Source organism: Dendrobates tinctorius, unplaced genomic scaffold, assembly GCF_039654945.1.
Source record: "Dendrobates tinctorius isolate UK_male_01 unplaced genomic scaffold, ASM3965494v1 ptg000157l, whole genome shotgun sequence".
Lineage (NCBI taxonomy): Eukaryota > Metazoa > Chordata > Amphibia > Anura > Dendrobatidae > Dendrobates > Dendrobates tinctorius.
This window is the reverse complement of record NW_027361824.1, coordinates 10,383,504-10,455,592: the sequence shown is the minus strand read 5'-3', so window position 1 is coordinate 10,455,592 and position 72,089 is coordinate 10,383,504. Positions and strand designations below refer to the sequence as shown.

At 45.7% G+C, this 72,089-nt stretch overlaps 2 protein-coding genes across 2 annotated transcripts; both read right to left on the bottom strand.

Annotated features, from left to right (window-relative positions):
- Positions 1 to 21,854: 21,854 nt before the first annotated feature.
- Positions 21,855 to 50,422, bottom strand: LOC141051482 (odorant receptor 131-2-like). The gene is made up of 3 exons (XM_073548404.1): positions 50,221 to 50,422; positions 43,315 to 43,463; positions 21,855 to 22,799 (listed from the first exon to the last, which is right to left on the bottom strand). Exons 1-3 carry the CDS (start codon positions 50,420 to 50,422, stop codon positions 21,855 to 21,857), a joined length of 1,296 nt encoding a protein of 431 aa, XP_073404505.1.
- Positions 50,423 to 58,412: 7,990 nt separating this feature from the next.
- Positions 58,413 to 59,342, bottom strand: LOC141051481 (odorant receptor 131-2-like). The gene has a single exon (XM_073548403.1). The coding sequence runs from the start codon at positions 59,340 to 59,342 to the stop codon at positions 58,413 to 58,415; it is 930 nt and encodes a 309-aa protein (XP_073404504.1).
- Positions 59,343 to 72,089: the final 12,747 nt, after the last annotated feature.

The window sequence follows — 72,089 nt, the reverse complement described above, 5'->3', positions numbered from 1 at the left end:
TTCTCAGTTCATGAACCAGGAAGTCCAGTCTGAGCGATGCTATAGATCCCAACCAGATAAGCTGATGATACTGGATTTAAAATAAATATACAATCATGCATGTATACAGTAGCAATGTGCATCCTGAGCTTTCTAGTTCATGTACAGAATGCCAGATATAAAACAAACTACCACACATGTATTGTTATTTACCAGGGTACATTTATATTCTATTCATGGCCAATGGGTACAATTATGAATTTCATTGTGTAATGTATCTGGTCCAGATCTATACCATTGTTCATCCTGAACTTACTGGTTGAGCTCTGACCTCTGGGCGTACAGTTGGGGAAGGGTCAGTAAAGCAGAGCTGACAGTGCCGTTAGAGGAGGACAGCTGATAGAAGGGTTTGTAACATGACACAGCTAAACTCAGTTGTGCTGGTCCTCTCCCACATCAACCTTTATCTGAAAGGTGTTAGCCATCTGTGGTCTATACCCAGCACTGTCTAATAATACAGGAGGTGAGACCAGGAGATCAGTTCTGTATCCTTACATCTCACACATTGAGAAGCCTAAGATATGGTGGGGGTGTATTCTCTCTATAGGATGTTGCTGCTTGCTTGTGATTGGGCAGCTCATACAGGGGGAAGAAGTACGCACCCCCAGAGAAAACTATCTGATATTCACTAGGAATTTAAAAAAAGTTTATTCATTATGTGCCAATATTTTGATTGTTAATATCTTCGCAATGGAGCGGCGAAATAAAAAAATAAAAGTAAAACAAAAACATCTTGTGTCCTTTCCTACATGAAAAGTTGTGTGAAAACAAACTTTTTTTGTTTTTATTTTATGATGACCTCTGTAATTTGCAAAGGAACCTAAGAGCAAGTTGTCATGATCCATTTTTGGATTTGTGGCAGATCTGAATTCTCACATATAAACTTTTTTCTTTTCTGGCCATCGGTGGTTAATGTCTGTTTTTCCCCCCGGTGGCCACTGGTGTAATTACTGAATTTGCTGATGCTTTATAGCAGAAAGCTAAATGTTGTATTTTTGTTCCTTTTACTGTCTATCTATCCTTACCTTGTGTTGTATTAGTGCAGCGGTGGGACCAGTGTCCTCACTTGCCAATTCCCTACTTAGGGATAGGTGCAGGGCAAGCGAGGGCTAAGGTATCCTGCTCGGCGACAGGTTGAAAGAACCTGTATAGGGACGCTAGTAAGAGCAGGGCACATCCTCAGGAGTGCAGGAGGTGTCCATTTCCCTGTTCCCTATCGCAGGGCCCACCATTGTAATTGTGCGCCCGGTGTTTCCTTGTTTGATTGCTGTTTGGTGACCGACCAATCGTTGGGTCGTCTCGCACTGGTCAGTCACTCCGTAACATAAGTGTTCACTTTCATGTAAACCTATCACTGGAAAAATGAAACGCTACACAGTTTCTAAGTCAGTGGACTTATGGAACAGTTCATTGATGTTTTTGTAAGGTCTTCAGACTCTGCCCACTGAAACGGACTCACAGCTATTCAATCTCCGCATGCTCAGCCTGACTGAGCTGCAGCTTGTAGAGAGCAGCGGGAGATCTCAGCAGGGAGGAGAGACCTTGAAAAACTGCCAATAAGGCAGAGATAAAATTGAAACTTTCAAAAAGGATAACACAGCCATTCTGACATGGATGGACATTGGTCTCATCAGGTCTAAGAAATCCATTTAGGGAGATATATAGTATTTATTGTGAAATCTGGTGACTGATCCACCTTAAAGAAGTTATCCATCATGTCCCATCCATATGTTCATTCTCACAAGCACATGTTATTCACTACAGGCACCTATTCACACACGTTTATAAGATAAGCTCATGCCTATGCATTAAATACAAGTTAAATACAGTATATCACACACAAACATTAATACATACAAATGGAAATTATGGTCACATGTATATTGTAGATGCATATGCGCAAGAATTGTTTTCTCTTCTCCTTCCCACATTCAGAACTGTAGCAGTCATAACTTTACAGTTTTTAGCAAACATCAACTTTTTTTTTAGACCAGCTGTAATTTTTCGGCACCATGTTACCACACAGTTACTTTTATATGAACTTTTATTTTGGGTTAAATGTAGAAAAAGAGAACATTATGCTTGTAAAGTAAAAGAATACTGTTTAACTCTTTTGGTAGAGTATGCTCTCATACACAACAGTGTAGTCTGTGGCTCACTATTAGAGTTTCTGCCATCCGTGCCAAGACTAGAAATTCAGGTTGTATTTGAAAAGCTATTTTTTTAATTCCAATTTTGGATGTTGAAATTTTAAATTTGAAAAAAAGAAAATTCAAAGGTTTTATTGCTGAGACTTGAAACAATTTTTGCAATTTTTTCCTTTGTTATCAAAGACCAGATATAAGAATGAGTTCACCCCAGTTTCCTGCTTCTTGAGCACTGCAATGTGCAGAGACTACACAGGACATGTGCTGAGACTACCATGTGCCGAGTATATAGAGAAACCAACATAAGTATCAGCACGATTCAGCTTTCTACAGAACCTGGTGAAGGTGAATCGGCTGCTCATGTAGTGTGTCCGCCACTGCTCTATATACCCCAGGTCTCTGCCACCAGACCCTCATTGATTTTATTTCCTGACTCTTTACCAAAATACGTAAAGTTATTCCTAACTATAAGGACAGTAACAGTAAGTCTTACAATATTACGGCACAACATATAAAGTCACGGCTTTTACCAAAGTCTTACCGACATTGTGCTTTCCAACAGAACCAGTTACAAAACATTTCATAGAACTGTTCTAATATTAATAATGTTTTTTTTAAAGTGCTCCAACTCCATAGCAAATTTTTAATATGCAAATGCAAATATAAAAGACCAAGTGAGCGACAGGGTAAAACATCCTGCCCCAAGAGATCACATGGTACAAGGTAAAAGGGAAGGTGGCCATCAGGGTAGAAGCTGCCCATAGGGCAGTAGGGTTATTGTAGGATTGCTTGAAGAGATGGGTTCCTGGGCTTTCTTTGCAGATGATTGTGACCAGCTAGGGCAATACGTTCCAAAGTGTCAGGAAAGTATGGGAGAAATCTCAGAGGTGACTTTTTTTATGACCAGGAAGGTGGAGAACAGAGAAGGCCTTATGAGAACCATTGATTGCGTGTGTGTAGGTGGTAGGAGATTAAGTCAGACTTGTACAGATGGGACAGCCATTTACTGTAATAAGTCATTGGGCAATAGATAGACAGAGAAGGGGGAAAAGAGGAGTAATGAAGGGAAAGGTAAGGTAGAGGCAGATTTGAGGTTGAATTGGAGGTGCAAAAGATGGGAGGTTGCAGAGAAGAATGTTGCAGTAGTCTAGATGGAAGATGATGAGGGAATTTGGTAAAAATTTTCTTGACTCAAGTCTGAGAAAAGAGCAAACTCTAGAAATATCATTAACTTGGAGGCGAAAAGGTGGCGCTTCATTTGTAGGACAAGTTACCATTATTTGTAGGACAAGTTACCCCAATGCGTCCAACATAGGACACTGCAGAAAATATAGAGCCATTACAGTGTCTGGCCTATGGAGATGGTAGAAAGTTAATGAATTCAGTTTCTGTATGTTGAGCATTCGAAAGGAGGATATATGTAATTGATACTCTAGGACTTTGCACAGCAGAGAGGGGACATCTAAGCACAGAATATGTTTTATTATTGCTTCTAGGGGTGTAAGAAAGACAAAATGCACCTATCTGACCTAGAAGATGTTGGAAAATCTATCATGCATCGTGTGCTATGTGAATGTGTCATATTTTGAGAAATTTTTGGCACCAACCACCAGCTCGTTTGGTAACCATAAGATACATCAAATGGCAAAACTGCCCCTATTGCAGCTGCTGAGATCTTTCTGATTGCTAATCACTTACCAGACACAGAAGACTTTTCTTGCTTTTCCCCTTTCAGTTGTATAACTGCTCTGTCTTGTCCATACCAGGGGACATCATTAATACTGGGAATGTGAGGATATACGGCAGATCCTCCAATACCTCCCTTAACACAACTCCTATATATCATCGCCAGGTGTCCCGGAGGGCACGGCTGTTATAACAGTCGACTAGATTCATAGACCTCTAAATTAACAGGACCAAATGACGTTAATTAGCATTTTCCTGGGATTTGAAGGTCATCACTGAGCACATTGCATCAGGCCATTAGTTTATAATAATTAAAAATAATTACTTGCCAAATCTGGTGTAGGAGAAAAGAAGGGTCACCATTAGGGATCAGCAAGCCAGAAATGAAAAGTTCAGGGCTCGTACAAGACACCTTGTGTCTGGTACCGTACCCCAAACACTGACTTTTACTGGAAGTTTGGTTTATTGTTGAGGTTCAGATGCCAAATAAAGTTTGTTGAAAGGCTGCAGTGCAACTAATCAACAAGCCATCACAGTCATGTAAAGTATCGACATGGCTATGATTGGCTGACACACTATGTGGTGCCCGTGAGGTTTCAGTCGCCACAGTGGTATTGCACCTCAACCAGAGGTGTAGTATCCCACTATCCAGGCAAGATGGAGACACCTGACCACACTCACACACCTGCATCCCACACACACTTAGAACAGCAGGGCCCAGTGCACCCTCTATAACCCCTGCTTGGTTCATGAAGGGTGTTGGAAGGTGGGTGGAGCTAAGGTTAGAGCGGGAGAACTGTAGGAAGTTAGGACAGTTCCCCTTTGGGGGAGGAAGTGAGAGGACGTGTCAGGAGCAGCTCCTAGTCAGGATGAGCTGCTGGACAGAATAGACTTTAGAGGGAAGATCCCTGAGAGGGAAAAGGGGTTCTCCCAGAGACATGGATGGAGAGTGCTCCCCGTGGGGCTCGTTCCATGCTGATGGGCATCATGGGGGGGAGAATCCAGGTTGCAGATGGGTCTCGGCCCCTAGTCTAGTGGAATGGACATCAGGACTCAGCTAGAAAGCCGACAGCTGGGGCAACTTTAAGGGCCACAGCCAACTACCACAGTTATCTTCTCCGATACGGCAGCTAGAATGGATCAAGGAAATGTAGTGGGTCACGTTGTCCGACAGGATCTGTGGCAGCTAGCCTTGGACACTGACTGTGAGGTGCTGAAAGGGAAGGCAAGTGGAAAGCAGCACTGTGGAGATGGCCAGGGAAGGCACATCTTGAAGGGAGTGTTGGAAAGGTGTACTTCATTTGCCTGGGAGTTGACTGAGCCCCTCACCTGAAGAACACGGCACTGAGGTGGAAATCTGTGTGCACCAGAACTGTGAGTAAAGCTTTGGAACTACACTCCACTGTGTCCTTTGAATTCTTGCTTCAACACTCACTCAGCAATGCTGCATCTACCATCAGCAACCATTGCATCTTTAACCAATCACCACTGCCCTGGGATGACAGCTCTGCCAGTGGAGAGCTATTCCAACACTGCTGCATCCCACCATCGGTCCCAGAGCATCTGCACTGCAGCGCTGGTCACTAATGAACAGATACCACAGGTGGCATCACAAACACTTTATACAAAAACTCTTTACTTCTCATTCCCCTGTAAATACTCCCCTTTTTTGGATGCCCTGGGCCTCGGACCGAGTCACCGCCGCTGTGACACTGCCCCTTTAAGAACCGGCTTGGTACCAAGTTATTCCCACTTGCAATGGCAGGCGCTCCACACATCGTGACCTGGCCTGTATAATGATGAATCATGGGTGCCACTGCCATTCTGTTCTGTTTAGCATAGAATCAGGACGAAGCTGGAGTGAGGGACAGTATTAGGTTGTGTGTGTGTGCCGTTTTCCAAAAAAGCCTCTCTTTGTGCACTCTGCATCTGTGTCTGTGTTAGACATTTGCCTATAACCAATAGATTCCAAACTGAACCTTTTTCTGTTGGAGCGGTGTGCCTAAAACCAATTTTTTTATACTCTGCACCCATGTCTGTGGGAGTAGTGTGCATAAAAAAAATTGTTCTATTCTGTACGTTTGTCTGTGGGAGCACTGTGCCAAAAAGCCTATGTGTGTACTTTGCACGCGTCTCTGTGGGAGTATTCTGAAAAAAGACTGTGTAGGTGTTCTTTGCAAAAAAAGCTTTTGTGGGGGTAATTTGCAAAACTGCCTTGTTGGGGGTACTCCGAAAGCAGCCTGTGTGGGTACTCTGCAAAAGACCCTTTTTTAAAATACTATTTTTTTGTGTTTCACTTTAACCCCTTTACTCCCAAGGGTGGTTTGCAAATTAGTGCCTGGGCTCATTTTTACAATTCTGACCACTGTCCCTTTATGAGGTAATAACTCTGGAACGCTTCCATGGATTCCAGTGATTCTGACAATGTTTTCTCGTGACATATTGTCCTTCATGTTAGTGGTAAAATTTAATTCATATAACTTGCGTTTATTTGCGAAAAAAATGGAAATTTGGCGAAAATCTTGAAAATTTTGCAATTTTCCAACTTTGAATTTTTATGCTATTATATCACAGAGATATGGCACTCAAAAAACTTAATAAGTAACATTTCCCACATGTTTACTCTCCATCAGCACAATTTGGGAAGCAAAATTTTTTTTTGTTAGGAAGTTATAAGGGTTAAAAGTTGACCAGCGATTTCTCATTTTTACAGCACAATTTTATTTTTATGGACCACATCACATTTGAAGTCACTTTGAGGGGTCTATATGATAGAAAATGCCCAAATGTGACACCATTCTAAAAACTGCACCCCTCAAGGTGCTCAAAACCTGATTCAAGAAGTTTATTAACCCTTCAGGTGCTTCACAGGAATTTTCTGAATGTTTAAAAAAATGAACATTTAACTTTTTTTCACCAAAAAAATTACTTCAGATTCAATTTTTTTATTTTACCAAGGGTAACAGGAGAAATTGGACTGCAAAAGTTATTGTTCAATTTGTCCTGAGTACGCTGATACCTGATATGTGGGGGGGGAACCACTGTTTGGGCGCATGGCAGAGCTCGGAAGGGAAGGAGCACCGTTTGACTTTTTCACTGCAAAAATTGGCTGGAATTCAGATCGGATGCCATGTCAAGTTTGGAGAGCTCCTGATGTACCTAAACAGTGGAAACCCCCCACAAGTGTCCCCATTTTGGAAACTAGACCACCCAAGGAACGTATCTAGATATGTGGTGAGCAATTTGAACCCCCAAGGGCTTCACAGAAGTTTATAACGTACAGCGGTACAATTAAAAAATCATATTTTTTCCACAAAAATGATCTTTTCACCCCCAATTGTTATTTTCCCAAGAGTAACAGGACCCCAAAAGTTATTGTGCAATTTGTCCTGAGTACGCTGATACCCCATATGTGGGGGTAAACCACTATTTGGGCGCATGGCAGAGCTCAGAAGGGAAGCAGCGCCATTTGACTTTTTTGGCTGGAATTGAGATCAGACGCCATGTCACGTTTGGAAAGCCCCTGATGTACCAAAACAGTGGAAACCCCCCAATTCTAACTCCAACCCTAACCCCAACACACCCCTAGCCCTAACCCTAGCCCTAATGGGAAAATGGGCTGTCATACGCTAAAAGACGCTTTTTATTGCAAAAATAGTTTATGCATCACCACATTTTGAGAGCTATAATTTTTCCATATTTTAACCCACCGAGTCATGTGAGGTCTTATTTTTTGCGGGACGAGTTGACGTTTTTATTGGTGCCATGTTCAGGCACATTACATTTTTTGATCGCTTTTTATTCCGATTTTTGGGACGCAGAATGAACAAAAACCAGCATTTCAAGAATTTCCTTTGGGGGGTGCGTTTACACCGTTCCGCGTGCGGTAAAATTGATAAAGCGGTTTTATTCTTCGGGTCAGTACGATTACAGTGATACCTCATTTATGTCTTTTTTTATGTTTTGGCGCTTTTATGCAATGAAAGCAATTTTATATAAAAAATAATTATTTTTGCATCGCTTTATTCTGTGAGCTATAGCTTTTTAATTGTTTCGCTGATGATGCTGTGTGGTGGCTCGTTTTTTGTGGGACAAGATGCCGTTTTCAACGGTGCCATGGTTATTTATATCCGTCTTTTTGATCGTGCGTTATTGCAATTTTTTTCGGCGGTATGATGATAAAGCTTTATTGCTTCGTTTTTTATTTTTATTTTTTAAGGGGTTCAATAAAGGGGTTAACTAGTGGGACAGATTTATAGGGTGGGTCGTTTCGGATGCGGCGATACCAAATATGTGTACTTTTATTGTTTTTTTTCTTATTTTCAAAAAATGAATTTATTAGGGAATATTTTTTTTTTTTAATTTACCAATTTTTTATAAATTTTATTTTTACAGCCTGTCCTATGAATAGATTATCTCATGTATTGATATGCATCAGTGGACATTTTTCTTATATTACAGTTTGCCTATGGAAGGGTACTGCCTTACATTACAGTCTGCTTACGGTGAGCTGCATTATACTATAGAGTCTGCCTATGGGGGGGCTGCATTATACTATATTGAGGACTATCTGGTGTATTATGCTAGATTGAGGCTATCTAGAGGGCCATCATACAGTGTGGGGATTATAGTGACGGGGCCATCATACAGTGTTGGAGCCATCAAAAAGTTTGGGGGATAGTAAGGGGTCAGTATATATACAGTGAGGGGGCATTATGCTGTGTATAAGAGAGCATCATACTGTGTATAGGAGAGCTGTACAGGGGGGCACTCTGTACATTATTAAAGCTGGGTGTCCGTTTGGGACCCGGAGACTCTCTGCCACTATTCACACTAGGTAGGTTTTACCATTAGTGTAGTTACTGTCTCAAATGGGTACACCTTGCCATGGTGGGACAGCTTTATACTTTTTTGATCAAAACAGTGTTTACCATGTACCCTATGTTAATTATTTAACGCACTTGCTTTTTTACTTATTTATTTTCATTAGGGTATATACACACATTGTTTTTTCCTTTGGTTTGTTTAATATGGATCATATCAGACAGTGGTGCTGGATGTTGTGGTATGCTGAGGAAGGTTTTCCACATTTCAGCCATGCCAATCATCCCTTCTGGGGTTGTGCTGGTGCCCAATATGCGTTGATGACTTCCTCTTCCTCTGCCTTCTGCTTTCACAGTGCACACCTGATTTTGTCCATATCATGGTCTTGTAGGGCAGGGATCGCCCGCCTGGAAATGCAGTGGTGGCTGTAAACCATTGTTTGGGAGATGTACAGCTGAACACTTCAATGAAATAGTGTGGAGATGCTCGGTCACACTGATGGTGCTGTCACATCTTCTCTTTGCAGGGAGCCAGGTAGCCCTGTTGCTCTGGAGCAAGAGCAAGAGGCTGAGACTGCAGCAGAAGAGGGAGCAGGAGGAGGCTCAGATTTTTCTTGGTTTTTCAGCTGTGTACTCTACTGCAGCTCGCACTTTGAATTCAGATACCTCAACATGAAGTCAGATACCTCAACATGAAGGTGGTGCTCATGTTAAGAACATCTATGCCTCGGTTCACAGCATGAAAACGATCTGTGTCTTCTTAGTGAGCTCCTCTGAGCTGGCTTTGGTGTGCTCAGTTCATCTGCACAGTGCTCAGTAGCAGCCAACGTACTGACTAGAAGCCAGAAGCGGTGATTTTGGACACAGCTTCCTCTTTTGCTGTGCAGCTAAGCCAGGGTGACCACAACCTCTGCCTCCGAACTGCCCACATCACTAGATGGTCTTGACTCCATGTGAGGTCCAAGACCTCATCATCCCCCAATGCATCATCGCACCTCTCCAGTCGTTCCTTAAATCTGCTGCCCGGCTAATCCACCGTTGCCCTCGCTACTCCTCCTGTTCTCCCCTCTGCAATTTCCTTCATTGACTCCCAATTCATTAAGCCGTCCATAATCTGTCTCTGTCCATATATCTCTGAACTCTTTTCCCGATATTTCCCACATCGTAATCTCCGGTCCTCCCAAGACCTCCCTTCTCTCCTCCACAATCGTACTTTTGTCATCCAATCGCCCCCCATTCTGGGACTCTTCTTTGTGTAATGTCCCCCATTCTGGGCCCCTTCTTTGTGTAATGTCCTCCATTCTGGGCCCCTTCTTTCTATAATGTCCCCCATTCTGGGACTCTTCTTTGTGTAATGTCCCCCATTCTGGGACTCTTCTGTCATGATCCCAGTGCAGGTTTTGACCTGCACGTCAGGGGTTAATGTCTTGAGCTCAATGCAGGCTTTGACCTACACACCTGGGGTTAATTATTGTGGCCTTTCTTTGGTTCAGGCAGAGCTTTTTATTGCCCTGAGATATTCCAATCCCTGTCAGTTATACTTTTGCCTTTGGCATTGTGTGGTGACCCCTGAGTGTGTTTGTGCTGTATTCTGGTTGCTTGATTCCCTGTGTATGACTCGGTCTGTTCTCTGGATATTGCTTTGGATTCTGCTTGGTACCTTCTATGTCTGTTTGGTTTTGACTTCTGCTTGGCCCTGACTATCTGTTCTGTCTCATCCCTGGTACTTTACTGATATCTCTGTGTATGACCTCCGTTTTGCCTGACTCTTGAGTATTTCTGTATAGTGTCCTGCCATCTCTGAAAGCAGGACTCTAAGCCCCGCCCCCTTGCAGTCATGGGACTGTAGGTCCTGTGACTGCTTGCTAAACTTCAGCATCCACAGGTCTTGTGTATCTGTACTTTCAGTCTGTACTTGACCCCGGGCCCCCCTCCAGTGCGGCTGAGTCCCTGCTCAGCAGAGGCTGCACGCTGGCGCTGACAAGATCCTGACATTATAACTGACCGTGAACTTTTTTTTTTCTCTCCTCACTTCTGCAGCATGGAGCCAATGCATGCCTTATCTGAGCAGGTGAATTGCTTGACTCAGTCGCTGCAGAAGCTAAGTTTGGAACACCAAGTGGGTCGCCCTCCCAGGGCTGCGGGGTTACTCGGTACCGGGCCGGTCCCAGCGGGTGGTGTGTCACAGCAGCGGTGACCCGGTCCGTGGCCCTGGGCGCCCAAGTAATGGCGGGATAATGCTTATGGTGGAATGTAGTTAATGGAATAGTTCGTGACGCCACCTGTGGTGTTCGGCAAGTGGGATGTTAGGCCGACGCTGCAGACAGATTCTCTGGGACAGATGGTGTGGTGCAGCAGTGATGTTATAGCCCTCCACAGGCAGGGTTGTTGTTCCAGGGCAGAATAGGTGAAGTGACACTTAGATGGTGTAGTGTCCGGCGCAGGGGATGCAGCAGTGCCAGGTTGGCGGACGCGGGAAAGAATGGAGGACACCAGGGCATGTAGTTCCAAAGCTTTACTCACAGTCTGTAGTGCCCGCTTCCGTGCCGTGTCCTCTGGGTCAAGGACTCAGTCAACCTCCAGGCAAGATGGAAAGCTCCCTTCCAACACTCCGCCAACTTATGTACCTTTTCTAGACGTCTCCTCTATAGCGCCTTTAAGTGTGAAGATCTCCTAGTACTGAGTTACATTGGAGTTCCTGCTATCAGATGTTCCCAAGAACTCTACTTGTACGGCAGATAGCTGTAGCCTGCTTTGGGGACTCCTTACTCCTGAGTCCCGGCTCTCTATCTGTGTTGCTGTTGTGCCACCAAGTCTTAGATGGGAGTAGTGCATTTACAGCCCACTACTCCACCGGTGTCTGCTGCAGAACCATTAGTGTCCATACAACCTCGGGGACCGGGCCCCGGCCTTGCGCTTAGAACTTCTAGGCAGGGTTCTCTCCTAACCCATGTCCTCTGTGTTCCCTTTTCTCCTACGTTCTGCACTTGTCTTTCTCTCTTATGGAAGCTCAGGCTTCAGTTCAACGTCTTTCTCTTTCTTTCCTTTCCCGTGCCAGCAGACCCGGGCCACTCAGGCCTGCTGCAGCACTCCTTCCTCCATCCCTCTTCCAGGGATCCCCATTCCTCTCCGAGTGGCTTCCTCTCTCAGATTCTCCTACTGACTGACCTGTAATCCTAAACCTTCCCACTCTTTTATGTATCCTCAACTCCACCCACCTCCCAGCATGTTTAGTGTTCCGAGCAGGGAACCACCAAAGGTGCTCTGCCTTTCTCTAAGCAAGGAGCTGCAATGTGGTTTTACTGAACTACTCTATTGTGTGGGGTGGGAGTGTTGGAGTGTGGTCAGGAGTTCCCACCTTACCTGGATGGTGGGGCACCACACCTTAGGAGAAGGTGCAGTACCTCTGTGGCAACTGAGCCTCAGGGGCACCACATACCCACCAGTTAAACACAGCACGTCCGCGGGCTGCAAGGCAAACAAAGTTGACAATACAGGAACATACAAAATTTTTGTAATGCTGAATAAACATTTCTTATACTAAACTTCCCAATGTGAGAAGCACTCATTCTTGAACATTGCAAACAATTCTTAATTAACTATCTAAAATTCTAAATCAAAAGTGCAATTTTCAATTCTGTTACTCACTATCACTTCAGTATTCTTCATCAACACATTTCTTTTCATCTCTAGTGCACATTTTCTACTCTCTCTTAACTCTGAGTGACAACCGTAGTGACATTTTCAATTCTTTATTAGTCTCTATCCAAATCTCTCATCTCTTTATTAAAACATTCTATATAAAAGCCATTTACTCTTATAAGACACATCAATATCAAATACTTCACATTAAAATGTTCAATTATTCTTGTAAGTGCGGAACACTGCTCCCAGCCGGGATCTCTTGCAGTGTCCTTTGATGAGGTAGACCTTATCTTTGCAAAGTGTCCTATGTAAAACCAAGAGAGGGCACCTAAAGAGGTGCAACTATTTACAATTACAGTTCTGGACCATTCAGCGTTCATGATCTCTGCAGTTCAATGGAAAGGAGGCTGCCAACAAAACAGGGCAACTCTGGAAAAACATGATGCTCAACCAAAAATAACTTTAAAGCACAACGGTGCAAATACCCTCCTGGGTATCGAGATTAATGATTGTTGTTCCCTCCTGGGGTTCTGGAAGCTGCTGATTGGGAACTGCTACCAGGTGAAATACTTTGGGTATCTGCATCCTATTGCTGGTTGCTTGACAGTTCTTGTGCTCTGGTGCGTGGCCTAGCACTGAGGGATCCCTCAGCTTGTCGGCGTTGATAGGCGACTTCATGGGGACTCGGCAGCCAAGGGATCCCGAGGTCACTATCCCACAGCGACCTAGACTCCTCCAATCCCCGAAGATGCCGAATCGTGCTCGCCTGTTCCAGCCGTACCCTCCTCAGTAGGGACCTCCTCCACTTCCCCATCTCCGACAGTCCAGTGCCCCCAGCCGACTCTTCCAACTGCCCCATTTCGAGTTCCCGCAAGCCTGCCTCTGACAACGTGAAGTCAGGGGGAAACCCATTAGGAGGACCGGGGTATATACCTGGTGCCTCCTGGCGGTGCGGTCTCTGCTCCGGTGCAGGTGTAGTGGCAGTGGATGCTGGTTGATGCGATACCGGGGACAGCGGTGGAGCTAAGGGCAGCTCCGGATCCGCGGGGGTCTCCATAGGGACCTGCGCGGCCACGTCAGGTCCGGACGGGGGCTTCTCCTCCTCCGCTTCAGCTCCCTGGGCGGTGTACAACTCCTCCGGTAGTAGCGGCAAGGAGGGGACAAGGTACGCTGCCGGTAGCATGGCAGCGGTCTTCGGCTCCACAGGGTCTGCCTGGAAGAAGTCCGGTGCAGCAGCGGCGGGTACCGGTGTCGCGGGTACCGCAGGTGTAGGCCCCTCCTGGGCGCGCTGCAGATTCCATATCCATAGCGTTTCATGCCTCAGTTGCAGGCGATGCATTAGCTGGGCAATTTCGTCCATCAGCTGCCGGCGGTCCACCTCCGATACGGGGTTGGAGCCTTCAGCCATGGCGCCGGGGAGATCTGCTTCCCCACACTCCACAGGCCTCCTCCCGTCTCGCTCCAAAATGGCGTTCTGGCAATCTTCTTCCTGCCTCGGCCCCTTTCCCGCCACTGGCTTCTGCCCCTCCTTCTTGGGGTGGCATCTTCTCCCAGCGCCTCCATACCAAGCCAGTAAACGAACCCCTCGGGGGGGTGGACCATATCGCTGTCACGTAGTAATTCAGGCAGGGGAGACCCAAGACTTTTCGCGGTCTTTTCCTAGGATCTCCCATCTCGTCACGCCCTTCTTCTCCAAGCCAACGGCCATTTTTAATGTTCATTTTACAGTCTATTAAATTGGGTCTTCGGCACATTCTCAAAAGTTTTAAGTCCAAGGCACACAGAACCCGATGGCATCGGGTCTCGTCATCCTGTTCGTGACGCCAAGTTTGGGTCGCCCTCCCAGGGCTGCGGAGTTACTCGGTACTAGGCCGGTCCCAGCGGGTGGTGTGTCACAGCAGCGGTGACCAGGTCCGTGGCCCTGGGCGCCCAAGTAATGGCGGGATAATGCTTATGGTGGAATGTAGTTAATGGAATAGTTTGTGACGCCACCTGTGGTGTTCGGCAAGTGGGATGTTAGGCCGACGCTGCAGACAGATCCTCTGGGGCAGATGATGTGGTGCAGCAGTGATGTTATAGCCCTCCACAGGCAGGGCTGTTGTCCCAGGGCAGAATAGGTGGTGACACTTAGATGGTGTAGTGTCCGGCGCAGGGGATGCAGCAGTGCCAGGCTGGCGGACGTGGGAAGGAATGGAGGACACCAGGGCATTTAGTTCCAAAGCTTTACTCACAGTCTGTAGTGCCCGCTTCCGTGCCGTGTCCTCCGGGTCAGGGACTCAGTCAACCTCCAGGCAAGATGGAATGCTCCCTTCCAACACTCCGCCAACTTATGTACCTTTTCTAAACGTCTCCTCTATAGCGCCTTTAAGTGTGAAGATCTCCTAGTACTGAGTTACACTGGAGTTCATCCTATCAGATGTTCCCAAGAACTTTACTTGTACGGCAGACAGCTGTAGCCTGCTTCGGGGACTCCTTACTCCTGAGTCCCGGCTCTCTATCTGTGTTGCTGTTGTGCCCCCAAGTCTTAGATGGGAGTAGTGCATTTACAGCCCACTACTCCACCGGTGTCTGCTGCAGAACCATTAGTGTCCATACAACCTCGGGGACCGAGCCCCGGCCTTGAGCTTAAAACTTCTAGGCAGGGTTCTCTCCTAACCCACGTCTTCTGTGTTCCCGTTTCTCCTAAGTTCCGCACTTGTCTTTCTCTCTTATGGAAGCTCAGGCTTCAGTTCAACGTCTTTCTCTTTCTTTCCTTTCCCGTGCCAGCAGACTCGGGTCACTCAGGCCTGCTGCAGCACTCCTTCCTCCATCCCTCTTCCAGGGATCCCCACTCCTCTCCGAGTGGCTTCCTCTCTCAGACTCTCCTACTGACTGACCTGTAATCCTAAACCTTCCCACTCTTTTATGTATCCTCAACTCCACCCACCTCCCAGCACGTTTAGTGTTCCGAGCAGGGAACCACCAAAGGGCTCTGCTTCTCTGTAAGCAAGGAGGCGCAATGTGGTTTTGCTGAACTACTCTATTGGGTGGGGTGCGAGTGTTGGAGTGTGGTCAGGAGTTCCCACCTTACCTGGATGGTGGGGCACCACTCCTTAGGAGAAGGTGCAGTACCTCTGTGGCGACTGAGCCTCAGGGGCGCCACACAAGCTCTGGCCCATTCCCAACGGCAGGTTGCGGACTCGGTTCAGGGGGTGCTTTCCGCAGGCTTTCAGAAGGTGGGGAATAGAGATGTCATTTTAGTCCCACCCGAATCCCCGGTTAAGTTAACAGATACGTTTGCTGGTGACAAAAATGAATTTAGAGCGTTTAAAGAGGGCTGTAAGCTCTTTTTCTCCTTGAGACCCCGCTCCTCTTGGAATGAGAAACAGAGGGTGGGGGTAGTTATGTCCCTCCTTAGGGGGTCCCCACAAGCCTGGGCATTTTCTCTTTCCTCTTCTGCCCAAGAGAGAATGTCTGTGGATGCGTTTCTTGAGGCCTTACGGCTTATTTACGATGAGCCAGATAGAGTGCGTTTGGCTGAGGACAAGGTGATGAGTGTCTGTCAGGGGGAGCACCAGGCCGAGTAGTTCTGTTCTGAATTTAGGCGTTGGGCAGCTGAGGTTTCTTGGAGTGATGCCGCCCTTTGGGGACTGTTCCGTAGAGGCCTGTGTGAACGTCTGAAGGATGCCCTGGCACTCCATCCTCCACCTGACTCCCTGGAGGGTGCCATGACCCAAGCAGTTCGCATGGATCGCAGACTTCAGGCAAGAGGTGTTATGCAACTTGAAACATCATTATTCTCCAGTGGAGTTGAGACCCGGACTCCTCCAGTGGCTATGGAGGTGAGCGCTGTCACCTGTGATGAGAAGGAAAGAAGATGCCGCCGGGAGAAGCAGCTGTGCTTCTATTGTGGGGAATCTGGACATTGGAAGGACTGCCCCTCCTGTCCGTCATCCTCCAAGGTGGCGGAAAAGGACTAGGTCTGGGTAGTAGTCGAGGAGGCTACCCAGACCTTCAGGTACCTTTTTCCTCACTTACAAAAATTGTGCTTCGTGTGGAACTGGAACTTGGTGATGGTCCTGTTCAGACTACCGCCTTTGTTGACTGTGGCTCTGCTGTTAACCTGATTGATGCCCGGATTATGACTCTTAATAAGATAGGGACAGTCAGGCTTCAGGATCCTGTTAAACTTGTGGCAATTAACTCGTCCTCTCTTACCTGGGACGGTATCTGTTTCAGGTCTGAACTTTTTTCGCTGAAAGTGGGTTTCACTCATGTGGAAAAATTAACTTGTCTTGTGTTAGATAACTTGCCTGCAGGACTGGTACTGGGGATGCCTTGGCTACAGCGCCATAATCCTACCATTGATTGAGTGACGGGGGAGATCACTCAGTGGGGATGTAAAGATAAGTGTTGTAACCTGGGGCCTTTTGTTAACTCTGTTAAAACCGTATCTGTGTCGTCTGTCGGTCTGGAAGGTATTCCGGAGTACCTGAAGGATTTCTAAGACGTGTTTTCCGAAAGTGAGGCTGAGGCGCTGCCACCATATAGACCCTACGATTGTGCCATTGAGTTAGTACCCGGGGCCAAGTTACCTAAGGCTCGATTGTTCAATTTGTCCGGGCCTGAGCGCCAAGCCATGAAGGAGTACATAGCTGAGAGTCTCCGCAAAGGGCATATCAGGCCTTCTGTGTCACCCGTGGCAGCAGGATTCTTCTTTGTGAAGAAGAAAGATGGAGGTTTGCGGCCGTGCCTCGACTTTCGGGAACTTAACAAGATAACAGTTAGGAACACTTATCCACTTCCCCTTATCCCAGACCTATGTAACCAGTTATCTGGGGCCCAATGGTTCTCCAAATTAGATCTCCGGGGGGCCTACAACCTGTTTAGGGTTCGGGAAGGGGACGAGTGGAAAGCTGCGTTCCTCACGTCTGAGGGACTCTTTGAAAACCTGGTTATGCCCTTTGGGTTAACTAATGCCCCCGCTATTTTCCAGAACTGTATCAATGTTGTGTTTTCTGACCTGATAGGCCATTTTGTTGTAATTTATTTGGATGACATTTTGGTGTATTCCCCGGACAGTCAGTCTCACTTACAACATCTACAGGCAGTTCTCCAGAGACTCAGGGAGAACCACCTGTTTGCTAAATTGGAAAAATGTTCATTTTTCGTACAGGAACTGTCTTTTTTGGGGCTGATTGTATCTTGTGAGGGGTTTCGTATGGACCCTAAGAAGGTGCTGGCGATCGCAGACTGGGTTCAGCCTCATGATCTCAAGGGGCTCCAGCGCTTCTTGGGATTTGCAAACTATTACCGGAGATTCATTAAAGGTTTCTCTCAAGTGGTTAAACCACTCACAGATCTTACCCAGAAGGGGGCTGATGTAAAAAATTGGTCGGAACTCGCTAAGGAGTCCTTCTCAGCTCTTAAGAAAGGTTTCATGTCCGCCCCGGTGTTGGTCCAGCCAGCCCGTCCAAACCATTTATTGTGGAGGTGGATGCTTCTGAAGTAGGGGTGGGGGCAGTGTTGTCCCAAGGTCCGGCCACCCTTACTAATCTCAAACCCTGTGCCTCCTTCTCCAAGAAGTTCTCATCCGCTGAGAGAAATGATGATGTAGGCAATAGAGAACTTCTTGCGGTCAAGCTGGCATTCGAAGAATGGAGGCACTTTTTGGAAGGGGCGGCTCACCCTTTCACTGTTATCATGGATCACAAAAATTTGGCATACCTTGAATCTGCTAAGAGGCTTACTCCTAGACAAGCCCGTTGGTCACTTTTTTTTCATGCTTTCAATTCTCCATTACTTTTCGACCAGGGTCCAAAAATGTTAAAGCGGATGCCCTGTCCAGAAGTTTTGACCCGGTGTCTCCCCCCGAGCCGCCGTCCTCCATTCTTCCCCCAGGGGTGGTAGTGGCGGGGGGTCTCATCAGAGTTGGAACAAGAAATTTTGAGGGCTCAGTTCCTAGCTCCGACGACCAGGCCAGTGGATAAATTGTTTGTTCCGGATTTATTGCGGCCTAGACTTCTGCAGGAGTTTCATGAGTCTAGGTTGAGTGCTCATCCCGGTATCACAGCCACTAGAGAGGCAGTAGCCAGGATTTTTTGGTGGCCTTCACTGGGGTCCGATGTCAAGAAATTCATTGCTGCTTGTGGAGTTTGTGCCCGTTCCAAAAGCTCGCATAACCGGCCGGCTGGGGAACTCATACCTTTACCGGTTCCTGATAGGCAATGGACTCATCTCTCCATGGATTTTATTACCGGTCTTCCACCTTCCAGGGGCAATACCGTGATCTGGGTGGTGGTGGATAGGTTTTCAAAACAGGCCCATTTCATTCCCTTGGCAGCACTACCCTCAGCAGAAACATTGTCAAGGTTGTTCGTGCAGCATGTGGTCCGATTGCATGGGGTACCCCTGAATGTGGTGTCTGACAGAGGTGTGCAGTTTGTGGCCAAATTTTGGAGGGCATTCTGTATGAGATTGGGCATCTCACTCTCCTTCTCATCGGCATATCACCCGGAGAGTAATGGTCAGACGGAACGCACCAATCAATCCCTGGAACAAATTCTCAGGTGTCTGACCTCCGCCAGACAGGAGGATTGGTGTGATGCGTTATCGTTGGCGGAATTCGCTTTTAACAACCGGGTGAGTCAGTCCACCAACATGTCCCCATTCCTAATCAGTTATGGGTTTAATCCTCATTTTGGGGAGTTTTCACGGGTGGATTCCAGTTGTCCAGGGGCAGAGGGGTCCGTCCAACGGTTAAAAAACCTCTGGGCTGAAGTCCAGCGAAATATCTCTCGGCCCCAGGGGAGGTACAAATATTTTGCTGACAAAAAGAGGGCCCCGGGACAAATGTTTCAGATGGGGGAGAAGGTTTGGCTTTCCACACGTAACATCAACTTGAAGGTACCATCAGCTAAATTGGGACCAAAGTTCATTGGTCCGTACGAGATTGTGGAGATAGTCAACCCGGTGGCATATAGGTTGCGTCTCCCCGCCTCCTTAAAGATATCCAATCTGTTCCATAAATCTCTGTTGAAACCCGTGGGGTCTGTCAAGGACTCTGAGTCTGTTGTTCCTCCAGTGTTGGTGGAGGGTCACTTGGAGTATGAGGTTGGACATATTGTGGACTCTCGGCGGGTGCGCCGCTCTTTACAGTACCTGGTCCACTGGAAGGGATATGGACCGGAGGATCGCTCATGGGTTCCTGCTCACTCTGTACATGCAGATTGCCTGGTTCGGGCTTTCCATGCCAAGTACCTGGAGAAGCCTGGGGGTCCAGAGGCCCCCCGTTGAGAGGGGGGTACTGTCATGATCCCAGTGCAGGTTTTGACCTGCACGTCAGGGGTTAATGTCTTGAGCTCAGTGCAGGCTTTGACCTGCGCACCTGGGGTTAATTATTGTGGCCTCTCTTTGGTTCAGGCAGAGCTTTTTATTGACCTGAGATACTCCAAACCCTGTCAGTTATACTTTCGCCCTTGGCATTGTGTTGTGACCCCTGAGTGTGTTTGTGCTGTGTTCTGGTTGCTTGATTCTCTGTGTACGACTCGGTCTGTTCTCTGGATATTGCTTTGGATTCTGCTTGGTACCTTCTATGTCTGTTTGGTTTTGACTTCTGCTTGGCCCTGACTATCCATTCTGTCTCATCCCTGGTACTTTACCGATATCTGTGTGTATGACCTCCGTTTTGTCTGACTCTGAGTATTTCTGTATAGTGTCCTGCCATGTCTGAAAGCAGGACGCTAAGTCCCGCCCCCTTGCAGTAACATGACCGCAGGTCCTGTGACTGCTTGCTAAACTTCAGCGTCCACAGGTCCTGTGTATCTGTACTTTCCGGCTGTCCTGACCCCGGGCCTCCCTCCAGTGCGGGTGAGTCCCTGCTCAGCGGAGGCTGCACGCCAGCGCTGACAGGATCCTGACATCTTTTTTGTGTAATGTCTCCCATTCTGGGCCCCTTCTTTGTATAATGTCCCCCATTCTGGACTCTTCTTTGTATAATGTCCCCCATTCTGGGCCCCTTCTTTCTATAAATTCCCCCATTCTGGGCCCCTTCTTTGTATAATGTCCCCCCATTCTGGGACTCTTCTTTGTATAATGCCCCACATTCTGGGCTCCTTCTTTGTATCATGTCCCCCATTCTGTGCCCCTTCTTTGTATAATGCCCCCCATTCTGGGACTCTTCTTTGTATAATGCCCCGCATTCTTGGCCCCTTCTTTGTATAATGCCCCCCATTCTGGGCCCCTTCTTTGTATAATGTTCCCCATTCTGGGCTCTTTCTTTGTATAATGCCCCCCATTCTGGTCCCCTTCTTTGTATAATGTCCCCATCTTCATATAATTCCGGTTTTGATGCTTTTTTCCAACACATAAAAAAATAAAAAATTCTTCTTACCGTCCTCTGCTCCCACAACATGCGGCATCCTCTTTTACAGCCTGCAGCTAACTATGGCGTGCCAGCCATGAGTGGCGCATGACATGACTACCATGAGCTATTCTTGACGGGCATGCCGACATCAGCTACTGGCCACTGATTGGATGGCAGCGTGTAATGTAGAGCAGGGAGCTGGTGGGTCTATCGCTGCAATACACCTCAGCTGACTGTGTGTCTTCAGATGCACATCCAGCTGAAATAGGCGCAAGGGTTGGCAGGTCCCCCTCCCACAAGGGCTCTGTATCCTCTGTGACCACCATCATTTTGGCTATAGTCTTAGGGGAGCACCCATTTAAACATTTGAGCACGATAATGGACAGCACAGGGTAGCTGTTGTTGTCACTACAGGGAAGTTGTGGCAGAAATAGGACATTTACCATGGTTGGCCTTAAGCACCAATAGGGAAACTTGGTTGTGATGAGCTGCACACTTGTTTAATGTTTCAGGTGTTTTATTCTCAAGATTACAGGGAATAGTAGCAGATTAAATCAAAGAAATTTAGGTAAATTCAATAAAATAATGTTGGTGTCGTAACACTTAATTCTGATGCCAACCTTCATGACTTGTGGTCATGGCCACAGTTGACACATAAAGAAACTGAGGATAAAGTATTGTAGAATACATCATTTTCCTGCATTTACCGAGCACTTTGTTCCATTTAAGATGTCGACGAGCCATGTGAAAATCACGTGAAAAGCAAAATGTTGGCCATAGTCAAACGTATGACACTTTTTTTTTACTTTGTCAACATCTGTGTGGTCATTGCCTTGGTTGACTCTCATTCACTTACTGAACACTTTGTTCCTTATACAGCACCTTAGAAAAGAGGGCTGAAGAGGTTTGGAAAACAAGTGAAAAGCAAAAAGTTGGCCATAGTCAAAATGTAAACCTTTGTGACTTTGTCAACATCCACTTGGTCATGGCTTTGGATAAAGCAGGAAGTAACTGATGGTGTAAGTAAAGACTTATTCACTTACAGAACACTTTGTCCCATATGGCTTACAAAAAAAGAGCTGAAGAACTTTGGAAAACAAGTGAAAAGTTGACCATGGTCAACATTCACGTAGCCATGAACAACAGTTGACGTGTGAAGGAACCAGTGGGTTAAAGGCTTATGGCATACATCTTTTTGATGCTTTTACTGAACACTTCGTCCCTTATGCCATAAATAAGAGGACTAAGGAGTCTTGGAATACACATGAAAAGTAAAAAGTTACCCATGATCACAAGGCAGGAGTAATCTCCACGATAGGTCTCGGTAACTGTTGCAGTTAGTGACATCATGCATAAAAGCAGTTGAATTGTGTGAAGTATAAGAGTTCTACAAGCCTTGGAGGCAGAGGATTTAGTGGAACCACTTCTCCGAGCGACCAACATAACCTTGGTGTAGGTGAAGAGTATGCCAAGAGCTACCAGAATTAAGCTACCAATATAGGTGGAGGATCTTAAGGTGTTCTGCACTGGCTGGACTACAAGACCATCCTGTCTACATATGATACCCCGGGAGAAGAATCCTTTATCAACAGAAGTGTTGAGTACAATGACATCTGCTACACCTGGAAGGAGACCAACAAACCACATAATCATGATGGCGAAATGAGTCCGTTGGGCAGTACATAAAAGTGTATGTCTAAGAGGAAAACAAATTGCGATGTATCGCTCGAAAGCCATGGCCATCAAGTTGTATGGGGTGATCTTAAAGGTGATGCTTGCTAGGGTGAGAATGAAATAACATATGGGCACTTGGCAAGACACGTTAAATTGGTAAGCAAATGAAAGGAAGAGCGTCAAGATAAGGTACAGTGCGTCGTTAATGAGCATGTGCATAAAGAGGATGTAGCGGGCGTTGTCTCGGACGTGAGGAGTGGTAAAGCAGACAATCAGCAAAACCGTCATGAAGTAGAGGAAAATGCAAAAACTGAAAATCGCTACCAAGAAAAAGAACGTTCTCAAGATTTCAATCATTCTAGCCGAAAGGACGGGGATCTGGGTCACATTGTTGTACAAAACCGTGGAGTTCAGCACCATCACAGAAGAGTCTTGAGAGTCCTACAAATCAGACAAAACATAGAACTTTAGATGAAAATGTTGGCTGAAATATCAGAAAGATGATGAGATGGAATACAAGAAAAGAGAACCCTCTGGTCACAAGACAACGTGGATGCATCTTACCGTTTGGCAACTCAGATGGAGGGGGAAACAATCCTTTTGCTTAAAAACCATTGATTCAGAAGATCAGGCAAAGGTTTTTAGAGGGTCTCACCCCGACCCCAGACAAGGCACAGACATATTCTACAGTAAATGTAAGGTAACCATGCATTTTTGCGGTGGTCACAGTGTGATAAAAATTACCTGTCATTGTGTCATTTTTATTGGTACTATTTCACATTTTAATTGCTATTTTTTTTTTTTCAGTTTTGGATGTGGTGATCGAAAATCAGCAATTCTGGCCTAGGAATATTTATTCTTTTATTTTTTTAAACAATATTATTGTTCTCACTTTTGATAGTTCGGACCTTCATGGATGCGGCGGTATCAAAAACAATTTTTTTTTCCCTGTCAGATTGGGAAAAGAGGGTGATTTAAACACTTTGGTTTATTTTGGTATAATATTTTATGCATTTTTTAAAATGAGGTTTTCCATATGTTTAGCACCTCTAGAGGTACTATTGTTTTAGCAATGCAGTATATAGCGAAATTAACATTTTTTTATGAAGCCCGGCCACCGACACAGGCTTTAACACAGCACCAAAACGTTCTATGAGCCCACAGTTGATAGGGTAAGTCATTGGCATGCCACGATCTTGTCACAAAGGTGTTTTTGATTGGGGTGTGGGCAGGGGTGGATTAAGGGTAGCCAGGGCCCGGGGCAGTTCAGACTCTGTAGGCCCCCCTCGTCACGTGACGGGGGTCATGAATCGTAGAGCCACACTCTACATAGAGAATAATGGGGCCTCCAGCACCGACCTCCACCCGCAGAGCCACACTCCACATAGAGAATAATGGGGCCTCCAGCACCGACCTCCACCCGCAGAGCCACACTCCACATAGAGAATAATGGAGCCTCCAGCACCGACCTCCACCCGCAGAGCCGCACTCCACATAGAGAATAATGGGGCCTCCAGCACCTACCTCCACCCGCAGAGCCGCACTCCACATAGAGAATAATGGGGCCTCCAGCACCGACCTCCACCCGCAGAGCCACACTCCACATAGAGAATAATGGAGCCTCCAGCACTGACCTCCACCTGCAGAGCCACACTCCACATAGAGAATAATGGAGCCTCCAGCACCGACCTCCACCCGCAGAGCCGCACTCCACATAGAGAATAATGGGGCCTCCAGCACCGACCTCCACCCGCAGAGCCGCACTCCACATAGAGAATAATGGGGCCTCCAGCACCTACCTCCACCCGCAGAGGCGCACTCCACATAGAGAATAATGGGGCCTCCAGCACCGACCTCCACCCGCAGAGCCACACTCCACATAGAGAATAATGGAGCCTCCAGCACCAACCTCCACCCACAGAGCCCCACTCCACATAGAGAATAATGGAGCCTCCAGCACTGACCTCCACCCGCAGAGCCACACTCCACATAGAGAATAATGGAGCCTCCAGCACCGACCTCCACCCGCAGAGCCACACTCCACATAGAGAATAATGGAGCCTCCAGCACCGACCTCCACCCGCAGAGACACACTCCACATAGAGAATAATGGGGCCTCCAGCACCGACCTCCACCCGCAGAGCCGCACTCCACATAGAGAATAATGGAGCCTCCAGCACCAACCTCCACCCGCAGAGCCGCACTCCACATAGAGAATAATGGAGCCTCCAGCACCTACCTCCACCCTCAGAGCCACACTCCACATAGAGAATAATGGAGCCTCCAGCACCGACCTCCACCTGAAGAGCCACACTCCACATAGAGAATAATGGAGCCTCCAGCACCGACCTCCACCCGCAGAGCCACACTCCACATAGAGAATAATGGAGCCTCCAGCACCTACCTCCACCCGCAGAGCCGCACTCCACATAGAGAATAATGGAGCCTCCAGCACCTACCTCCACCCGCAGAGCCGCACTCCACATAGAGAATAATGGAGCCTCCAGCACCTACCTCCACCCGCAGAGCCGCACTCCACATAGAGAATAATGGAGCCTCCAGCACCGACCTCCACCCGCAGAGCCGCACTCCACATAGAGAATAATGGAGCCTCCAGCACCGACCTCCACCCGCAGAGCCGCACTCCACATAGAGAATAATGGAGCCTCCAGCACCGACCTCCACCCGCAGAGCCGCACTCCACATAGAGAATAATGGAGCCTCCAGCACCGACCTCCACCCGCAGAGCCGCACTCCACATAGAGAATAATGGAGCCTCCAGCACCGACCTCCACCCGCAGAGCCGCACTCCACATAGAGAATAATGGGGCCTCCAGCACCGACCTCCACCCGCAGAGCCGCACTCCACATAGAGAATAATGGAGCCTCCAGCACCGACCTCCACCCGCATAGCCACACTCCACATAGAGAATAATGGAGCCTCCAGCACCGACCTCCACCCGCAGAGCCGCACTACACATAGAGAATAATGGAGCCTCCAGCACCGAAATCCGCCCGCACTCCACATAGAGAATAATGGAGCCTCCAGCACCGACCTCCACCCGCAGAGCCGCACTCCACATAGAGAATAATGGAGCCTCCAGCACCGACCTCCACCCGCAGAGCCACACTCCACATAGAGAATAATGGAGCCTCCAGCACCGACCTCCACCCGCAGAGCCTCACTCCACATAGAGGATAATGGAGCCTCCAGCACCGACCTCCACCCGCAGAGCCGCACTCCACATAGAGAATAATGGAGCCTCCAGCACCGACCTCCACCCGCAGAGCCTCACTCCACATAGAGGATAATGGAGCCTCCAGCACCGACCTCCACCCGCAGAGCCTCACTCCACATAGAGGATAATGGAGCCTCCAGCACCGACCTCCACCCGCAGAGCTGCACTCCACATAGAGAATAATGGAGCCTCCAGCACCGACCTCCACCCGCAGAGCCGCACTACACATAGAGAATAATGGAGCCTCCAGCACCGACCTCCACCCGCACTCCACATAGAGAATAATGGAGCCTCCAGCACCGACCTCCACCCGCAGAGCCGCACTCCACATAGAGAATAATGGAGCCTCCAGCACCGACCTCCACCCGCAGAGCCCCACTCCACATAGAGAATAATGGAGCCTCCAGCACCGACCTCCACCCGCACTCCACATAGAGAATAATGGGGCCTCCAGCACCTACCTCCACCCGCAGAGCCGCACTCCACATAGAGAATAATGGAGCCTCCAGCACCTACCTCCACCCGCAGAGCCGCACTCCACATAGAGAATAATGGAGCCTCCAGCACCTACCTCCACCCGCAGAGCCGCACTCCACATAGAGAATAATGGAGCCTCCAGCACCGACCTCCACCCGCAGAGCCACACTCCACATAGAGAATAATGGAGCCTCCAGCACCGACCTCCACCCGCAGAGCCCCACTCCACATAGAGAATAATGGAGCCTCCAGCACCGACCTCCACCCGCAGAGCCGCACTCCACATAGAGAATAATGGAGCCTCCAGCACCGACCTCCACCCGCAGAGCCCCACTCCACATAGAGAATAATGGAGCCTCCAGCACCGACCTCCACCCGCACTCCACATAGAGAATAATGGAGCCTCCAGCACCGACCTCCACCCGCAGAGCCGCACTCCACATAGAGAATAATGGAGCCTCCAGCACCGACCTCCACCCGCAGAGCCTCACTCCACATAGAGGATAATGGAGCCTCCAGCACCGACCTCCACCCGCAGAGCCTCACTCCACATAGAGGATAATGGAGCCTCCAGCACCGACCTCCACCCGCAGAGCCTCACTCCACATAGAGGATAATGGAGCCTCCAGCACCGACCTCCACCCGCAGAGCCGCACTACACATAGAGAATAATGGAGCCTCCAGCACCGACCTCCACCCGCACTCCACATAGAGAATAATGGAGCCTCCAGCACCGACCTCCACCCGCAGAGCCGCACTCCACATAGAGAATAATGGAGCCTCCAGCACCGACCTCCACCCGCAGAGCCCCACTCCACATAGAGAATAATGGAGCCTCCAGCACCGACCTCCACCCGCACTCCACATAGAGAATAATGGAGCCTCCAGCACCGACCTCCACCCGCAGAGCCACACTCCACATAGAGAATAATGGAGCCTCCAGCACCGACCTCCACCCGCAGAGCCCCACTCCACATAGAGAATAATGGAGCCTCCAGCACCGACCTCCACCCGCAGAGCCGCACTACACATAGAGAATAATGGAGCCTCCAGCACCGACCTCCACCCGCAGAGCCGCACTCCACATAGAGAATAATGGGGCCTCCAGCACCGACCTCCACCCGCAGAGCCACACTCCACATACATGGCTGCTCTCAGTGCTGTGCGCACAGGACCTGTGATGAGGTCACAGGAGGAGAGGAGACAGGGGTCACATGATCAGGAGGCCCTGACACCTTACCTCCTGTGATCTCATCACAAGCCTTTGCACGCTACCAGCAGCATCAGCGTTCACGCTACTTGTAGATGCTGCTGGTAGCAGAGCACATAATGCCGCCCCCACGGTCACTCACTTTTAGGTGGGGAGAAGATGGAGTGCCATTGCAGCAGCCAGCAGGAATGTGGTGGGGGCCCCTTTAGAAGCTCTTGTGGTGGGGGCCCCAGGGCTGAAGCCCCGCCTGCCCTGCCTATAATCCGGCCCTGCGAGGTGGCGGATTTTAATGGGGCAATTTTCTGGCCTGGGCTGTGGGCCCCTTAACCCCACTGGGCCCGGGGCAACTGCCCAAATTGACCTCATTATAATCCGCCACTGGGTGTGGGCAGCACTTTGGAGGAGCACTATGTATGTGAAGGCACAGTGGAGGCATCAAACTGTGCGGAGGGGCTCTGTGGTGACATCAGTAAATGAGGGGGCCAGTGTGGAGGCATTATACTATGCAGAGGTGGACTGGGGGGTATCGTACTGTAAGGAGGGGCACTGTGGAGGCATCAATGTATGTGGGGAGCACTTGTCATGGTTAGGACATGGTTAATGTCCTGTTCTCACAGGGTTAACTTTTGCCGGCCTCTCTTTGGATCTGGGAGGGGTATTTATACTCACTCCAGACTAGCATTCTCTGTCAGCTATACTGTTATTCTGGCTGTGTGTCTGACTGACCCCCCTGGTGTGCGTGTGCTGCATTGCTTGTTTGATTCCAGTGTATGACCCGGCCTGTCCCCTCACTCTGAACTCCGTCTCTCGCTTTAGGTACTATTGTCTTCTCTGGTTCTGACCTCCTGGCTTGGCTATTATTACTCCGCTACCGTTTACTCCTATTGTACCGTCTATTGCCCGTTCTGGTTTTCTGATCTATTGCTATGTCCTGACTATCCGTTCTGTCTAACCCTTTGGTAATTGTTGTGATATCTTGTGCTTTGACCCGGCTTGATCTGGTTTCTGTCTCTGTCTATGCCCCTTGGTAACATTGTCCTGTAGTTACCTTTCTAGGAGTTTCCCTGCAGCTCCTAGCTCTGTGGAGCTTAGGCCACGCCCTCAGCAGTCACATGCTTCAGGTCCTGTGAGCTTGGAGCATGCATTGTCACCGCTGCTGCCCTGCTCCGCAGGTATCTTTGTGCACAGTCTTTGTACTCAGGACACTCGCACTGGCTCAGCGAGCGAGTGTAGTGCGGTGTTCCTGACATTATAGCTGACCGTTTCAGTTGTTTTTTTTTTTTTTTGAAGGAAAAAAAAAAAAGTGTGTTATCCTCATAGATCCTATACAAGCTTTGGCTGATCAGGTCAAGCACCTGACCCAAATGTTCCATAAACTCAATGTGGAACAGCGCACGATGGCCCAGACCCAGCAACAGTTGGTGGTTACTGTGCAGGGGGCTGTCACTGCAGGGGCTCCTAGTTCTGGGGGTAGAGATGTATCATTAGCATCCCCGAATCTCCGGTCAAATTGCCCGACCCTTTCTCAGGGGATAAAAAGGAGTTCAGGTCATTCAGAGAAGGATGCAAGCTTTTTTTTTCCTCTAAGGCCCCGCTCCTCCGGGGATGAGTTCCAGAGGGTGGGGGTCGTCATTTCTCTACCTTGAGGGGCTCCGCAAGCATGGGCTTTCTCTCTCTCTTCCTCTGCTCCTGAGCGTATGTCTGTGAATTTGTTCTTTGAGGCTCTGGGGCACATTTATGATGAGCCTGATAGAGTGCGTATGGCAGAGGACATGGTGATGAGTGTAACACAGGGGAGGCACTCTGCTGAATGGTTCTGCTCAGAGTTTAGACGTTGGACCGCCAAAGTATCCTGGAATGACGCCGCCCTGAGAGGGTTGTTTCGCAGGGGCCTGTCTGACCATCTGCAGGACGATCTGGCATTACATCCGCCTCCTGATACCCTGGATGACGCCATGATGCAGGCAGTCCGTATGGACCGGAGACTCCGTGTTAGAGGAATGATGCAACAAGAGTCTCCCTTGTACCCCAAATTGTGTGACACTGCACCTGTATCTGAGCCCATGGAGGTTGGGTCAGTCTCGGTTAAGGAGAAAGAGAGAAGGCACCGCAGAGACAACTTACTATGCTTTTACTGTGGAGCCTCTGGTTATTGGAAAAGGAATTTCCCTTCCTGCCCTTCTTCAGAGATCCTGACAGCACTGTGGAGAGAAGGGTACTCTGTGGGCATCAGTGTATGTGAGGGCACAGTAGAGGCATTATACTGTGCGGAGGGCCTCTGTGGGGACATCAGTAAATGAGAGGGCCAGTGTAGAGGCATTATACTATGCAGAGGTGGACTGGGGGGTATCGTACTGTAAGGAGGGGCACTGTGGAGGCATCAGTGTATGTGGGGAGCACTGTGGAGAGAAGGGTACTCTGGGGGCATCAGTGTATGAGGGGGGCACAATGTGTACTGGGGTATTGTGGGGCATAATACTGTGTGCAGGGGCACTTTGGGCTTTGGAGGCATAACACTGTGCAGAGGGGCCCCGTGGAGGCATCAGTGTATATGAGGGCACAGTGGAGGCATCAGTGTATGTGAGGGCACAGTGGAGGCATCAGTGTATGTGAGGGCACAGTGGAAACATCAGTGTATGTGAGGGCACAGTGGAGGCATCATGCTATGCAGAGGGGCTCTGTGGAGACATCAGTAAATGAGGGGGCCAATGTGGAGGCATCAGTGTATGTGAGGGCACAGTGGAGGCATCAGTGTATGTGAGGGCACAGTGGAGACATCAGTGTATGTGAGGGCACAGTGGAGGCATCAGTGTATGTGAGGGCACAGTGGAGGCATCAGTGTATATGAGGGCACAGTGGAGGCATCAGTGTATGTGAGAGCACAGTGGAGGCATCAGTGTATGTGAGGGCCCCATGGAGGCATCAGTGTATGTGAGGGCACAGTGGAGGCATCAGTGTATGTGAGGGCACAGTGGAGGCATCAGTGTATGTGAGGGCACAGTGGAGACATCAGTGTATGTGAGGGCACAGTGGAGGCATCAGTGTATGTGAGGGCACAGTGGAGGCATCAGTGTATGTGAGGGCACAGTGGAGGCATCAGTGTATGTGAGGGCACAGTGGAGGCATCAGTGTATGTGAGGGCACAGTGGAGACATCAGTGTATGTGAGGGCACAGTGGAGGCATCAGTGTATGTGAGGGCACAGTGGAGGCATCAGTGTATGTGAGGGCACAGTGGAGGCATCAGTGTATGTGAGGGCACAGTGGAGGCATCAGTGTATGTGAGGGCACAGTGGAGACATCATGCTTTGCAGAGGGGCTCTGTGGAGACATCAGTAAATGAGGGGGCCAATGTGGAGGCATTATACAGTGTGGAAGGGCACTGTGGAGATTCTGTCAGTGAGCTTCTTCTCAAGTGGATTTTGCAACGCTTTTATCTGCATTTTTTCTGAGGTCTTCTCAGATGAGTTGAACATTGATGTGGTCATCAATCAGCTAAGAGAAGCTAAAAAAAAATTATAAAAAAATCACAAGATAAGAGTTAAAAACTCCAGATCACAAAAAGCTCACTGACAGATTATCAGTTACCTCATTGTGCATCCAGCAATGTGCAGGTTAAAGCCCACCTGTGGCCAATTTAAAAGGAAAACCTAAACTTAAATATTAGTTTTAACCCAAGATACATGAGTTTAAGCGAAAAAAAAAAAAAAATTGCTCCACCAGGGAGTTTATTCTGTCTTGTTACCCCAGCAAGGCCGAGCACGTGGCCCATTCTATTAGAGTATAATTTAGTTAGTTTGTACTTGTCTTGCACCATGTGCTTTTTCTTGCTCTCTTTCTGTCTTTGTATTCTTTCTTCTCACCCTCTGTAATAAATCTGACGAGTTGCGTGGAGCAGCTTCTTCACTGCTATTGGAGATCTTTGAGCTGCAGGCCACACATGTGATTGGCTGCCCCGTTCAGTTCCTCGTGGGCGTGGCCATGCTTCGAGGGTAGAACCATTAGAAAGCGGGGAGAAAAGTGGGACTCACTTCGATCTATTAAGGTACAGGTGATATTTTCTGTAAACTAGAACACCTCTAACTATTTTACACTACAAAGTTCTCCTACTTTCTGCCAGACCTTGGTTTCCTGTCTTAGCTCTTTTTGTGTCTTTTTTTTATTATGCAGTTAATGTTTGGATTTTAGGTATTTTTTATCTATTCCATTATTTGGGTTTGCTAAACAATGTGGGCGTGACTTTCATCATCCAGATGTTTTCAGCAAATTCATCATTTTCTACTTTTCAAAATGTTGAATTGTCACAAAATTTTTTGCTTAAAGGGGTGTTTTGGTTTTGGAAATCCTTGGTCCCCCAGCTGCTTTTTGCATAAAAAATAAACTATCTGCCCTTTTCTCACCCTCCCCGGGTCCAGGGTTGAGGATCCACCACTCCTCCCAGTGACTGCTATTATCTGCAGTGCTGATGTTACATCGATAGCGCTGCAGCCAATCAGTGACATCAGCTGCTCTAAGCGGCTCCTGGTGTCAGCTTAGCTCCGCATTGGCAAAGTGAGCGCTGCAGACAGTAACCGACAGCCGGTTCAGCACAGGAGACTCAATGCTGGACTCGTGAAGGTTGAGAAAAGCATCGTTAAAAAAAAAAAATTGAAGCCGTGGGACAGGGGTTTCCTGACACCAGAAAGAAAATTCCTATAACGGCACTCCAGTACAAGAAACTTCCTATAACGGCACTCCTAAAATAAGGGAAGAAGCCAGCGCTGCTTGTGGTCAGAACGCAATACATAAAGTGCATATGCACATATTGATTTCTAACTGTATTTCAAAATGAGACATTTTGCAAAAAATTGATCAATTATTTGAGCCACCCCGCCACGACAAGGCATTCTCACATGGGGCAGTCCTACTCTACTTTTTTTATATGTGCTGTGCCATTATGGCCTCCTAAATGTATTAAAAGCAATACCACATTAAAAGCAAACTGTACCTGGAGCGTTTCTGAATCACTCCCATGGAGCCAGAAAGGGCAAGTGCAGATAAAAGGTTGACCAGGTCCGGACATAGACATTTCAGGTCTAACCTCCACACGGTGCCTGACTAGCACCACAGATGAAGGGTGATACAGGCCCAGACACAGGTGCACAATCAAACAGAGCCTATGTAGAGTAGGACTGCCTCACATGAGAATGCCTTGGCATGGCTGGGTGGCTCAAATGATTGATCAATTTTTTGCTAAATGTCTCATTTTGAAATACAGCTAGAAATCAATATGTGCATATGCACTTTATGTATTGCGTTCTGACTATAAGCAGCGCTGGCTTCTCCCCTTTTTTTATTTGTTATTGGTTTGTGGCTGACCACCACTGTTGCCGTGCACGCTGGGTTATGTTCGCCGTTCTTTCTCTGTTCATTATGATTGATCTAGGCTGCTGTTCACACATACAGCAGCCCTGCCCCAGGCTCTGTTTGATTGTGCACCTGTGTCTGGGCCTGTATCACCCATCATCTGTGGTGCTGGTCAGGCACTATTCAGGTTAGACCTGAAATGTCTATGTCCGGACCTGGTCAACCTTTATCTGCGCTTGCCTTTTCTGGCTCCATGGGAGTGATTCAGAAATGTATCAGGTACAGATTGCATGTAATGTGGTCTTGCTTTTAATACATTTAGGAGGCCGTAAAGGCATAGCAAATATAAAAAATGTAGAGTAGGACTGCCCCATATGAGAATGCCTTGGCGTGGCGGGGTGGCTCAAAATATTGATAAATTTTTTGCTAAATATCTCATTTTAAAATACAGTTAGAAATCAATTATGTATTGTGTTGTGACCATATAACGGCACTCCGGTACATTAACACTAATTGTAACTGATTGAAAGGATCGTGAAGGTTTTTACTTAGAGATGGAGCGAAAAAAAGCAAAAAACAAAAATCTTTCAATTTTTTCAAAATTCTTCAAAAATCATGCGCCATTTCGATAAAGTTGGTGCAATTCCACCATCTAAAACTGAAGTGCAGGTATAAATCTATCAAAATGAAGATCTGGCTGATTACCTGGATGGATGTGACCAAGAATGTTTCTATTCACTGAAAGTAAGCCGAGATCTTGAAAATCATGAAAAATTAAAATAAAGAAAAAAATCATACAAAAAAAAATAGAGCGAAGCACTGCAGCTTATTATCCACTTACTAGCAGTCTCTAACCGGCAGTCGGGAGGTCCAGTCCTTCGGCAGTGGGGTCGGGTTCTTGGCGTTGTGGTCTTCAAGGCTGCTGAATCTTCTCCTGTTTTTCCTCCCCTGTGCTACATTATTGGTGGCAGACTTGGCATCTACTTGCATAAATAATTGCATCCTCCTGGAAGTTCCCCTGTTATATATATATTTAATCCCAGCCACAGTCCCCATGGACACACAGAGCATTGGGGTATTTTCCTAATGTGTGGTGCATGTAATTGTGGATGACAGCTCCATAAGTATCTGCTAATTAGTTAATCTGCTCAGAGATGTGAAGAAATGTAACTATTTGTAAGAAAAAGTAGAAAACAAATCAAATATCATTCCGTAGGTTCTCAACTCTTTTGGAGCAATGACGCGATGCAGTAGCACATGACGGCTGCAGTCAGTCGTCAGCCTTGGCGGTCACGTGCTGTACCTGCTAGCTATTTCTGTGACTCTCATTGAGGTCCAGTTCCATGTTCTACCAAGGCAACCCCTAGCACTTATACACTGGACACATGCCGCACAGTTATGTTGTCCACGTTGCTGTTTTGCTTTGTATACACATTGTGTAACTGTGCATTGTACTACTACTACTCTCATGCATTGATGGGCTAGACAAATATGTATAGTGCAGTGTGTCCATATTATGTTATTGTACACTATATTGGATGGGCATAGGTCAAAATACTAGGCTGAGTCTGAGACAATGTAAGGGTGAGCTATAAGGTGACCCCACAACTAATGTCTCATGTAGAAAGTCAATGTGATGACACAGCATTCTATCTTAATTAACCAGACATCTATTATCAGCAAGACAGGAGGAAAAGACTGTATCTATATGTTGACTTTTGAATTTATGTTTCTTTCCTGTTGGTCAAGAGTCTGAAATGATTCTTCCTTCATGCAGGGTCACCGAACAATATTGTTCGCTCATATGCTGATTACACATTGTCCAGGCCAGCTAGTTTGTTGACTTGCAAAACAGAGGAGGAAAAACTATGCAAATAGTGTTGTGAGTTCATTTTCCGGTCCACCAGTTGTGAGTTCTCCTTCCAGGCTCCCTCTGGTGGTAACTGGAGGTAGTGAGGCTGATTTAACCAGTAGAGATCTACCACCTGATAATGAGGATGACGATTGGACCTCAGGAATCTCAGACTGGATTTAAGACAGCCGACGCCCTAGTCTGGTGCTTGTGCTTCCTTCTGGCTTGTCAGGTCTTTGTTTTCAGCTCTGTTCCCGTCATCTAAAACTAAGTTTTTCTGCTAATGTTCATACTTGATTTTGTTGGTCTATTCAGTTTTTTTGTGTGGACATCCAGCCCCGGCTGGGGCTGCGCTAAATTTCCACTCTTATTTATCTGTATTTGCCAATTTGCTTTTTCTCCCTTATTAGATTGGCCTCTTTATGCGCTGTCTCAGAATATTTCAGAGTGCTGATATAGTGGGAGAAGTCTAGTGACTTCAGGGTTAATTTTGCTATCAGAAGTGTTGGACTTTATTTTTGTAGGGTTTTTTGCAGATTGCAGACAGTGTCGTTCCTTTCCTATCCTTTCTAGTTAGTTTGGGCCCCATCGTTTGCTCAGCCTATTTTCCTGCCTGTGTTTGTGCTTTCATCTTGTTTCACCGTCAATACATGTGTGGGGGCTGTCTTTCTTTTGGGGTCTGCTCTGGGGCAGTTAGTTTTCCCCTTTTCTTGCTTCAGGCTTATTTAGTCCTCCGGCTGTGACGAAGCATCTAGGACCATTGTAGGTACGCTCCACGGCTGCTGCTAGTTGTGTGGTTAGGATCAGGGATCTGCAATCTGCATAGTTACCAACCTCTATGGTTTTCTGTGACTTAGCTTGTTTTGTTTTTTTTCTCCTCGGTGATCCATTCATAACAAAATAGATTGTTTTGATTATGCAATGTGAGTTGGTCTTGTCTCCTTTCTTCCCCTTTACCTAAGAATACTGGTTTGAAGGACACTTGTTAACTATAAGCAAGAAGAGATATCTTCAGTTATACAGAGAAAGACATCAAGACAGCCAAGCGATCCATAGATCCAAAGAACCAGAGACTCTCTACAGGACAGCAGCCAAGACATCATGGCTCCATCACGAGGGACACAGATTTGTCATTCTACAGGATGCCAGCTTAGGGGACCACGGCCCCAGCTGAAAGAATACAGATCTGCTCCATTGACCATCACTGACCCATAGACAGTTTGTGAAAGCCTGGAATGGGACCGTCCGGTCACCTGGCTCCATGGAGATGTTCGGAGAAGACAGGTTGTGACCCTCCAGTCAACTGGCCTTCTACTTGAATGGACTGTCATCTTCCTAAGCTTGTTGTTTCCTCCTCTCTATGTGCATGCCACAGGTCTGGTAGTCGACCCTGCAAGATGAAGCCGAGTTGTGATGCTCCTCCGGTCAACTGTCCTTGTACTTGAAAGGACTGTAATCATCCTAAGCTTGTCATTATGTCATCTCTCTGCATGCCACAAGTGGGGTAATCAGCCCTGGAAACTCTAAAGTCGCAGCTCTTATCCCAGTGAGTCAGCGGGTGAGGCTCTGTAATGTGCACCATCATAGGTGTTTTGATGGGATTGTTCTACATGTTATCTGCCTGTTTTATGGTTCAATAAAGTATTGCCAAACTTTTTTTACCCTCACCCTGTGTTGTCTGAGTAGCGTTACACTCACGTTGAATGGAGATTGGGTGTTCATCGGGATGACCTTTTGTCCATGCGCTTTCGGCTAGCTGGCCAGGGCACCTGCTGACCCCTCCTGTCTCCACAGTCAATAACAGACATAGAGGGGTCTGAATGCCCTCACTAATGCATGCATCGCTCCAGAATAGAGAAAAATTATACACTACCAGAAAAGGCCATGAGATTTTAATGGTCAGCGACTGACACCAGGGTAAGACTGGCCCAGCGGACTACTGGACAGTTCTCTGGTGGGCCCCCATGCAGAACGTAGAGGGGTCGACCGGTGAGAGTGCTAGCTTCCACTGAATGTGCCACCGGCTTCCTGTGCTGCAATAGTTAAAATGACCGATGGCCTCTCAGAGGCCAGCAGCTGACATAAGCGCATTTGTCACGGGTGGCGCTTTGCAATGACATCATGCGCTGCCGTTGATATAGGCGCTGATGTCAGTTTTTGATAGGTCAGCAGACATTTTAGCGACCACACAAGATCTGAAGTAGCAAGAGGCCATCGCTAGGCGTGAGAGCGTGGGCATGTTAAAAGAATCTTTTTTTCTTTTCTCTGCAGATGCGGCAGGACGGAGGAAATAGGGGCCCAGGATGGCAACATAGGGTCCCAGGATGGGGGAATCTATGAGTTCTGGATGGAGGACATAGGTGCTTCAAATGGGTGAAATAGGAATCCAGAATGGAGGACATAGGGTCCCAGGATGGGGGGATGGAGGACATGGGACCAATTACAGGGAACATAGATGCCCAGAATGGGGGACATTATTATATTAAGGGGACAAAATGGGTGACATGATTAAATAAAAGGGCCTAGGATAGGGGATAATATTAAATAAAGGTTAACAGGATAGGGGATATTAGTAAATAAACAGGACAACATGGGGGGCATTATAAAACAAAGAGAGCCATGATGGGTGAAATGATTAAATAAAGGGGCCAGGATGGGGGACATTATTATCATTATTACAGGAAGGGGTCCAAGCTGATGGACGTTTTTAAATAAAGGAACCCACGATCAAGGACTTTATTACAGAAAGGGGCCTGAATTGAGGACATTATTACAGGAAGGGGCCCAGGACAGAAGACATTATTTAATAATGTCCTCCATCTTGTTCTATAGAGGCCCCAGATGGGGACATTATTACAAAAATGGGAAAGAATGGAGGACATTATTAAATAAAGGGGGTCATTATGGAGGACACTATTATATAAAGGGGCCAGAATGGGGGACATTACTAAGTAACGAGGACAGGATGAGAGCCATTATTAACATTATTACAGGAAGAGGCCCAGGATGGGGGACATTAAATAAAGGGGCCCAGGATTGAGGAACTATGTGGTGGTAATATGTGATCTGGTCACGGGATTGTGATATTTGTCCCTTATATGTGGTTATATTCGGTCACTATGTGGTGACCTCTCAACAGGATAAGTGATAATAACTTATCGATTGGTGGGAGTTCGAACTGATGGGACCTGCCCCAATCGGCAGAATGTGAATCTTTTATCCCCATGTTCGACTTGACCACTGATCCATTCATTCCCTAAGTGGCTACCGATCACTGCAGTTGGCTTTTTCTGGAAGACCCAATGAGCATGAATGGAATGGCAGGCAGACATCTGACTTACCTCTCCATTTTATAATGGGGATAAAAATGCCCTGTCAGGGATAAAAGTTCCCCGTTCTTCCGATCGGTTCAGTTCTCAATGGTTGGATTCCACCAATCGAATAAGTTATCACGTATCCTGTGGATCACTGATAACTTGTTTTCATGCAAACTACCATAATTGTACATCACAGTTATGGTGTGCACACGGTAGATGTGCAGAAGTCGTCTGTGTTTTACAGTTGGCGCTCCGCTCTAACGGGGATAAAAGCTGACTGGTATTTGCATATAACTGTAATGTGGGCCCCTGGGGTGAGTTTCTCCTGTTGGCCCCAAACATTCCAGTGTGGCGCTGACACTATATTCCACCTATTGATCGTCCATCCTGGCTTAGTCACTTGAGGAGAGACTGTAACCACAGTGCCGTGAGCCCTTTGAGAGAGGTGGTACCATGACATTGTGAACCCTCCAAGAAAGTGCATGGGTGGAGATGATCTGCGGCTCATGGTCTGCCGCCCTAAAGTTAACTGTAAAGTCTGTCCCCTGTAGGACAGATTACTGTAACCATCATGCTATTTGCCTCATGTAAGACCATAGTAACAATCAAGTCCACTGCCTCTTGTGACACCACTCTATCCACCACCATAGTCTTCTAGTAAACAACAGTTCCAGTTCTCTGTGTATCTGTCTGTTTGCTTTATTCTTGAGTGAGGCCTGAGATCATTCTCAGGGACAAGGACTTACATGCACAGAGACTTCTCTTACATAATACCTTTTTGTATAAGTACTTCAACAGATACATTAGGTGAGATGACAGACAGTCGATAAATCCAGTGACAAACAAGTGATGCCATCTCTGATTGTAGATTGTCTCCTTCATTTCTCCAAAATCACCAAGACAACTTCTCTTGAGGAATATGACTGTTCTGCACCTGTCTGGACTCCAGGGCCGGACTCTGATACTCTGATCCCCCTTTCTCACTGATCGCTGCTCTTCGTTGTTCTCAATGTCAAGTTTCACAACTTGTCAAAGCGAACTCCAGTGACATCATTACCCAAGGCCGACTCCGATACTCATGAGTGTTAAGTAGCTTTGTATTCAGCTACCTTGCTTTTTGGAGTTTGCCTTCCCACCTCTAACCTGCAATCATCTCACCTGGATCTTCTCTGAACTTGTTCACACTAGAAATGCTGCTGCATCAGCGTATCTTCTTTGCAAACAATCTCGCCTGCTCATCACTGGTGCGAGCAGCTATGTATTTGCTTATTGATTAACTCTTTTTCTACCGTAAACATAACAAACTCTTCTCTGGAGCTGTTCATGCTAATGGTGATGCAAGTGCTGAATTGACTATTGTTGGAATATGTTTGTGGAGCGCCCAGCCAGGGCAGTGGGGTACTCGGTACCGGGCCACTTCTTAAAGGGGCAGTGTCACAGTGGCAGTAACCCGGTCCGTGGCCCTGGGCGACCAATAAAAGGGGTGTATTTACAAGGGAAGGAAAAATCAAGAGTTTTTGTAATGAGTTTGTGACGCCACCTGTGGTAGCTGATCAATAGTGACCAGCGCTGCAGTGTAGATCCGCTGGGACTGATGGTGATGCAGCAGAGGTGGTAGAGCTCCCCACAGGTAGAGCTGTGTCACAGGGCAGGTGAAAGATGTTGGGGAATAGATGGTGATGTAGTATGGAGCAAGGGATGTAGCAGAGCTGAGAAGGAGATGCAGGAAGAATTCAAAGGACACAACAGAGTACAGTTTCCTTTACCTTTTATGGTGCTTTGTAGGTACAGTCCAGGACTCAGATTACAGATGGTACAGGAGTTGGTCAGCCTGAAAACAATTTGGGAATCTCTCTATACAGGTGGGTTGTGAGGTCTCGTTTCTAGCGCTATTCTGAAGTACTTACGGTTGTAAACCCCACTCAAGTTCCTCTTTCTGTCCATTACTTAGAACTCCACTCGCATGACAGGCAACTGTAGCCTCCTTCAGGGACCATGCCACTATGGCGTCTCTGGCTGCTGTGTCATCGAGTCCCAACAGAGGGTTTGCAGCCTCTATTCCTCCGATTTCTGCTGTGGGACCTTTAGCCTCCACACAGCCTTGGACTCCGGCGTCTGGTTTCTCGTGCTTAAGCTTGGAGATGAGCTCTACTATAGCTCCAATCTCCAGCTTCTTTTCCCACATCCTCTCTCTTTCCTGTCCATACTCTAACTCACTTCCTCCCTCCTCCTGACCAGAGAGAGCAGCTCCCCTGAAGTCGGGTTTAGAGCTCCCTCTGCTGGCCTGGAGCAGAAACTGTGTTGTATGCTGGAACTACCTGACAGAGAGATCCCTTCCTTACTCTCAGGCATGACATCACTCTCCCTAGGAGGGAGGCAAGGTCACTGTAGCAATCGTATTCCTGGGGGCGCCACATTTGGTGCAACAACTCCATTCCTGTCTATGAGTGTTCAGTTGCTAGATTTCTATGCTGTTTATAAAGTTAAAAAAAAAAACAGAGGCTCACTCAGGGAGAGCATGTGACTGTATTTCCTGTATCTGCGTATGAGAGAAGCAGCCTGCTGTAGATGCTGCACAGATAGAGACACACAAATGATTTATTCCTGATCTATTAAGCTTATCACATATTGTTCCTGATTGTTCCTGAATAAAGAAGCTCTGTTGTCACACGCTTGGAGAGTATCCTGAATAATCTGCTGCCAACAACTATATACTGTATCTCTAGTTCCTGTATGTGTTACTCCAAGTTCTGTATCTTCTGTTGTTTCTTGCTCCGCTTGTCTACCTGCCATCAAGCCTACCCTGTTGTCCTAGTCCTCACTGTTCTATGTGTTGTAAGGAGATGGACCAGCCGCCATGTTTCCCCTGAAGACATCAATGCTACTGTGGTGTAGAATGTCAATAATGTTTTGTTCCTGATATGTTTCCCCGTTATAACAATTCTAATACCCCTGTGGGCTGCAGTAATAAATAACGGTCACAAGATGTCTAGAATATAGGTGAGGTTTGCCCGGAACACTACAGGCACAGAGTTAGTTGAGGGTTAACAGCAGGCCCAGTTTGGGAAGGGGAACTGAGTGTTAGTTGCAAGTCCAGGAAGTGAAAGTCAGTCAGTGTGTGGAGAGCAGTGTGTGAAGCAGAAGGTCTAGGTCAGAGGCTGCTAGGGACAGCGTGGGCCTAATACTTGGGACAGTGGATTGCCGAAAAACCCTTTCGTGTGATTCCGTCTAATGGCCTAGGGCAACCTCGAGATGGACGTCAGGGGTCTGGGGCAAACTCAGCCTGTGAAGCTACAGGGAAAGGTGGACTCAGAATACATGGGGCGAAAGGTATTACAATTTGAATATACTGCTAGCGGTGGAGAAGACTCCCTAGGGCTAGAGAAGCCCGTGAAGGGAACATTCTACCTATTCTGAGAACCAGGGCTAAAGTATGCGGTACCTGTGAGAAAGATGACAACCCGTTGGGTCTTATCTTCTATACCTGCCTGTAAACACTGCCATTCGCTAAGTAAAAGTTTGGTTGGTTTTTTGAACTTCGTGTCTCCTGGATTAATTGCTGCCCTGATTCCATAAGAGGAATTCCTGGACTCAGAAGAGAGGCCTGCAGCCCTACAGTAAGTGTGATGCCCCGCACAACAGCACACTGGGACTGGGACACGAGATGTCTGTAGGATGCCAAATCCAGTGGGAACAGAAGTTCGCCCATGACTACCTCACTTGAGCATCTTACAGGGTCACCTGACAAATCCAGCTTGGTGTACCATCACCTACGGTATGCATTGTCCACCTGGACATGTTCCATAGATAATCCACATCACCAGATAAACCCATAACAATGATGAGCTGAGACCTACATGTCTCTTATTCTGTTGCCCATTAACAGGCTTCTTAACAACAGAAATAAATTCAGACCCCAAAATAAATCAAACATCAGTTTCTAATCAGTTTTTATGAAGAGGTAAGCTATAGACTGGACCAAGGTGAGTCATTGGACGTGGTATATCTTGATTTTTCAAAAGCGTTTGATACCGTGCCACACAAGAGGTTGGTACACAAAATGAGAATGCTGGGTCTGGGGGAAAATGTGTGTAAATGGGTAAGTAACTGGCTGAGTCATAGAAAGCAGAGGGTGGTTATAAATGGTATATTCTCTAACTGGGTCGCTGTGACCAGTGGGGACCGCAGAGGTCGGTGTTGGGACCTCTTCTCTTCAACATATTTAATAATGATCTGGTAGAAGGTTTACACAGTAAACTATCGATATTTGCAGATGATACAAAACTATGTAAAGCAGTCAATACAAGAGAAGATAGTATTTTGCTACAGATGGATCTGGATAAGTTGGGAACTTGGGCCGAAAGGTGGCAGATGCAGTTTAACAATGATAAATGTAAGGTTATACACATGGGAGGAAGGAATCAATATCACCATTCCACACTGAACGGTAAACCACTGGGTAAATCTGACCTGGAGAAGGACTTGGGGATCCTAGTTAATGATAAACTTACCTGGAGCAGCTAGTGCTAGGCAGCGGCTGCCAAGGCAAACAGGATCATGGGGTGCATTAAAAGAGGTCTGGATACACATGATGAGAGCATTATACTGCCTCTGTACAAATCTCTGGTTATACCGCACATGGAGGCCTGTGTACAGTTTTGGGCACTGGTGCTCAGGAAGGATATAATGGAACTAGAGCGGGTACAAAGGAGGGCAACAAAATTAATAAAGTGGATGGGGGAACTACAATACCCAGAGAGATTAGCAAAATTAGGATTATTTAGTCTAGAAAAAAGACGACTGAGGGGCGATCTAATAACCATGTATAAGTATATAAGGGGACAATACAAATATCTCTCCGAGAATCTGTTTATACCAAGGAAGGTGACCCTCACAAGGGGGCATTCTCTGCGTCTGGAGGAGGAAAGGTTTTTCCACCAACATAGAAGAGGATTCTTTACTGTTAGGGCAGTGAGAATCTGGTATTCCATGCCTGAGGAGGTGGTGATGCGAACTCAGCCGAGAGGTTCAAGAGAGGCCTGGATGTCTTCCTGGAGAGTAACAGTATTGTATCTTACAGTTAGTGTTAGGTTCTTTAGAAGGACGTAGATCTGGGGATTTATTCTGACAGAATTTTATAGGCTGAACTGGATGGAGTAATGTCTTTTTTCGGCCTTACTAACTATGTTACTATGTTATCAGACTAACCGAATTTAATTCAGATCCCAGACCAAACTGACTAACCAAATTTAGCCCAATGCCACATCACATAGATAAAAACAGACCCCAAACCGGACTCATAAATACAGATCTCCATCATTAAATAGGCTCTAGACTGAATGCCTAACAGTCTCAGACCCCCTATTAAGATCAAATTCAAAATCCCTTTTACCGACCCCATACTCCATAAACCAACCAAAATGGCAGTCATATCCTATTCAAGTTGAATAAACCCACATCTCATCTGATGCAGTTACTAGATCAATAGCGGACCCTTTCCTGGACAATCCGTCTAACCCTGAGAAGATATTGTGTTATTTCTGGAAATAGATCCATATCCGTGCAGTTCTCATCATTCACAGCTTCATTATAAGGACCGTGTATACATTTGTGTGCTGCCAGCATCTTTGTAGGACCTTTCAGGGTTTCCATATATTTTCTATTTTCTGAAAACATTTCATGCAAAAATGAGTCCTCACTCCCAGCCCCCTGGCTCAGCCCAGCTCTACCCGATTGTTCACAGTGTCCTGGAAAGTACAAGAACTTTTTTTTTTTCTAAGCTAAACTCCCTATTCTAAAAGATACAATGTCATACAGTCTTTCTGAAAACATCAGACAATTTGTATAAAGACTCATTAATAAAATTTCCTACCCAAACTTTGGCCAGGAAAAAAATCGACTTATATACGGTAAGTGACCCTCAAATATTATACCTGGTCCAAACCATACTTGTATAGATAAGTGAAGGTGGTTTGTTTAGACGCAGTGTGACATCTTAGCCTCTGTATGTGACGTCTGATTTCACGTGACGTACCTTATGAATCACTACCCACCATTGTTCTAATCTGGTGAAACCACATGGGCAACACCTTGAAGATGACTTCACTAGGGAACATCACACTGATCCTACTACCGGGATTATGGTGTGGGACAATAGCCAGACCTCTCAAGTCTTCATTCCAGGTGCACTAGAAACCTGCTCCCATGGTTGCAGCATCTCCAGACTTGTCTCCATCGAACACGTTGGAGATGTCATTAGCAGGTGACTACAAAAGGAGCTGCCAGAAGCGGATCTTGATGATTTTCCCGAATGCATTTGACGCGCCCGAGGGGCTGTGGGATACTCAGTACCGAGCCCGTTAACTTCAATGAGAGATGTCACAGTGGCTGTGACCCAGTCCGTGGCCTCAGGCGGTCATGTAAAAGGGGTTGAATTAAATAGGGACAAAGTTTATGTAGTGATTCGTGACACCACCTGTGGTTTCTGGTCAGATTGACCAGCGCTGCAGTATTGCTTCTCTGGGACAGATGTTGGGTGCAGCTGAGATGTTGAAGCCCTCCACAGGTAGAGCTGTAGTCCCAGGGCAGTAGAGATGGGTTTGTAGATGGTGAGGTAGTGTGGAGTGGAGGATGTAGCAGTGCTGGACGGGTGGCGCAGAAAGAATGCGGAGGACACAGTGCATGTAGTTCAATGGGCTTTACTCACAGTTCTGCCGTACGCACAGATGCCCGCTTCAGTGCTGTATCCTCCAGGTGAAGGGGTCCAGCCAACTTCCAGATAAGATGAAGTGCACCTTTCCAGCTTTCCCTGTCAGTGTGTTCCTTTCTTGGCCGTCTCCAACCTAAATGCTGCTTTTTCGCCTTACTTCCACTCTAGCACTCCACAATTATCGTTCTGGGCCAGCAGCTGCGAATCCTGTCCAGACAACGTATTATCTTCCGTTTCTGTGATTCTATATAGCCACCTTTCCAGTCGGACTAACTGTGGTAGGGGCGATGGTCCATAAAGAAACCAAAGCTATCTACTTGCTAGTGGCACCCAGAGGAATGTGATCTAGACTAGGGGCCGTTCCCTTTGCGACCAGTCTGGTTCCTTCCTCCACCTGACGGCGGTCAGCGTGGAACGAGACCCATGGGATAACTTTCCAACTGTGTCTCTGGAAGAACCAATCTTCCCTACGAAGAATCTGCTGTTTGAAGTCCAATCCGTCTGGTGCTCCCCATGCAGTCAGGAGCCGCTCAGACCACGTCCTTCACCTTCCCTCCCTCTTAGGGGAACTGTCCTAACCTCAGCCAAGTTTCTCCCTCCTAAACTACGCTCCGCCCACCTCCCAGCACTCTTCGTGTTCCAAGCAGGGAGCCATAAAGGGTGCTCTGCTACACTACTGTGGCGTGTGGGGAGTGGCTGTTAGATTCTGGTCGGGTGCACTCACCTTACCCAGTTGTGTGATACAACACCTCTGGGTGAGGTGCAGCATCTCTGTGGCGTCTGGACCCTCAGGGGCGCCACATTCCCCCCCGTTAAACCCAGCATGTCCACGGTCTGAAAATAAAGCAAAGATGTTACAAGGAAGAACATACAAAATTATTATTTTTGAAAACATTACTGCAGTAATTAACAATATATATACCACTATAAAACTTCTTCTCCTGAGAGGCATTTTTACATCAAACGTTAGCATAAATAAAGTTATTTTAGGTATCTACAACCTTAAGTGCTGCCTGGTGACAACCGTTAACTCCTGGTTCGTCACCTGATTCAAATCTTTATTCAAAACTTCACATTTTTATTAAAACATTACTACTAGCTATACTCCGTAAAAAATTCTGTTTCTATTGCTATAACTATTCTCTGGTACCAAATTTTTTGTTAGGCATAATATAAAGTGCTTCATTAAACTGTCATTATTCTTGAGTAATGGACACAGTCCCATCCGGGGTGGTTTGCAGTGTCCCGCTGGTGGAGGACTCGCCCCAAACCTCCAACGGTGGTCCTGAGTGGGCTGCAGGACTTACTGGTCTTTACTTCCAGACCCAGTGTTCGGCCACACCAGCAAGTTTTTGTTCGGGACTGAGGTAGTTCTTTGCTTTTCAGTGGTTTTGCGTAAAACCAAGAGGGAGCACCTTAAGAGGTGCTGAACTATATACAAGAGAGTTTTCGACCATACCTAGTTCATGATCTCCGCAGTCTTTTGGTAACACTGATGCCAAAAACTAGGCAGAAAATAAAAACTGAGAAAAAAAAGTAACCAACTTAGGCACAACGGTGCAAATACCCTCCCGGGTAACTGTTCAGTAATTTAGAAGAACTTCTTAATTGCAATCACCCCCTGGGGTGGATGAAGCAGGTTTCTTCTTCTACTTCCATGGTAGACAATCAGGGTGTCCACCTCCTAGTGGTGATACCCATTGTCGGTAGTCCTCCTGTTGAACTCCCCCTGGTGTAGCTGGGTTGATGGCTGCTCGGGACGGTGGGGCTGCAGCCTGCTGGGGAGTTGCAGCTGCCTGGGAAGATGAGACAGCAGCCTGTTGAGAAGTTGCCGCTGCCCAGGATTTTGGTCTGGCAGTTGGTGGAACCTCTGCCCGAGGCACAGCAGGAGTTGTGACTCGTACCAGGGGATGGCTTACTGCGGTAGATGTTGCCACCATGGACCTGGCGGGGACATAGACGGTGGTGGGAGCCACTTCTGCTGGGGGGACGTTGGTTGTTTTATCTTCATAGGCCGAGATGAACTATTCCGGGATGCGGCGTACGTTGAGGGCGTACCAGCCGCGTAGCCCCTCATGGCAAGTGAAAGTAACATAATCCCCCGGTAGAGATCACGGTCTGGGTGTCCCTTTTAAAGGTGGGTCTCCACGTCCCGGCGGCTGACAAATAGGTCAGAGATCCCCTGGGGGTCCTGGATGAAGCCAAAACCTTTTTCAAGGTTAAAATTTAGGACGCGCCCCCATCCTGCAGAATCGCGCAGCCCATACTGTCCTGCGCGGGTTCGCCGCTGTTACAGAACCCCCCAGCACACCGAATAGGAAATGCATGTATGATAGGTACAATGTGAGATGCATACCCCTAATGTAGCAACCGACCGGCTGCGACCCCTGGGCAGAGGTAAACGAGATATCCCACTTCTGACCTCCCACCACCTTTGTAAATCCCACGGTAAATGATCAGGGGTTTGCCAGCCACCTGCAGCTACTGTAATGTACGTCTGGCGTCTTAATTGGAGCCTGTTATCTACTGGCCCGACACATATCGATTGTCCTGTCCTCTGTATGTATATATATATTCTGAGACTGGTGAGTAAAATGTTGTCACACTGGAAGTACGTGGAGAAGCAGTGATCTTTTATATGTTCCCATGTTACAAAGCCTTTCGAGCCAGGGTCCTTCATCCAGAAGTGAGGAAAAGCAGACTGAACCTCCTGAAACACGGGGTGGTAATGTAAGAGGTATTACAGCACAGAAGACCCCTTTACATTGGTGGCAGCAGCGGGATGTGATACCCTGTCTATAGGAGTAAAGGACTGAATGGAAAACAACTACCAAAAGTTAAAGAGGAATACATTAAAAGACCTGGTGGAAGCTCGAGGGTTAATCGCCAGCAACAAAACAAAAGCGGATTTGATAGCAGCCATCATGGAACTTGACAGTGCAGCGCCTCCCAATGTGAATGTGGAAGAGATTGAATTCTATGGCCCAAACCCTGCAGTAGAGATCATATGAGAGGTGATGGCTGATGTGCGTACTGATCTGAAGGAAAAGATGGCAGAGCGGACCAGGATAGAGCTAGCCAAGATGGAGATGACAGAGCGGACAAAAATAGAGCTAGCCAAGATAGAGCTAGCCAAGATGGAGATGGCAGAGCAGAGAGAGGAGAGTCAGCGAGCAGGGGGAGCTCTGGCCTTCGCCCAGGTACCGTCAGCAGTAAGCCACAAAAAAATCCAGTATAATGCCTTCCGAAAGCTGGGGGAGGCAGAGGAAGACATTGATGGCTTTCTGCAGGACTTTGAGCAGCATTCTTCCATTCATCAAGTGAAGCCGGAGGATTGGGTTCAGGTTCATCATAGGTTACCCCCCGGCCAAAAGAAGTTTTGTGTCAGACGATGCCTGGTGCGACTGACGCCGAGGGGCCCGGCCAAGGGTATGTCATGAGAAATTCGCAGTAGCTACTGCTTATACTTCTTGGGAACTACCAGCTGTCAATTTATAGTGGGGCTCGTCCCTGTGTGGCGCTACTCTGGGCCCTGGGAGAGACAGCAGGCGGAGGCGTTGTTGAAGCAGCGACAGAGGATGTTTTCAGAGAGACCAGGGTACACCCGCCTGGCACAACACAAGGTTGAGACCCAGGATCAGACCCCCCTGAGACAACCCCCCTTCTGCATCTCTGAGTCTGTACGAGAAGGGATGCGACAAGAGATACAAGAGATGTTGCGTTTCGGGGTCATTGAAGAGTCAGATAGTCCCTGGGCATCACCCGTAGTGTTAGTGCCCAAGAAGGATGGGACTACCCGGTTTTGTGTAGACTATCGTAAGCTAAATGAGAAAACGGTGACGGATGCGTATCCCATGCCGTGTGTGGATGAGTTGTTAGACCGGCTGGCGGGGGCAAAGTATTTGACCACCATCGATCTATGCAAAGGCTATTGGCAGATCCCCCTAAGTCCTGACGCTATTTCCAAGTCTGCATTTGTCACCCCGTTTGGCTTATTCCAGTTTCGAGTTATGCCATTCGGGATGAAGAATGCCCCTGCGACCTTCCAGAGGCTGGCTGACCGGCTTCTGGATGGTCTCCAGGACTATCTACAGCGCAACATGGGATGAGCATCTAAATCACCTAGAGACAGTATTGGACAGGATCCACAAGGCCGGAATCACTTTGAACCCCAACAAGTGTCACGTGGGCAAAGCAGAGGTTCAGTATTTAGGACATTGGGTGGGAAGTGGGAAACAGCGACCAGAACCAGCCAAAATTGAAGCCATAGCCAAATGGCCCACCCCACGCACTAAAACCCAGGTCATGGTGTTTCTAGGGACAGCAGGGTATTATAGGAAATTTGTCCCCAATTACAGCAGTATAGCCAAGCCCCTCACTGATCTGACCCGTTAGAACCTTCCCCGCCAGGTAACCTGGACCCCCGAGTGTGAGGAAGCCTTCCTCCAGCTATAGGACGCCCTCACAAATACCCCGTTATTGGCCGCACCCGATCCAACTAAACGTTTCCTTGTTCACACAGACCCTTCCATGTTTGGACTGGGGGCAGTGCTGAGCCAAGTCGAGCCAGACGGTAAAGACCACCCGGTGGATTACCTGAGTCGGAAACTACTGCTCTGCGAAGTAAGCTATACGGCCATAAAGAAGGAGTGCCTGGTAGTAGTATGGGCACTCAAGAAGTTACAACCATATTTGTATGGACGACAGTTTTCCCTCCTAACAGACCATAATCCCCTAGTGTGGCTTAATCAGGTCTCTGGAGGCAACGCCAGATTACTGCGATGGAGTTTAGCCCTACAACCTCTAGACTTCACCATCTACTACAGACCCGGCAAACAAAATGGTAACGCCGATAGACTAAGTCGACAAACGGAACTTGTACCAACCCCATAGACTTCGGTCATCCCCAAGCCGATCCGTTAAGGATCAGACTGTGTATGCCGATCGCGTCGCTGAAAAGGGAGAGCCGTGTTAAAGAACCCCCCCAGCACCCCGAATAGGAGATGCATGTATAATAGGTACAATAACCGACCGGCTGCGACCCCTGGGCAGAGGTAAATGAGATATCCCACTTCTGACCTCCCCCCCACCTTTGTAAATCCCACGGTAAATGATCGGGGGTCGCCGGCCACCTGCGGCTATTGTAATGTACGTCTGGTGTCTTAATTGGAGCCTGTTATCTACTGACCTGACAAATATTGATTGTCCTGTCCTCTGTATGTATATATATTCTTAGACCGGTGAGTAAAATGTTGTCACACTGGAAATACGTGGAGAAGCAGTGATCTTTTTTATGTTCCCATGGTGCAAAGCCTTTTGAGCCAGCGTCCTTCATCCAGAAGTGAGGAAAAGCAGAGTGGACCTCCTGAAACACGGGGTGGTAATGTAAGAGGTATTACAGCACAGAAGACCCCGTTACAGCCGCTTCCTCTCCAGGTCTGGGCCTAATACAGCCAATCTGCACTGTTCCCGCTCCCTCTGTTCCTCTGTCAGCTTCCGGATCTGCTGCTGGCAGAAATCTTCAACTACTTCTTGGGGACGGCCTTTGCCGACGGTGGACAGTGGTACTACAGCAAGGGGTTCTGGCGTCTCCCCCCTGGGGATAGGGTCCTGGTGCCAGGCCAGATCAATTACAATCTGCCCAGGGGTTGGAGCTGATGTAAAATCGTCGGGACCTATCGGAGCCCCTCAGGACGCAGGGACGGCGGCCATACCTGTTCCCGCCTGGTTATTGGGATCCGGTGCCGGTGAAGGGTGGAGGCCGATGGCAACTGCGGTCATCCGGGCTGCCTGGTCAGCAACTGCAGCAGGCAACGGCAGTGGTAAGGCCGATGCAGGATTGGGTCCCGGTGAGGCCACAGACAGAACCTGCGCAGCCGCGTCAGGTCCGGGCAGGAGCACAGCCTCCACAGTCATGGTTGTTCCTGGTACCGCGGGTAACACCTCCTGGCAGGCGGCGTTCGGCAGCGATGACGGGGTAGCGGCGGCAGCAGACGCTGGCGGTGATGATACCGGTGCCTCGCTCGTGGCGGTTGCTGCTGGGTATGAAGAATCTTCTGTTTGTAGTCCAATCCGTCTGGCGCTCCTCATGCAGTCAGGAGCCGCTCAGTCCACGTCCTTCACCTTCCTAGACTTTCCCTACTATACTACGCTCCGCCCACCTCCCAGCACTCTTCCAAGCAGGGAGCCATAAAGGGTGCTCTGCTACACTACTGGGGTGGGTGGGGTGTGGGTGTTGGATTCTGGTCGGGTGCACTCACCTTACCTGGTTGTGGGATACCACACCTCTGGGTGAGGTGCAGCATCTCTGTGGCGACTGGACCCTTAGGGGCACCACACATTCATCCTCAGATAACCATTAATGACCTCAGCGATAGCAGCTGAGGCTGGAAGTGCCGGGATTTCTGTAGGTGGCTCAGACCACAGACTGAAGAAATCCTGATATCTTGAAAATTTGTGATGTCTATTGATCTTGTGATTTCCATGACTTATGGATATGGGACGGACCCCCACTCCATCTTAAAACCACCATAACTACAGTAAACCTAGGCACTAGAATAAGTACACAACACATTATTTTGGTTGTCAAAATGGCCACAGCTTTACTTAAATCAAAGGATTAAAACAATCACAGTAGGAGTCAGGTGAAGTGATAGTACATTGGGATTCACAAGTACTGTGATATCCCCAGCTGTCTGACATACAGAACCAGGACAGACAGCCATAAAGGGGCGGCACGCACTGGCTTGCCATTCAAGCAGAGCCAGTAAACTTTCAGGGCCCCAATGACCCTATTATCCTCACTCCTGTGCTTAACTACTGTGCCCGCCCCTGATTGACGTTACCATTACAACGTCCTTGAGGCTGGCCATCAAAGCCGAGCCTGTTCACCACCATGAGGTTTTACATCCTCTATAGTTAAAATGAGTCCACCTTAACTTGCCTGCAACTTCCACCTGACTCCTAAACCGCCACCAGAGAGGCCATTTGACACCTTAAATGGACTCGACCCCCATCAACCATGCCTAACAAAGCCATCAACCATTTCTACATGCTATGGAAAGTCTGTGCACACAAGTAATAAAATTAAAATTCCAGAGCTCCGACAGATTAATTTTATCAATGCCATGCTACCAAGTTATGATCGATAATACGGTAACTACAGCAAAATAACAGTAAACCATAATTAAGGTCATAGCCACAATCTGAATACCTGTATAATGACATCTGTCATGCCTCAAAAAACTATTATACCGCATGCATTGTAGCCAGCTCTAATAATTCACCAATTCACAGATTTTAGTTCTAGAAGCCACCATTATTACAGTACCTGTGCAGTAAAATTTCTTAAACCCACTTACTATCACTACCTGAAAAGTGATGAACATATCAATAGAAAGATATTATAAATAGGGAGTAATTAAAAACTATACACAATATAACAACATTATAACCGACCATAAAATAACGTTCAGAATATCTGGAAGTAGTAATTTAAATAAACCTAAAGCAGAAAAAGTCTACAAAGGCATTATTAATAACCCTGCCACGCCATTGTTAATTGTTTTTCATGCACTTGATAACATTTACTATTGACCTCTCCAACTGGGTCAAAGGCACTGGGAATAGGCATATTGCCCTTCGTGTTAATGCACTTGATTATTTTACCCTTAGCCGCTCCCACTGGCTCAAGGGCACCGGGAGTAGGCTTACTGCCCTTTGTGTACTTGATTATACACTTAGCCGCTCCCATTGGCTCAAGGGCATCAGTAATAGGCATACTGCCCTTTGTGTTAATGCACTAGATTATACCCTTAGCCGCTCCCACCAGATCAAGGGCTTTGGGAATAGGCATATTACCCTTCATGTTAATGCACTTGATTACTTTACCCTTAGTCACTCCCACTGACGCAAGGGCACACAGATTAGGTACATTGCTCTTCAGTTTCATGCACTAGATAACTGCATTGTCCAGACGACAACCTTGTTCTCTTCTCCCCTCCAGCCGCTGTTCCTGGCTCAGAGGAGCCAATTTATTCTGTAGGCATGCAAAATATGATTGCCATGACCCCAGGGACTTTACCCTAACAGGGTCCTATAAAATATAAATGCTTCTGGAGACCAAGGGGCCATACCATGATGGTCACCTCTCCATACCAGGGGGCCATACCCGAGATGGTTACCCCCTCCACACCAGGGGGCCATACACGAGATGGTTACCCTCCACACCAGGGGGCCGTACCTGAGATAATTACCCCTCAAAACCAGGGTGCCATACCTGAAATGGTTACCCTTCCAAACCCAGGGGGGTCAGCGGCCAGTTTATTAACAAATAACATTAACATTTACAATAAGTATTAAATACACAATCTTATACGACATGAGGGGGGGTGGTTCTTGGAGCCCCAAAAATTCTGGCTAAATATTTGGCAAAAACACAAGAACTTAAAACTCCACGTTACCCTCAGCCGTAAACCACCAGCTCGAGGGCACCAAACATCCCATTCCGGGAAATCCAACCACCAAAAGCTCCCGGATAAAACCCCGCCCAGAGTCGTAACCAAAAGCCAGATCCACCGAAACAATTTTTAACTGTCCAGAATTTTAACTTCCAATTCCTTTTTGCTGATTCAGCGTCAACTCCAAGAACCCCACCCCAGAGGTCCATACTTAATATGGTTACCCCTACTGACCAATTTATAAATAACTTCAAGGACCCACTAAAAGGAAAACAAATAACTGTTTTTTATTTATTTATTTTTTTTAAATTTTTAATTCATGTTCTTATTAAAATAAACATAAAATAAACATCAAAGCATAAGTAACATTAACACACTGGGGGGAGTCCTTGAAGCTCCCAAATCTGGTGATTACCAAACGTAAAATGTACCAACAATTACTCCCAGCCATTACCCCACTAGCTCGGGAGCACCATAGCCACAAGGGTTCCAATGTTCACTTGAATTTCCTGGGGATCTGACAAACTCTTGCCGAAACTCCCCTCCACCTTTCACCTGGTCCAGAACCATATTAACTTCCAAAAAAAGGAATCCATATCCCAATGGATCCCCCAGACCAATTTCTAACCAACTTCAAGGACCCCCCCAACCACCAGGCTCCAGGTAATCAACTCAGGCCTGTGCTATCCGCCATCTTAAGTAATATAAAATAAGCACTTGGTGGGTATACACCGATCCCTTTTTTTTAATTATTATTCACGCCTTTATTAAAACGAACATACCATAAAACATCAAAGCATAAATAATATTAACACGCTGGTAGGAGTCCTTGAAGCTCCCAAAAATCTGGTGATTACCAAACATAAAGTGAACATAAAATGTACCAACAATTACTCCCAGCCGTTACCCCACCAGCTCGGGAGCACCATAACCACAAGGGTTCCAATGTTCACTTGAATTTCCTGGGGATCCGACAAACCCTTGCCGAAACTCCCCTCCACCTTTCACCAGATCCATATTAAATTCCAAAAGGAGGAAACCATATCCCAATGGATCCCCCAGACCATATTTAACCAACTTCAAGGTCCCCTCCAACCGCACAAGATGTGGGATAAGTGAGGGTGAAACCATGCAGGTTTACAACCAAGGTATACAACAGGTTAATAATGGAAAATATCCCATCGTAAGGTTCAGAAATAGACAGAGATGGGCAATGCTGTGTTATATGCTGTAACCATAAATGAGAAGCCGCCTGCTCCTCTACAGCAGTTACAGACTCTAATCACCAGCTGTGCATAAATGGTAAGAAATGTGTAGGTCTAATATAAGCTGCCTGCAGCCAGAGGTGTGTGAGTAGAAAACTGCAAGTTCTGTATCCCAGTCACTCTACTACATACAATAGACGAGAGACAGGGCTGAAAACTGGGCCCATGATGTGTCCTCCAGAGCAATGTGCAGCCTCACACTAGGAGTGCCCACTCACTGCCTGCCATGTGCTGAGTTATTAGTGCCCACTCACTGCCCGCCATGTGCTGAGTTATTAGTGCCCACTCACTGCTCGCCATGTGCTGAGTTATTAGTGCCCACTCACTGCTCGCCATGTGCTGAGTTATTAGTGCCCACTCAAATGTGCCGAGTTACTCCCCGATTATTTATTTTACGCATGATAAAACATAATCCATTCAGGCCTGTGCTATCCACCATCTTAGGTAATATAAAATAAGCTCTTGGTGGGTATACTCTGATCATGCAACATAGGAGGGAGACAATATACAGAAACAGGATGGATATATCAGGCAGGACAGCATGTAACATAAGAGGACTAAAGGCAGCAATAGCTACAGAAATCAAGCACTAAGCTGGAAGTCATGTCCAGGTTATATGTACAGCCAGGAAAATGACCTGGAGACACAGGATGTCTATACCCAGCATTATCCGTATACAGCAGAGTGAGGAGTGATATCATGTATACAGCACAGGGATGGAGCCTTTACACATATACCACATTTAGTGAGTAAGGCCTGTTTCACACATCCGTTTTTCCCCATCAGTCAAAATCTACCGTTTTGCAAAAAAAAAAAAGGGATCCGCCATTTTTCTTGGCGGATCCGTTTTTTCCCCCATTGACTTGTATTAACGGCGGATCTTGACGGATGGTCATCCGTTCGATCCGTTTTTTTTACGGATCCGCCAAGATTTTGCCGTCCGCTGAGCGTCCAGGACGGACAATGAAACGTTTTTTTTCCCCGGCCGGATCCGCATTTTCTATTGCGCATGCCCGGGAGAAATGCCTGTGTCGGAAATTTAACCCTAAACTCTGTTCTGGAAAAATATTCTCTCTCTCTTTCTCTCTGCAGCGGTTCCTTTAAAATTCTTCCTTCGCCGGATCAGTTAGAACAACGGTCCGGTGCCAAACGTTGTGGTCAGTACAGGAACGGATCCGTTGTCCGCCATTTTAGCGGATTTTAACTGACGAAAAAAACTGATGTGTGGAACAGGCCTAACCTGGTTACACGGGATCTGCACACCCAGCCTCACAGTGTGTAACAGAGATGAGGTCACATACAGATCATCAGACTCCATAGCGGGGAAGGGGGGATAATCCGCACACAGCAGGGTCAGTATACACTGCACTGACATGAAGCGCAGACATGCTTCCTCCTGTGTAAGAAAGAGGGAGAGACACAGATTTCCTGTTCTATATAAGCCCCCCTCCTCACAGTGACCCCCCAGGCACAGACATACTGGACTTCTTACTCTGAAAGCAACATCCCTCGTGCTTAAAATCTACACCACTATACCAAAAAAGCTGCAGGAGTAAAGGTCCACCCATCCCCAAGTCATGTCCTCCTCCGCCTATGGCTCCAGTGGTTTCTTGACTCCACCACTTTTTGGTGTTGCAATTTTAATGTTGAAAAATGCATCTAAAAATATATCTAATATGGGAACATTCCTTTAATCATTTCTAGCTTTTCTACAGAAAAAAAAACCCAAACCCAAAACTGAAGGCCCCATCTCTAGAACCCTTATGATTGAGAAACAGTTTCTACTGATCCAATTCAATGCAATCAATGCATACATGGTTGATTCTTGCTTTTCTATATGTAACATATGTTTAGGAGCAGCTGCATAGAGGAATTAATAAAATAAAACAGTCGTAAACTGGCCATAGTTTGGGCACGCACAGATACGAGCTGACACAGAGATACCACTACAATGAACGTGTGGCCTGTATTCCATTTGTAGTGTAGCTGTGAATCCAGCATGATCTGAGATAAAACACTTACTAGAAATCAACAGCATAGAGGTTACTGAGCGGAATATACATAAATCCAGTGCTTGGGTGAGATAAAACATGTACTAGAAAGCAGCATAGAGGACATTATACAGTAATACTCAGCAATGTAGTTGTTAATCCATCACTTCGGTGAGAGAGAACAAATACTAGAAAATAGAATCAGCATTGAGGACTTTATACAGCAGTACTGAGTGGTACAGATATAAATCAAGCACTGAGTTGAGATAAAAAACATGCTGGAAAGACACAGAATTGAGAACATTCTAAAACACTTGACAGATGTCAAAGTTCGGTCAGATACTCTGTGTTTTTGGCATCCATATTTGAAAACTCTATTTAAACGATACCTTTGCTGTTTTTGCTGCACACTTGTGGTCTTTCCTGATGAAGAAGTCATTTGTACTTTGAAACGCATAGAATAAACCACCATTTTGATTTATATCCTGGGATATACATCTCATTAACTGTTGGCAAGCGCAGAAACCATCCACAAACCTTTCCTTCCATCCTTTGATGTATTATGGTCTGCTGAAACTGAAATTCCATTTGACATGCTTTTGAATATGTCTAGAAGCTGAGTGTAATCTGATTTTACCGACTGTCTTATCTCTCGGAAAAGACCCTATTTTTGCGCTGATCTCTCCTACAGCTCTGTGAATATAACAATACTCAGCAGTGTAGCTATGAATCCAGCATGAGGTGTTATAAAATACTTACAAGACAGCAACAGCATGGAGGGAGTTATACGGTAGTACTGAGCAAAGTACTGTAGATATGAATCCAGGGCTTAGGTGAGATAAAACCCTTACTATGAAGCAACATAGAGGACATTTTTCAATAGTACTGAGCAGTGTAATCGTGAAATATAACACTTACCGGAAAGCAGCCAAATGGGAGCACATTATGCAGCAGAGCTGAGCATTGTAGATATTACTCCAGTACTGTGTTTAGATAAAACACTTACTTGCAGCTCCAACTGTAATTATAGCAGTAGTGAGCAGTTATAGCTGTAAGTTACCGTAAGTACTTGAGTGGGATAAAACACTCACTAGAAAACAAAATCAGCATGGAACACATTTTATAGCAGAATTGAGTAATGTAGCTCTGTGCCTAGCACTTGGTTGAGCTAAAGCACTTTCTAAATGTGTTGCAAGCAGGACCATATACAGTAGTACTGAGCAGTGCATCTTTGAACCAAGCACTTGAGTGAGATAAAACCCTAAAAAGCAGCATAAGCATATAGGACATTACACAACTGTACTGAACAATGCAGCTGTGAATCCAGCATTGAGGTGAGATAAAGCACCTAATAAAAATCTTAGCTTGAAGGAAATTATACAAAGGTATTTATCAGTGTAACTGTGAATCCAATACTAGGGTGAGATATGAGATATAACACTAGAAATTAACAGAAGCATAGCGGATCTTATAAAGCAGTACTGAGCAATGTAACTGTCTATGCAGTAACAGCAATACTGAACAGTGTAGCTGTGAACCCAGCACCGTCATTAAAAAAAAACACTTACTAGAAAGCCACTGCACAATCTGTGTGTCTGTCTTTCGCTCTCTATTTCTTCCCTTTCCATAGACTTCAATAAGCAACTATAATCTGTCCCTCAGCGAGACCACAAAGGTTCTTTGCGCAAAGCATCACTGGGACCGGAAGATGATGGGAGCGCCGATGAGGAGATTGTGGGCAGTCGGAAGATGAGAATAACCATTTTTTTTTAAATTTTTTTATTATTTTTTAACATCCTATCTTGTAAAAAGTTGGTCACATTTGTCAAACACTATGTTTGACAAGTGTGACCAACCTGTTAATTACGCTTGCAAAACGCTAGTGTTTAGCGGGAATATGCATGCCAATTCCGCATGCGTATTTCCCGCAGCAGGGAGTTGTGGAATTGCCGCGTAAATTTCCGCTGCAATTCCGAACGTGTGCACATAGCCTAAAAGTCTCCTCACCTCGGCATGTCAGGCTTGACATGTCACTCTCTGCAAGGAGAAACGTTACCCCTTGGATCCCAGTTTTTTATTGGAAACTCATAACATTTAATACATTCTCTTAACTTTACCAATTAAAACATCATACAATAACCATTCAAGGAGTAAGACACCGAAAAAACGTAACTTTTTTAATTCCAGAAGTTCAGAGTTTTGGCACAGTCCTGTCCTTATAGACCATGGAATACATCTTCCTAATGCATTTGCTGAACACTTCATCTCGGATGCCGTAGATCAGTGGGCTGAGAAGCCTCGGAAAACACATAAAGACCAGGAAATTGAGCATTACCATGTAAGTGCCGCCATAGGGCTCTGTAATATTAGAGGTCAAAGACACTATGGACAGGATAAGCTGAAACGCGTGGAGAATTACCGTTCTCCCGGCTTTGGAGGCTGAAGAGGAGTTAGAACCACTCTTCCTAGCGATCAGCATGACCTTGACGTAGGTGAAGAGGATGACCAGAGCCACCGCAATTAAACTAATTATGAACATTAGGGACCTTACGGTGTCTTGTATTGGCTGAACTATTAACCCTTCCTGTCTACACAAGAGGGTCTTAGAGAAAAAACTCTTCTCCGCAAAGGTGCCAAGGATAATTAAATCGAATGCATTGGGGAGAAACCCAAGAAACCACATTGCCGAGATCACGGAGTAAGACCTTTCAACTGTACAGAACATTAGGTATCTCAGCGGGTGGCAAATGGCAATGTATCGCTCCAGGGCCATGGCCGCCAAGTTGTATGGTGTGACCCTAAAGGCGGTGACGGTAATAACGAGGATGAAGTAGCAGATGGGCACCGACATGTAGAGAAATTGATAAGCCAAGGCGAGAAAGAGTCCCAAACAGAGATATAATGTATCACAGACCAGCATGTGGGCAAAGAGGACATATCTGGTCGTCTCTCGGGCATGAGGCGCGGTGAAGTAGACAATCAATATAAGGGTGATAAAGTAGAGAAAAATGCAGAAACAAAGCACAGTGAAGATGAAGAAAACCCAGGTGATGACATTCGAGACCCACTCACTGTAGGCAGACATCTGAGAGTCATGCTCCGGGGATCCCGTGAGATTCATTCCTATGTAGGATAGACGTATTTGTAGGGTCATACACTGGAAAGAGAAAACAAAGACTGGTAAAGTAATAGAAACAAAAACCCCTTAAACATCATATGGCGTAACGGGGAAGGGGAAAACCCAACCACCAACGCCAATGTGCATAAGCTCAGAAAATCAAATAAAAAACAGGAGAAAACTCATAGCATGCAGTAAAAAAATTGTCAAATTTTATTAGAGTAAATTACTACAAATGACATATATATACCGGTGTGCTAATGAAGACAAAAACAGACAGTATCCAGCCAGAGTGCCCTAAACCTCCATGCAGATGGAAAACATAGCCCCAAGTATGGGGAAGAGAGAAAGCGGCCTGAGACGCTGCGAAACGCGCGTCGGGGGTGATACAGCCAGGTTCCCCTTACCCTCCCTGCCCCGGTAAGTGCCTCTGAGGTCTCTCTTCCCCATACTTTTTTGCTGCTCATTGTGGCAGTTTATCTTATTATACTGACGCCCTTTACTATTGTTAACCCTATGATGTTTACATTCAGGTCACTGTACCTGGGCGTTTCTTCCATTTTACATTGGGGTTATTGGACTTTCTCAGGGACATGGTCTGGGGCTATGTTTTGCATCTGCATGGAGGTTTAGGGCACTCTGGGTGGATACTGTCTGTTTTTGTTCTTTATTAGCACACCGGTATATATACGTCATTTGTAGTACTTTACTCTAATAAAATTTGACAATTTTTTTACTGCATGCTCTGAGTTTTCTCCTGTTTTTTATTTGCTAAAGTAATAGGTCCAATGCAGAATCAGAACCGTATAGTGAGGTGAGGGGACATGCTAGGGATACCGGGAATGCAGGGAAAGCCTTGGGTGGGATGGTTTAGATACAGCAACAGGGTGAGGATACAACTGGCAAATACAAGACTTTTGCACCACTACTTGCACCAGTCATGATACGTCTCCTCCAGTGTGTCTTGGTTCTAGAGTGGAACCAGGAGTCTATCTTTTGTATTAGTGGAAAAACTGCTAGTGATGCTAGTACTGCAACCCCAAATACTACTGCCACTACCATCACTACATCCACTGATAATACAGCTGCTCCTAATGCAACTATGACTTCAATTCTACAACTATTAAGCCTACAAGAATGGAAACTGCTTGCTCTACCTCTGTTAATACAACTGGAGTACTATTACTACCACATTCCTTTCTACTAACACTACAAGTATTGAAACTGCTTCCTCTACCTCTGCTACTACTGCTGGAGTACTCTTACTACCACATTCATTTCTACTAACACTATAAGTATGGAAACAGCTTGCTCTACCTCTGCTACTACTGCTGGAGTACTATTACTACCACATTCCTTTCTACTAACACTATAAGTATGGAAACAGCTTGCTCTACCTCTGCTACTACTGCTGGAGTACTATTACTACCACATTCATTTCTACTAACACTACAAGTATGGAAACTGCTTGCTCTACCTCTGCTAATACTACTAGAGTACTCTTACTACCATATTCATTTCTACTAACACTACAAGTATGGAAACAGCTTGCTATACCTCTGCTACTACTGCTGGAGTACTATTACTACCACATTCATTTCTACTAACACTACAAGTATGGAAACAGCTTGCTATACCTCTGCTACTACTGCTGGAGTACTATTACTACCACATTCATTTCTACTAACACTACAAGTATGGAAACAGCTTGCTCTACCTCTGCTACTACTGCTGGAGTACTATTACTACCACATTCCTTTCTACTAACACTACAAGTATTGAAACTGCTTCCTCTACCTCTGCTACTACTGCTGGAGTACTCTTACTACCACATTCATTTCGACTAACACTACAAGTATTGAAACTGCTTCCTCTACCTCTGCTACTACTGCTGGAGTACTCTTACTACCACATTCATTTCTACTAACACTATAAGTATGGAAACAGCTTGCTCTACCTCTGCTACTACTGCTGGAGTACTATTACTACCACATTCATTTCTACTAACACTACAAGTACGGAAACTGCTTGCTCTACCTCTGCTAATACAACTAGAGTACTCTTACTACCACATTCATTTCTACTAACACTACAAGTATGGAAACTGCTTGCTCTACCTCTGCTACTACTGCTGGAGTACTATTACTACCACATTCCTTTCTACTAACACTATAAGTATGGAAACAGCTTGCTCTACCTCTGCTACTACTGCTGGAGTACTATTACTACCACATTCATTTCTACTAACACTACAAGTATGGAAACTGCTTGCTCTACCTCTGCTAATACTACTAGAGTACTCTTACTACCATATTCATTTCTACTAACACTACAAGTATGGAAACAGCTTGCTATACCTCTGCTACTACTGCTGGAGTACTATTACTACCACATTCATTTCTACTAACACTACAAGTATGGAAACAGCTTGCTATACCTCTGCTACTACTGCTGGAGTACTATTACTACCACATTCATTTCTACTAACACTACAAGTACGGAAACAGCTTGCTCTACCTATGCTAATACTACTGGAGTACTATTGCTACCACATTCATTTCTACTAACACTACAAGTATTGAAACTGCTTCCTCTACCTCTGCTACTACTACTGGAGTACTGTTACTACCACATTCATTTCTACTAACACTACAAGTGTGGAAACTGCTTCCTCTACCTCTGCTACTACTGCTGGAGTACTATTACTACCACATTCATTTCTACTAACACTACAAGTATGGAAACTGCTTCCTCTACCTCTGCTACTACTACTGGAGTACTATTACTACCACATTCATTTCTACTAACACTACAAGTATGGAAACTGCTTACTCTACCTCTGCAACTACTACTGGAGTACTATTACTATCACTTTCATTTCTACTAACACTACAAGTACGGAAACTGTTTCCTCTACCTCTGCTAATACTACTGGAGTACTATTACTACCACATTCATTTCTACTAACAATACAAGTACGGAAACTGCTTGCTCTACCTCTGCTAATACTACTGGAGTACTCTTACTACCACATTCATTTCTACTAACACTACAAGTATGGAAACAGCTTGCTCTACCTCTGCTACTACTGCTGGAGTAATATTACTACCACATTCATTTCTACTAACACTATAAGTATGGAAACAGCTTGCTCTACCTCTGCTAATACTACTGGAGTACTATTACTACCACATTCATTTCTACTAACACTATAAGTATGGAAACAGCTTGCTCTACCTCTGCTAATACTACTGGAGTACTATTACTACCACATTCATTTCTACTAACACTATAAGTATGGAAACAGCTTGCTCTACCTCTGCTAATACTACTGGAGTACTATTACTACCACATTCATTTCTACTAACACTACAAGTACGGAAACTGCTTCCTCTACCTCTGCTACTACTGCTGGAGTACTATTACTACCACATTCATTTCTACTAACACTACAAGTACGGAAACTGCTTACTCTACCTCTGCTACTACTACTGGAGTACTCTTACTACCACATTCATTTCTACTAACACTACAAGTATGGAAACTGCTTACTCTACCTCTGCAACTACTACTGGAGTACTATTACTATCACTTTCATTTCTACTAACACTACAAGTACGGAAACTGTTTCCTCTACCTCTGCTAATACTACTGGAGTACTATTACTACCACATTCATTTCTACTAACAATACAAGTACGGAAACTGCTTGCTCTACCTCTGCTAATACTACTGGAGTACTCTTACTACCACATTCATTTCTACTAACACTACAAGTATGGAAACAGCTTGCTCTACCTCTGCTACTACTGCTGGAGTACTATTACTACCACATTCATTTCTACTAACACTATAAGTATGGAAACAGCTTGCTCTACCTCTGCTAATACTACTGGAGTACTATTACTACCACATTCATTTCTACTAACACTACAAGTACGGAAACTGCTTCCTCTACCTCTGCTACTACTGCTGGAGTACTATTACTACCACATTCATTTCTACTAACACTACAAGTACGGAAACTGCTTGCTCTACTTCTGCTACTACTACTGGAGTACTCTTACTACCACATTCATTTCTACTAACACTACAAGTACGGAAACTGCTTACTCTACCTCTGCTAATGCTACTTGAGTCCTCTTACTACCACATTCATTTCTACTAACACTACAAGTATGTAAACTGCTTCCTCTACCTCTGCTACTACTACTGGACTACTCTTACTACCACATTCATTTCTGCTAACACTACAAGTACGGAAACTGCTTGCTCTACCTCTGCTAATACTACTGGAGTACTATTACTACCACATTCATTTCTACTAACGCTTCAAGTATGGAAATTGCTTCCTCTACCTCTGCTAATACTACTGGAGTACTATTACTACCACATTCTTTTCTACTAACACTACAAGTACGGAAATTGCTTCCTCTACCGCTGCTACTACTACTGAAGTACTTTTACTACCACATTCTTTTCTACTAACAGTACAAGTACGGAAACTGCTTGCTGCACCTCTGCTAATACTACTGGAGTACTATTACTACCACATTCATTTCTACTAACACTACAAGTACGGAAACTGCTTGCTCTACCTCTGCTAATACTACAGGAGTACTCTTACTACCGCATTCATTTCTGCTAACACTACAAGTACGGAAACTGCTTGCTCTACCTCTGCTAATACTACTGGAGTACTATTACTACCACATTCATTTCTACTAACGCTTCAAGTGCGGAAATTTCTTCCTCTACCTCTGCTAATACTACTTGAGTACTATTACTACCACATTCTTTTCTACTAACACTATAAGTACGGAAATTGCTTCCTCTACCGCTGCTAATACTTCTGGAGTACTATTACTACCACATTCATTTCTACTAACACTACAAGTACGGAAACTGCTTCCTCTACCTCTGCTTCTACTGCTGTAGTACTATTACTACCACATTCATTTCTACTAACACTACAAGTACGGAAACTGCTTCCTCTACCTCTGCTACTACTGCTGGAGTACTCTTACTACCACATTCATTTCTACTAACACTACAAGTACGGAAACTGCTTCCTCTACCTCTGCTAATACTACTGGAGTACTATTACTACCACATTCACGTCTTGTAACACTACAAATATGGAAACTGCTTACTCTACCTCTGCTACTACTGCTGGAGTACTATTACTACCACATTCATTTCTACTAACACTACAAGTACGGAAACTGCTTGCTCTACCTCTGCTAATACTACTGGAGTACTATTACTACCACATTCACGTTTTCTAACACTACAAATATGGAAACTGCTTACTCTACCTCTGCTACTACTACTGGAGTACTCTTACTACCACATTCATTTCTACTAACACTACAAGTATGGAAACTGCTTACTCTACCTCTGCAACTACTACTGGAGTACTATTACTACCACTTTCATTTCTACTAACACTACAAGTATGGAAACTGTTTCCTCTACCTCTGCTAATACTACTGGAGTACTATTACTACCACATTCATTTCTACTAACACTACAAGTACGGAAACTGCTTACTCTACCTCTGCTAATACTACTAGAGTACTATTACTACCACATTCCTTTCTACTAACACTACAAGTACGGAAACTGCTTGCTCTACCTCTGCTACTACTGGAGTACTATTACTACCACATTCATTTCTACTAACACTACAAGTACGGAAACTGTTTCCTCAACCTCTGCTAATACTACTGGAGTACTATTACTACCACATTCCTTTCTACTAACACTAAAAGTACGGAAACTGCTTGCTCTACCTCTGCTACTACTGGAGTACTATTACTACCACATTAATTTCTACTAACACTACAAGTACGGAAACTGCTTCCTCTACCTCTGCTAATACTACTGGAGTACTATTACTACCACATTCATTTCTACTAACACTACAAGTACGGAAACTGCTTGCTCTACCTCTGCTACTACTGGAGTACTATTACTACCACATTCATTTCTACTAACACTACAAGTATGGAAACTGTTTCCTCAACCTCTGCTAATGCTACTGGAGTACTATTACTACCACATTCCTTTCTACTATCACTAAAAGTACGGAAACTGCTTGCTCTACCTCTGCTACTACTGGAGTACTATTACTACCACATTCATTTCTACTAACACTACAAGTACGGAAACTGCTTCCTCTACCTCTGCTAATACTACTGGAGTACTATTACTACCACATTCATTTCTATACAACACTACAAGTACGGAAACTGCTTACTCTACCTCTGCTACTACTACTGGAGTACTATTACTACCACTTTCATTTCTACTAACACTACAAGTACAGAAACTGTTTCCTCTACCTCTGCTAATACCACTGGAGTACTATTACTACCACATTCATTTCTACTAACACTACAAGTACGGAAACTGCTTCCTCTACCTCTGCTAATACTACTGGAGTACTATTACTACCACATTCATTTCTATACAACACTACAAGTACGGAAACTGCTTACTCTACCTCTGCTACTACTACTGGAGTACTATTACTACCACTTTCATTTCTACTAACACTACAAGTACGGAAACTGTTTCCTCTACCTCTGCTAATACCACTGGAGTACTATTACTACCACATTCATTTCTACTAACACTACAAGTACGGAAACTGCTTACTCTACCTCTGCTAATACTACTGGAGTACTATTACTACCACATTCCTTTCTACTAACACTACAAGTACGGAAACTGCTTGCTCTACCTCTGCTAATACTACTGGAGTACTATTACTGCCACATTCATTTCTTCTAACACTACAAGTATGGAAACTGCTTGCTCTACCTCTGCTAATACTACTGGAGTACTATTACTACCACTTTCATTTCTACTAACACTACAAGTACGGAAACTGTTTCCTCTACCTCTGTTAATACTACTGGAGTACTATTACTACCACATTCATTTCTGCTAACACTACAAGTACGGAAACTACTGACTCTACCTCTGCTAATACTACTGACTCAGTAGTATTAGCAGAGGTAGAGTCAGCAGTTTCCGTACTTGTAGTGTTAGTAGAAAGGAATGTGGTAGTAATAGTACTACCACATTCCTTTCTACTAACACTACAAGTACGGAAACTGCTTCCTCTACCTCTGCTACTACTGCTGGAGTACTATTACTACCACATTCATTTCTACTAACACTACAAGTACGGAAACTGCTTGCTCTACTTCTGCTACTACTACTGGAGTACTCTTACTACCACATTCATTTCTACTAACACTACAAGTACGGAAACTGCTTCCTCTACCTCTGCTAATACTACTGGAGTACTATTACTACCACATTCATTTCTACTAACACTACAAGTACGGAAACTGCTTACTCTACCTCTGCAAATGCTACTTGAGTCCTCTTACTACCACATTCATTTCTACTAACACTACAAGTATGGAAACTGCTTCCTCTACCTCTGCTACTACTACTGGACTACTCTTACTACCACATTCATTTCTGCTAACACTACAAGTACGGAAACTGCTTGCTCTACCTCTGCTAATACTACTGGAGTACTATTACTACCACATTCATTTCTACTAACGCTTCAAGTATGGAAATTGCTTCCTCTACCTCTGCTAATACTACTGGAGTACTATTACTACCACATTCTTTTCTACTAACACTACAAGTACGGAAATTGCTTCCTCTACCGCTGCTACTACTACTGAAGTACTATTACTACCACATTCTTTTCTACTAACAGTACAAGTACGGAAAATGCTTGCTGCACCTCTGCTACTACTACTGAAGTACTATTACTACCACATTCTTTTCTACTAACAGTACAAGTACGGAAACTGCTTGCTGCACCTCTGCTAATACTACTGGAGTACTATTACTACCACATTCATTTCTACTAACACTACAAGTACGGAAACTGCTTGCTCTACCTCTGCTAATACTACAGGAGTACTCTTACTACCGCATTCATTTCTGCTAACACTACAAGTACGGAAACTGCTTGCTCTACCTCTGCTAATACTACTGGAGTACTATTACTACCACATTCATTTCTACTAACGCTTCAAGTACGGAAATTTCTTCCTCTACCTCTGCTAATACTACTTGAGTACTATTACTACCACATTCTTTTCTACTAACACTATAAGTACGGAAATTGCTTCCTCTACCGCTGCTAATACTTCTGGAGTACTATTACTACCACATTCATTTCTACTAACACTACAAGTACGGAAACTGCTTCCTCTACCTCTGCTTCTACTGCTGTAGTACTATTACTACCACATTCATTTCTACTAACACTACAAGTACGAAAACTGCTTCCTCTACCTCTGCTACTACTGCTGGAGTACTCTTACTACCACATTCATTTCTACTAACACTACAAGTACGGAAACTGCTTCCTCTACCTCTGCTAATACTACTGGAGTACTATTACTACCACATTCACGTCTTCTAACACTACAAATATGGAAACTGCTTACTCTACCTCTGCTACTACTGCTGGAGTACTATTACTACCACATTCATTTCTACTAACACTACAAGTACGGAAACTGCTTGCTCTACCTCTGCTAATACTACTGGAGTACTCTTACTACCACATTCACGTTTTCTAACACTACAAATATGGAAACTGCTTACTCTACCTCTGCTACTACTACTGGAGTACTCTTACTACCACATTCATTTCTACTAACACTACAAGTATGGAAACTGCTTACTCTACCTCTGCAACTACTACTGGAGTACTATTACTATCACTTTCATTTCTACTAACACTACAAGTATGGAAACTGTTTCCTCTACCTCTGCTAATACTTCTGGAGTACTATTACTACCACATTAATTTCTACTAACACTACAAGTACGGAAACTGCTTCCTCTACCTCTGCTAATACTACTGGAGTACTATTACTACCACATTCATTTCTATACAACACTACAAGTACGGAAACTGCTTACTCTACCTCTGCTACTACTACTGGAGTACTATTACTACCACTTTCATTTCTACTAACACTACAAGTATGGAAACTGTTTCCTCTACCTCTGCTAATACCACTGGAGTACTATTACTACCACATTCATTTCTACTAACACTACAAGTACGGAAACTGCTTACTCTACCTCTGCTAATACTACTGGAGTACTATTACTACCACATTCCTTTCTACTAACACTACAAGTACGGAAACTGCTTGCTCTACCTCTGCTAATACTACTGGAGTACTATTACTGCCACATTCATTTCTTCTAACACTACAAGTATGGAAACTGCTTGCTCTACCTCTGCTAATACTACTGGAGTACTATTACTACCACTTTCATTTCTTCTAACACTACAAGTACGGAAACTGTTTCCTCTACCTCTGCTAATACTACTGGAGTACTATTACTACCACATTCATTTCTGCTAACACTACAAGTACGGAAACTACTGACTCTACCTCTGCTAATACTACTGACTCAGTAGTATTAGCAGAGGTAGAGTCAGCAGTTTCCGTACTTGTAGTGTTAGTAGAAAGGAATGTGGTAGTAATAGTACTGAGTACTATTACTACCACATTCCTTTCTACTAACACTACAAGTATGGAAACTGCTTCCTCTACCTCTTCTAATACTACTGGAGTACTATTACTACCACATTCACGTTTTCTAACACTACAAAAATGGAAACTGCTTCCTCTACCTCTGCTACTACTACTGGAGTACTCTTACTACCACATTCATTTCTACTAACACTACAAGTATGGAAACTGATTATTCTGCCACTAATATTACTATGAGAGTACTTCTATTACTATTTTGAGGTAACGTATTGAGTCAGTCCAATCCTTCTTAATATATGAGAACGCAGAATACTTACACGGGGGTGCAGCACACTGATTGATGTGATCCTCCGGGACCCGCTCAGATCTATCGCCCGATGGTAGAATATTAGGATAGATCTTCTCATACCTACATCATTGTCCACAGCTGAAGGCCCACAGGCAGCTCCTTCCTCTCTAATATTGTGTCCGACCCTTAGCTAACAGATGCTTATATACTGCTCTCTGAGCTCCCCTCGGACCCACCATATGTTGTGCATCTTATTAATATGACGACTGCGGCGTATGACCAAATATGACTGCCTAATTGGCTGGAAGATTCAAGAGTCCCCAATGACGTCTCCTAATGATCTCCCTTAGGCCTCTTTCACACTTCAGTTATTTGTGTCAGTTAAAATCCGCCAAAAAGGTGGAAAAGCGGATCCGTTCTTTACTGATGTGAACGGATGCCACCGGATCCGTTTTTTTACGGATCCGCCGAATGAAGAATTTTAAAGGAACCGCTGGCCGGGAAGAGGAGAGAGAGAGAGAGAGAGAATTCCTCACAGCAGAAAAGTTGCATAAAGTTTGAAAACTTTTCCGTGATGATCCAAAGTATCTTGACAGTGAAAAATAAGTCCATAGTAGAAATAAGCTAATCGAATTTTTTGCCAAATTTACCAAAAAAATTCTAAGTTGTCAGATTTCGGTCTTGGTGTTCTGTCACAATGTAGACCTCACGATTTGCTGGACCCAAGAAAACAATTGGATCGGGGCTGGTCTGCACAGCGGGACAAGTGAGAGGAGGGTAAGTATAATTTATTTTTTAACTTTTTTTTTATATTTTGGGACCTGGAGAGATCTCAGAGTGCAATAATGGACATATGATTGAACCATTAAGTAAAATTGATGACAAATTTGAGAAAATTGCTAAATTTGCTGTCTTGTCAGATTCCTTCGTCTCATCTCAAAAACTTCCCAATCACATACAGTGGAACCAAATCCTTATAGTTTTTGATATTTGGCCCAGCAGCTGAGGGCAGCACATGACCCCCTGCACCTTTTTAAACAATATTGCCCGGATGTAATGGTCTTAAGTTTTCCGTTCAACATTAAAGGAAATGTGTTAGAAAGATCAAATCCCCAAAACACATGTATGGGCAAGCAGGTCTTTGGAAAATGTATTAATACCTTTATATCTTCTATTTAATGCGCATTCGTGAGATATTAGCATTTTAACTCATGCCAATCAGGTGTTAAGTGCTCTGGGCATGTCAGAGTGCTTCCCAATCCTCTGACTGTTAGACTATATAAAAGTTTTGATGTATTTATATTTCAATCTGTTGCTGCTTTCACAAGAAATTGGCATTTTTAATCAATGATATGCACATGAGCTGTTAAGTGCTCTAGGTGCAACAGAGCACTTCTCGAGCCTCTGACTCATGAGGATGTTTCTCATCCAACAACAGTCCCTTTATTTTGATTGACAGCTCACTGTCTGATTTACTTCTATGGCAACTGATACCACATAGACAGTGAGCTAGTAGTCAAGCTAAATAGGCTAACATTGGGTGAGGAAACAGCCTCAGGAGTTAAAGGTGTTGGAAGTGACCTGTTTCGCCCAGAGAACTTAACACTTCAACATTTCAAAGCTTGCTTGCCCATATGTGTAATATTTCAGAGGTAAAGGGTTAAGAGGGCACAGCAGAAGGAAAATTGGGCCAGTTTCCAAAGTTGTATACCGTCAAAAAAAAAATGGGTGTTCCAGTGCCGAAACGCAATAAAAACACAGGTTACAAAAAAATCTTAAAGTTTGAGCACATTTCCTATGTTTATCCAGCTTGGGTTGGAACTGATGGTTCTACTGGCGGCGCTGTTGGCTAAGCTACAATAGTTCCAATAGTCTACAGGAACAAATAGGTAAAAAAGTAATTAGTAAAGATGAGCGAATATTTCAATATTCGGTTTGGATTACGATCGCCGAATTTGCAATATTCGCCGATTATTTCGTCAAATATTCCCCAAACTTTACTGAACACCATTCAATGGGAGGCAAAAATAAACGCATGCACAACACCTTATAACGGCCCCCAATGATACCAAAACACATCAAATCAGGGGCAGACACCAGGAAAGTGGCCTCAATTCACCCACAGTCCAGATTTTAGCATGGCACTGCAGCAATCAGCCAGGCATGAGGTATCGGGGTCTGGGACAGCACAGTGAGGGATCGGTGTAGGCCTGCTGTGCTGGGAGCCCTGACACCACATGTAACAGATCAACCATTGTCGGAATATAATCGCTATTCTGGCTGCTATTGATATTAATCCTAAAGCTCATTTCTGGAGGACGTTCCTTTGCATCTCATGATCACTGTTGCAAGGATTTATCTTGGTCTCTTTCCCAATTAGTGTTGTGACTTCGTGAAGTCAAACATGCCAAATAATTACTCCTGAGATATTATTGGTGACCCTAACAGAAATAAGGAGTTTAAGTTTCTTGCAGTACTTGTTGCCAGTTCAGATCATGAAGACAGCCACCATCCGGTCTCCTTCAGTCTTTGCCCATTCCAACTAAATCTTGCTTAGTAGCGCACTACCAGTAGTGGTGGATAGAAATGAGCTAATTCCCCCAACTTGGTTGTACACTGGATTCTTCCTGTTGGGCCAAAAATTTTGATTGGACAGAAATTGAAAGTGCTCCAAAGCTTTGCAAACTCTTAAACGCAATCATAGACTTCGTAATGTCCAAGTGACCTCAACCCATTTAGCATTGGGTAAACAGTTAGACACTAACAGCCTGAGCCTGTTTAACATCACACTGCAGTATTAAACATTTTTATGGGTTTTTTTTTATTAAAAAATATATATTTTTAAAGAATATACATTTGTATTTTTAACCCCTTCTTGACATATGACATACTTGTCCAGCAA

Coding starts and splice junctions, on each gene's coding strand:
- LOC141051482 (XM_073548404.1), bottom strand. CDS start 50,422: ATGACTGTGGAGGCTGTGCTCCTGCCCGGACCTGACGCGGCTGCGCAG. Junction 43,464..50,220: donor CAATAACCAGGCGGGAACAG/GTATGGCCGCCG, acceptor AAATGTTTTCAG/AAAATAGAAAATATATGGAA. Junction 22,800..43,314: donor TAACACAATATCTTCTCAGG/GTTAGACGGATT, acceptor TCTGATTTGTAG/GACTCTCAAGACTCTTCTGT.
- LOC141051481 (XM_073548403.1), bottom strand. CDS start 59,342: ATGAATCTCACGGGATCCCCGGAGCATGACTCTCAGATGTCTGCCTAC.